Source organism: Puma concolor, chromosome B3 (genome assembly GCF_028749965.1).
Source record: "Puma concolor isolate L17-30 chromosome B3, mPumCon1.1.hap2, whole genome shotgun sequence".
NCBI classification, from domain to species: domain Eukaryota; kingdom Metazoa; phylum Chordata; class Mammalia; order Carnivora; family Felidae; genus Puma; species Puma concolor.
The window spans coordinates 44,875,520-44,947,608 of record NC_141672.1 but is presented as its reverse complement, the minus strand read 5'-3'; the positions used below and the strand labels follow the sequence as shown (position 1 = coordinate 44,947,608).

The 72,089-nt window shown below is 42.0% G+C and overlaps 1 long non-coding RNA gene across 1 annotated transcript; it reads left to right on the top strand.

The window, feature by feature from the left end:
• Positions 1-62,175: 62,175 nt before the first annotated feature.
• On the top strand, positions 62,176-69,818 carry LOC147579942 (uncharacterized). Its single transcript, XR_015252355.1, has 4 exons — positions 62,176-62,409; positions 63,943-66,026; positions 68,625-68,741; positions 69,238-69,818. It is a non-coding gene; the product is annotated as an uncharacterized LOC147579942 (long non-coding RNA).
• The last annotated feature ends 2,271 nt before the right edge of the window (positions 69,819-72,089 follow it).

Below are 72,089 nucleotides of genomic sequence, written 5' to 3'. Positions count from 1 at the left end.
AGCACACAGCGGGGGGGGGGGGGGGGTATCTGACTCCCCAGTGGTTCACTCGTTATATCCGTGGGGCAGGACTGACTTATCGATAGGCACCGTGCCTGGGGCCCATGACACTTTTAGGGCCACAGAATAATTTCATTTTAATTTCTCTTAAATACGAAGAAAAAATAAATGTAATAGTAATGAATATATCATGATGGATCCAGTATAGATTATACTTGTCTTGACACTCATGAGGTTGTCAAATAACTTTTCATGGCTTTTCTTTTTTTCAATATAGGAAAAAGCCCACAAATATTAAGTTGCCTCAGGCCCATGAAAGTCATTATGTGTCCCTATGCTAGAGGTAACAGTAGGCTTAAAATCTAACTTCTTTTTTTTGTTCATGTTTATTAATTTATTTTGAGAGAGAGAGACATCAGGGGAGGTGCAGAGAGAAAGAGGGAGAGAGAAAGAATCGCAAGCAGGCTCCGTGCTGCCAGCAGAGAGCCGGACGTGGGGCTGGAACTCACGAACCGTGAGCTGATGACCCAAGCCAAAATCAAGAGCTGGACGCTTAACCTACTGAACCATCCAGGTGCCCCCAAATCTAACTTCTTCCCTCTCCCCCGGCAGGCACCAGAGACAGCCTGTGCATCAGCTGTTTTGTGAGAGTGAGCTGTTCATGGCCTGGAACAGTCTCCAAAGAACCTCAGTGCAGGGTTGGGGCCCCTTGGCCGGTGCAGGAAGGCTCCTACAGCCTTGCCTCTCTTTGCATCCCACCTCACCCGTGACAGGGCTCATCATAGCCTTCAGATGACTCCAGTTTAGTAGTTTCCCGGGATCGTTGTAACAAAGCACCACAAATGGGGGGCGGGGGTGTGCATGTTGCTCACACACTGAGATTTATTTCTGCACAGTCCTGGTGGTGAGAAGTCCACATTAAGGTGTCAGTAGAGTCGGTTTCTCCTGAGGCCATGATGAAGAATCTGTTCCATCCTTCTCTTCTAGCTCCTGATGGCTTGCAGGCAACCTTTGGTGGTCGTTGACTTGTAGAAGACCGCTCATTAGGGCCATGTCTGCCTTCAACTTCATCTTCACATGGCATTATCTCTTGGGGCATGCCTGTGTCCAGATTTCCCCTTCTTATAAGGATATTAGCCATTGAATTAGGGGCCACTCCAGTATGACCTCTTCTTAACTGATTACATCTGCCATGACCGTGTTGCCAAAAAGGCCACATCCTGGGCTGCTGGAAGTTAGGATTTTGAGGGGACACCACTCGGGCCCAAACAGCAGTTCACACTGACCTGCGATCTCAGTATGGGCCTTGGGTGAGAGCTTCTTGTGCCTGAAACTCCAGAAAAGCAGCTAGCTCAGTATGAATTGCCTGCAAATCTCTCATTTTCCCCTTTCCCAGCTTCCACCACGAGGCTGGTGTGTGCACCCTCACTTCCAGGAGTGTAATCAGGGACTCTGGTGCCAGAGTGGGCCGTGGAGATAAGGTTGAGACAGAAGGTCACCAAACATCAGAACAGAGCAGGAGCAGAAAGACAGGACCAGGGCCAGCAGGCTTTATATGATGGTCTCTGTGTCAACTATACATCACACTTTTTCGTTAATAGGTTGGAGGATCCATTGCAGGCAGGGTCAGGAGCATAGAGGCTGAGTCTGAAATGAGGAGGTGGGGGTGGGGGTCAGGAAGGCTGGCATCTAGCCTGGAATGTGTGGGAAGCACTGAATAGCTCAGCAAAGCAGCTGTGGGCATTAGCCAGTTTACTTCATCAGCAATGCAAGCCTCCAAGACTCAAGGCATCTTTGTACAAATATCACACTGGGCAGGAGTGGGTGAAGTGGAAAAAGAATAAACTTGGGAGTTATATGAACCTGCATTTAAATCCCAAGTTCAGAGTCCACTTGGCTTTAGGCAAATTGCTCTATCTTTCAGGCTGCAAGTTCCAACATCTGTAAAATGGGAACAACAACAACAACAACAACAACAACCCCTACCCCATAAGGTTGTTAGGAAGACTAGATATTGTTCTATGAAGCGCCTAACAGTCCTGGCTTGTGGTAGGTGATGACGAGTCACAGTGATGAGACAGTCTAGTACTAACGAAATGTCAGCATCGTTGAGACAGGCTCTGTGCACGAAGTTGACTTAGACTTTGACTTCCAGGAGCTGTTCTTTAGTTCTGGCCTTAAAACGCACACACAAAGTCTCGAGTATTGTCTCTAGGTTCAAATTCTTTTAAGACAAGTGAATGCGGCAAACGGGGGCCCAGATTGCTCTGGACACTTTGTGCTTTGCTATTTTTGATGGTTAGTGTCCAGTTAGTGTCCTGGCACTTTGACCTCTGCTGTGCTCTCTGCCTTCCTTCAAAAGTGAGTGAAAACGAAATAATAATCAACCCTTATATGGCGTTAAATGTGTGCCACATCCTGCTCTTTATATAATCCCTACAACAACCCTGTGGGGTGAGTGCCATTCTTATATCCCCATTTTTGCAGATGAGCACAGTGGAGGCACAAGAACACAGAGGCAAAGTCGGGTTGCAGAGTACTTGCTCATAGCGACTACAGTCTGCCTCAGAAACTGTACTCCCTCTCCACGGTGACTCCACTGAAGTGGGATACATGTGTCTGCTGTTGGGTGTCAGAGGGCACCCAACCCCCACCTCCCAGCCGCTGGCAAGAAGGCAGGGGTGAGTAGTTTCATGTCAGCTGTTCTCTCTGCTTTTTGCAGAACTTGTCCCTTGAAGGATATTGACGCAAGAAATGAATAAAGAAGGGCTTTGAAACAAAATTGAGACCAAGATAGCTCATGTCTTGTGCATGTTTGATACATCAGCCCTCAGAGTAATAAGCTCCTTGGTACCAGACTTCTCTCCCTGGAATATGAAATACTCCAGCACTTACAAATAACGGTAGCGCGACTCATTTTGTAAACTGTGTCAAGGCCATCTGCTCAAATGCCTCCCTTCCTTTTCCTGTGTTATAATGGCTCACCAGCTCTGTGGACTCTCATGCAACCTTTCAAAACAGTAACTTTTAAACTTTCAAAGTTAACATGTGTAACAGTGTGGGAAATGTTTACAATATGATATTGAGTAAAATAATCGCATGTAAAATAGATACACATGAGGACAAGACCCTGAAGGATTTGGAAAAGGAAAATTGTCCCCCAAATTTCAGACTTGTTACAAAAAATCTCAGTTGCTTAAAAAAAATGCAAAGAAAGCAAGATATTTACCTGTGCCATCAATGGCAAACATAATACAGGCATATAGACTCATAGTTTTTTGGAGATGGAAAGATCTCTAAGATTGATGAAAATAGCTATTAAAACGGCATTGATTACACTGGATGTTGGAAAACTTATTATAGGATAAGTTTTGTGCTTTCCTTATCCTGCTTGAAATTCCTAAGTGGTTGGACTTGAGAGGAAGGAGGAGGTAAAGATAAAGAGATGATCTTTTCCCTTAAAATGTTATCTCTCACTAGGTACACAGAATAAATGAGCAGCCTCAAATCCTTTGAGGAAGGAAGCAGGACATAAATAACAGATAAAATATGGACTAAATGAAATATTACTTAAGAAATCTCCCTAGATACATTTTTCAATGAACCTGGAATCTATTAGGTATTTTTTCGTTCTTCATTTTCTTCACTAACTTAAAATCTTATTTGCCCTTGTTGCTTTTTTTTTTTTTTTTTCTACCTTTAGTTTGCTCACTGAATGATTTGCTGCCAGCTTTGGGCACTTGAGGTGTTCTGGAGTGAAATGAATTTTTTATCATTCAGCTCTGTTTATTAACATGTCTTCTTAAAGGTGGATATTGCAAACAAAAAGCATTTTTTTAAGTGCAATGCCATTTTGCTTCTGTACTTCATCTGCTCTGTTGGTCTGGATCAGTTTTTAAGGCTCCAATACATCTTCAGTATGGATGCATCAAAGGACTTAGAGCAATTAATCTACTGCCTTCCAGAATGGAGCCCTCATTCCACAGGAAGTGTGGGTCATTAACAAAAGCTATTTTTCCCCATTTCAAAATGTTATAACATAGAAAGGGAAATGAAAATGAAATGACTTAGACTAAGTCCAGCCCCAGATTAATTTCCACTTAAGGTAAACTCTTAGATTGGGCTGGAACTAGACAAATTAATTGTCTCCCAGTTCTAGGAGGTCAAATCCAGCATATTCATGACTGTCCCGTTGCCAAAGTCCCTGGAACAAGGGATGGGTTTCCCAATTCTCCTTAAAGACTTTGATGCTAAGGATATCCCTTGAGAAATCAATGTAAATGATGTGTGATACTGGAATGAAAAAGCAATGGTAAAAATAGTCCAGAAGACTGTGATCAAGGTCCCAGTGGACAAGAACAATAGGATCGTGAAAATGTGTTGAAGTTTCCATCAGTATAGCCATTGGCCTGACAGTGACTAGACTTGTCTCTAGTTGACTTGTGCTATCACTCCGCTCCTCAAGGTGTGGCCATTGGGAGAGTGTAACTCTCAGTCTCCGTTTCACCTGGATTTCTGCTACAAATGCAGACAGGCTGTGAGTGGGCTTCTGTCTTCTTGTTCACTTGTATTTCCCTTATGTCTTTAACAGTGTCCAGCACGCATAATTACTGGTTGAATAAACTCTCTGGAGGCAGGTCCCACGAATCTGCATTTTAATAGGATCTTCAGGAGGATGTTAGGCATAGTCAAGTGTGAGAACCATTGCTCGACTGGGCATTGATGCTGACCAATTCACTATTAGGTTGAGTGGTCCCCCTGAACACACCACAAAAAAATCTAGAAGATTAAGGTGAAGGAACAGCTATTCCTTGGTTTCTACTATGGCAACAACAACTGTTCCCTGACACTGTACAAAACATTTGGACCCATTATCTCTAGGTGTTAGGTTGGATGGTTATTCTTATCCCTGTTTTATAAGAGGAGAAAGCTGGACATATGCCAGGCCAAATAATGAACTAAATAGGAATCAAAACCCACTCCACTAGATGGAGGTTAGGAAATTCTTTGAGTTGCTTGGGCAAAAGGCCCCGTGTAAGTCCCCAGCATTATTATTCCCCACACTTTGCATGGTATTAGATCACTTTCCAATAATCACTCCATTCTCTTTTATGAGACTTGAGGTTTAATTGGAGTTTCCAATAAGAGATTTTATGTGTTTAATGGATTTTGGTGTAATAATCAAGGGTCTGAAATGCTAGTCAGAAAGCCAGCTGACTTCTAATGAAGTTGAACTCGGGGGAAAGCAGATTTTTAAAAAGACGTTACAAGTCTGTACTATAGAAGCAGATGTGCAAATATTTAGGGAAAAAATACGTAAGGTGTCTGGTTACTTCTGAAACCTTGGATACCGACAGGCATGTGTATTCCAACACCCACTGTTAGAATAGTGTAACTGGTGTTAGAAATTTAAATTTTGGATCTGCCAGCCCAGTTTTTAGGAAGGACCCAGTGGAGATAGCAATGGGATGCTTAGACAGTTTCTCCCATTTGGCACTTCTAGGGGCCAGAGACTGGATGCACTTTCCTTTCCCCAGTGCTCCTTGCTGACCCCCACAAGCCTCCCCCATGCAGAATGGAAGGTGGGCTTTCCAACTTCTCTAACTGCACCCCTTCTTTGCTGTCTCCAAAACAAACAGGCACTCACCCACTTCTTTTTAATTGCCTAAGGCGTTTTTCAACTGGGCACCACAAGAAAAATGGGATTAACGAAAAGAACAAGAAATGAGGAAGTTAAATATTATGGGAAATCTTATATTTATAGCCACATCAGAGCAATTTCCCCAGAAAATTTTATGGCACATTGCTAGCTATTTCCTTACATTCCCAGCACTCTTGGGAATATTTTAAATACCAGACAAGCACGCACTCTTACTGCAGAGATATATTAAGTTTAATATACTTAGAATACTACATAGTACATATCTCAAACCTTAATGCCTGGTCTACATGGGGAAACCAACTATTCATAAGTGACCTCACTCACAATCAATGACTTTTTTACTTTCCTGAGGTGGGAATGTGACACAAGGATCCTCTTTGCTTCTCCATCAAGGCCACACCACTTTTGGTCCTGGAACTTCTCTGATTCTCCCCATGTTTTACTAGAATGTCAGTGATGCTAACCAGCCTATTTATCTACCCATTTTTCTAGACTTGGTGATCAGTGGTTCTCAAACCTGAATGTGTGTGAGAGACACCTAAAGTACTCATAAAGAATTTAGACTTTCAGTCCCCAATCCCACAAATTAATTCAGCAAACTGGAGTGGGGCCTAGGAATCTGAATGTGCATTTGTAAAAGGCTCCAAGGTGATTCTGAAGACTGCTCATGGGGCACCTGAATGCTAGATCCTGCCTGGAGAAGCCCAGTGCTTCGTTCTACCTGGGTGGGACACTTGGATGACAGTTGCCACCCTGCAAAACATAAATGAGTCTTTGGGTCACTCCCCGGGGCCCCAGTCATTCCACAGATACTCGAGTTCTTTTGGGTGGAGCTTTGGGCTTATGAATGAAGAATTCTTCCCTGTGTATGATCTCCAAAACTTCCTTTCTGTCAGCTACAAGACACTCTGTATTAATAAGGAGCATTAATTAAGCTCCCTCACCTATCTGGGAGGGCCTCAGTTGTTTTCAATAAGTTGTTTAATTGGCTAGCAACATTGGCTAATAATTTCAGACTATAGGACTCAGCTTCTTCTTAATCTGTTGTTCTAGTGGTTCTCAAATTTGGCTAAGCTCCCGGATCATCTGCAGGGCTTGTTAAACATAGGGTGCCAGGCTTACTCCAAGCCTATACAGTCAAAATCCCTGGTGTCTATGCCAGGGATTCTGTGATTCTGTATTTGACAAGCTCTATTGGGGGTTCAGGTGCCATCAACATTGAGAATCGTTGCAAAGATCAGTTGTTCTCAAATGTCAGGACCACCTGGAGGACTCATTTAACCAAATCACTGGGCTCTCTCTTCCAAGCGTCTGATTCAGCAGATCTGAGTGCGGCCTGAGAACTGGGATTTCTACCAAGCTCGCCGGTGATTCTAGTGTTTATGGTCCAGGATCCATAGATCCTTAGAGAACCACAAAGCAAATATCTGGGCTGAGTCACACTCAGAGTCATGTGGCACCATTGTCCCAAACATCTGGTGGCCTTAAAACAGCTTCTTATCAAGAAGATACACTTCCAGTGAAACCCATGAACTTTTACTTTCAGCCTAAGAGGGCATTTTGTTCTCAGATCTATGGCAGGGTACGTGGGTTGGTTGAAGATGTCATTTCTCCAGGTTCTTTGTGTTGTCTCTCCATAACTCACCTGGAGAGTGTCCCCATCTCTTTGGCTGCAGCAATAGACCCAAGTGGAGTGTTATCCCTCACCTTTGCTAACCACGCTTATGTTGTCCAGTCCAAACTCAGCCCTTTAGGCAGTCCTTGAACACTCAAGACACTTTCTTGAAGACTGAACCCCTCCTCATATTCCATTCTTCCCCTCCCTCCAGCACTCAACAGAATTGCTGGAGTTGTTGGTGATGTTAACTTTACAGGCTGTTTCATGGGAAGATGGAGATGATATCATACATGCTCACAGACTTCATCAAAATCTCCACCTTAGCTGTCTGCTTCTCCTCTCTGTCCTCCCTACTCCCCACCATTTTTTTTTTCCTGTCTGTTTCTTCCTCCTATTGTGCAGAAGAGTCAGGTGCCTTCCCTAACAATGCATCCTCCTGCCTGAGTCCGTCCAACAGTGCCATCTTCCCTCAGCAACTAGGGGGTCCTCTTTAGGACGCTTTCTCTTTAGAAGTTAGGAGGGGATTGTTAAAAATCTCTGTCTCCCCCCACCCCACCACAGAGCACTGAGAAGACAATCGAGGGGAAATCACAGTATTTTGGTTAGAGCGATGAAGAGGCCATCATTGAAGAGTGCCCTCAAAGCTCAAATTGCCAAGGACTGCAGTGCCACTTGCTTCAGGGGCCTTTTGTATTACTTTTTCATTGGTCCCATTTTAGAAGTTATTCTCCAGCCCCAAGCACGGCAAGGATCTTGAAGACCACTGGAGACTGAATATAGGAGGCTGTTCAGGTAGGCTGTTTCCCTGAACCAGATTTCATAAGAGGTCATTCTGTGAGTCTCTCTCATGCCTTTGTGAAATCTCTCTCTGTCCTTGAGGACCTTAGATGATCTAAAACCTGAAGGATCTAAAACTGCTGAAAAGTGTTGAAAGAAAAGAAAGAAAATACATTAAACCTAGCAGCTAAAAGATGTCCTTTTGGTGTTTTGCATGGGCTTAGAATTCTTTAAGCTAACATAAACTGGTCACCAACCAAACTATTAACGTGATCATGTAAATGGCCACCGTCCTTCCCTTGTGCCTCTAATTGTTAAAGGCATCCCATTGCAATCCAGCTCTTCAGTGAACCAGTGTCACTGTTAACTTGGAATTACGTCTTCTCTATTTGCTCCGCCCTGTATTTATAGACATCAATAGTCTTTAAATTTACTAACAAAGATGGGGCACCTGGGTGGCTCAGTCGGTTGAGCGTCCAACTTCAGCTCAGGTCATGATCTTACAGCTTCTGAGTTCAAGCCCCACATTGGGCTCTGTGCTGACAGCTCAGAGCCTGGAGCCTGCTTCAGATTCTGTGTCTCCCTCTCTCTCTGCCTCTAACCCACTTGCATTCTGTCTCTGTCTCTCTCAAAATAAATAAATGTTAAAAAAAAATTGTCTAATTTACTAACGAAGATGGATGCAAGTTTCAGTGAAGATTGCCATTGCTGGCTGATTATTTATCAATATGTTTCCAGCAAGGATTGATTCCAGCATCACAAAGAAAGCAGAAATACAGACATATGGTTAAAATTTGTCTTGAAATTCTAATACCTCTGACTAAAGACTTGACTGCTATGTCCATTTCCCTGCTGAGTGAGTGAAATACTTTTCTATGGCCACTAAGGTTAACATTCTTCCTTCTCATCTCCTAGAAGTGTTAACCAGCTGGACCTCTGTTTAACAACTTCTGTGAAGTGTTGTGCTCTGACAGCTTGCTTGATGGATGGAGCTGTCAGCATATCCTCAATCCAGAGATGAGGAGGACATTGTCTTGCCTATCACCTCTATAAATCAGATGAATAAAAATTAGTAACAAGCCAGGCCCAGGGATCCGTTCTCATTTTAGTATTCTTCATAGATCATAATCTTTGAAATGTGCTCCAGGAAAAAAAAAATTAATGTTGCTTTGCTTTACAGAATTAGCATTGATTTACTCTATGAAAAAACTTCTCGTGAGCAAGACATCTGGGAAAGTCCGTACTCTATACATGGAACTGTCCTCTGTGCCATGAAATAATACCTTTCAGGGATGTTGGAGGGAGCAAGGGAGATGTGAGAGGAAATGTCAACACTAAAGGAGAACAGGGCCGCATGGGCAGGGCAGAGGTGAGAGGTCAAAAAGACACAACCAACGGTTCCCAGGAAAGAGGAAAGCCTTTCTTTGCCCATCAGAGACGATTACTTCCACAGTCTCTAGCATATTTCTTTACAAATCTACCTACTTGTTTCCATACCGGTTTATCACCAGAGGACTCTGAATCCCTTGATGGCAGGAACTGAGACTATTTCTTCTTTGTGTTCCCAGGTCCCCGGCCCTATGGCCCCATACCAGGGCCTCAGTATTGCATCAATGAAGAAATGAATGGGTTCAGGTACTTTAACAAAATAATTATGGTAAGTCTGGATGAGGAAAGAACTCCACAGCCCAGCAGAAATATGTAGAAACACTATTCACATTATGAATACATGAAAAGGAATTATGAGGCATAAGCTGAACCAATAAACACGGTCTCTCATAGAAAACAAAATCTGGGGGGTACCTGGGTGGTTCAGTCGGCTAAGCACCCAACTTTTGATTTCAGCTCAGGTCATGATCTCATGGTTCGTGGGTTCGAGGGCTGCATCAGGCTCTGTGCTGACAGCTTGGAGCCTGCTCGGGACTCTCTCCCTCCTCTCAATCTGCTACTCTCGTGTGCACTCCTTCTCTCTCTCTCTCTCTCTCTCTCTCTCTCTCTCTCTCTCTCTCAAAAAAATAAATAAACATTAAAGAAAAAACAAAACAAAATCTTTATATTGCGAGCAGATGATGCTGTGTTGCACATCAAGTTCTTCACTGGGGAAAAAAGAATTAATCAGGCCCTACATTTTTCTAGGTCCCCATATTAACCACTTTGACCTGCTCCCAGGTGGCATTCATAGAATTGGTATTCTTTCCCATTTCCCAGGGGAGGAACATGATGACTATTGTCCCTCCTTTGGGACTTGGGTGGTTTTCAGCCAATTGTGATGTGGCTTCTAGCTCTGCCTGACCCTACTATGTTCATGTCACTTACATTTCAGGGTCTCAGCTTCTCCATCTGTAAAATGTAAATGACAAGACATGTGCATTGGCTGCTAAGCAAAGACTTGGATAAAAAGTAAGATGTTGTCAGGGAAGTCTGGAAGGCGTTTGCATGGCACAGGGGTAAAAATAGCCAAAAGGCAGATAAATGCAGTCAAATATTTTGTCATTTGCGTTCCCTTAAAAATTTCACTACTCCTCATGAAAATGGAAAGATGTCCTTTTGCAGGGTGACAGCTGCTGTTGGTTGCAGGAAGCTGCTGTCTGCTACTGATAAACACATGACAACTTCCCCTGAACAGATTCATATATTGCCTGAAGCAGATTTGTGATTAATTTTTTGCTGTTTTTTTTTTTTTTGACCACTGAAAAAGATTTGGCTGGAGTGAGTATATTTCCCTCTTGACCAAATCCTTTTGGTGTTTTGAAAACTTTCCAAGTGAGAAAATGAGCCCATTTACCCAGCTTGAGTCAGATGCTCAAAACACAAGATAAAAATAGCTGCTTGGGAATCTGCCTTTGCTCTGCCCCCAGGATGGTTAACCCCTCAAGGGGCCTTTCCTTGCAATGAGCTATCTCCTGTGGCTTTTGCTAGATCTGGTCCTTCTTGATTTCCATTTGGGATGTCCTTGTCATGACCCATGCAAAGTCATTGTGATTATGGAAAGTTGGGTGTGATCCAAATAACAAAGTGCTCTTTCCAAACCATCTGTGTTGAGGTGTTTTCCCCACTGAAGGGATCAATTTTTGGATTTAACTCTCCCTATTTCTAATAGTGGCTTATGCACTCACTTCTCTCTCCTGGGCAATTTAGTAAATCTGATTAATCAGTATGCCAATTGTAATAACAAAAATAACATTGTTGGTATTAAAAGCTAACTTTCAATGAATATATGCCAGCCACTTTTGGTGCATATATAAACATCATTCCATTTAGTCCTCATAACAAATTCATGAAATAGATGCTATTAGTAGCCCCCCTACCTACACAGATGGGGAAAATGAGGCTCAGAGAGGCTATGTGACTCCCGCAAAATCTCATAGCTTGAAAATGGCAGGCAAGAATTTAAACTCAGGACTGTCTTCCCAGAATCTAAGTCCTTAGCCAGTGTGCCATGCCAAGCAAGTGGTGTTGGGTATAGCATCCTTTGGGGCCATCGGTACAATAATTCTAGATCTCAGTCTCTCCCCAAGCAACCCTTTAACATTTGATTTCATACAGATTATTCAAGGCTGAGGCTTGACTAAATGTGAAGCCTTAACTGCAGGATGCAGTAAGTGTGAGGTTCAGTTGGCCAAGAGCCTAGCACCCAGGCTTCCTGGAGAGGTACGACTCCTTACTGGTCTTGAAAAGTGACAGGTGTTAAGGCAAACATGGGCCTGGGAATTTGTTATGCATTTTCAGGGTAGGGTTAAGTTTACTTATTTATTTTGAGAGAGAGAGAGAGTGGGGGAGATACAGAGAGAGGGAGAGAGCGAGATTCCCAAGCAGGCTCCACACTGTCAGCACAGAACCTTATGTGGGGCTCAAATTCATGAACCCGAAGATCACAACCTGAGCTGAAGTCAAGAGTCAGATGCCTAACTGGCTGAACTACTGGGACTTAATTTATTCTACTTGAAGTTGAGGATTGGGGGTAAGTGCTGGTTAATCAAGCAGCCCAGTTGGCAGAAAATTTACAATTCAGTAGAGAGATTAAAATGCCTTAATCTTGTAATGGGACACAGGTTCACAGTCAGCTGGGATGCAGGGTGCTTTTTCTCAGATATCGCTCAGTCTAGTCTTTGCAGTACTTGTTTAAAGGGAGACATTAAAGCTAAAAGAATAAGAGTCTTTTTGGAAGATCTAAAAAGACTGGAAATCTTTTATAAACCGGGCCACCCAAGGTTGAAGGCAAGAGCTGGTTTTACTTGCATGAGAGTTCAGGCAAAGGGGGCCTTCCTTCAACTTGAGAAACCACTGAGCTGTGTGGCAGCCACCAGTGATTGGTGGGAAAACCACAGAAGTGGCACAGGGACATTACTAGTCTTTGGGGGTCATTCCTCCTGTCAGTGGAATCCCTGAGAAAGGTGGGTGTCTTTCAGGGTCCCAGGAATAAAACTCATACCATTGGGTTCTTCTAAATGGTCTTATTTGGGGTACTTGGGTGGCTCAGTCCATTAAGCGTCTGACTCTTGGTTTTGGCTCAGGTCATGATGAGGTTCATGAGTTCAAGCCCAGTATCAAGCTCTGCACTGACAGTGAGGAACCTGCTTAGGATTCTCTCTCTCTCTCCCTCTCCCTGCCCCTCCCCCACTCACACTGTCTCTGTCTCGCTCAAAAATAAACTTAAAAAAAAACTGTCTTATTTAAAAGTAAAAAAACCCCATAAAACACGTATTTAGCTGGTTATCAAAGAAATACTAACATTATAAAGTAAATTCACAAGGCACTGAACGTTATAGTATGGGAGCCTGGCAACCTTCATTCCATCCTCTCTTGCTCAGTCCAAGATGGCAGTATTCTGGTGGTAGAAAATTCTCAAAAACCTTAAACTCTGGGGAATTTTCTTTTTTTTTAATTTTTTTTAATCTTTATTTATTTTTGAGAGAGAGAGACAGAGAAAGAGACAGAGACAGAGCGCAAGCAGGGGAGGAACACAGAGGGAAGGAGGCATAGAATCTGAAGCAGGCTCCAGGCTCTGAGCTGTCAGTACAGAGCCTGATGCAGGTCTCGAACTCACAAGCTGTGAGATAATGGCCTGAGCCAAAGTCAGATGCCCAACCAACCGAGCCACCCAGGTGCCCCAAACTCTGGAGAAATTTCTTGTATTGTTTTAAAAAATAACTATCTCCCTAACTTTGTGTTAGATCTTTCTTAAACTCTTATTAGTGGAATATTGGAATTCCTAGACTAACCTGCCATGCTTATCATTTATTCTCCTCTCTTACATTTCTCTGGATAATGACTGTGTTCCATGTGATATCCTTCCAAACTTTCTAATAAATTATTTTTAGTAATAATATTTTAAATTTCTTAGAATATTTATTGTTCGGTCTTTGTTCCTTTTCAATAGCAGCATATTCTTGTTTTATGGATGCAAAATTCTCTCAACACTACAAGCATACTAATTTGAATTTTCAAGAGGCACAGTGCTTGTTTGATTAGTTGGTAACACTTTGGACCCGATTGGTAAAGGACAAAAGAATACAGCAGGGGGTATGTTATGGAATAAAAATAGGGTAAAACTGGGAATTTTGGTAAAGGACAAAAGAATACAGCAGGGGGTATGTTATGGAATAAAGATAGGGTAAAACTGGGAATTGAGAAAAGCTTGAGGAACACTGGCACCAGGAAAATAATGACATGGCTTTGAGATAGAGCTTTGAGCATCTAGGAACTGATGTTGGAAAAGTTGTCCAAGAAGGGAGAAATCCCACTGGTAGGGAAGAACTGTGTGATAAGGGGCATTTCATGCTCAGGGGTTGCCTCAATGTCAATGATATAACAACAATATAAACACAAACAGCTATATAAATACTGGGTGCTTTCTCTGTTCCAAGCACTATGCTAAGCGCTCTGTCCATATTGTCTCATATAATCCTTTTAACAACTCAGGGAGGTAGGTGTGCTGGGGATGGCCTATTGCCATTTAATATCATGCACATCACTTTACATGTCCCTTCCTATACTGCTGGTGTAAGAAATCTAGAAACTACATTTATTAGATTTCCTTGAAGCTAGGGCTCTGGAAGCAAGAAAATTGTACCTGTGAGAAATAATAGCCCACGATCCGGAAGGTAGAAGTGAGGTGGTGACTATTTGCCTGCTATTGTTGGTGCTAACAGATAAGGCCAGATGAATATGTCTGCTACAGAGGATTTCTCATTTCAGGGTCTGCTCACCAGCTCTACGGGGAAGAGAAGCAGCAATGCCTGCAGCATAGCATCCTCCTGGCCTCTGGACTTCTGCAAGGGTGGTATGCCCTCGAAGTCTATGGTTCATTGGTGTCTCCCTAGACTTCTGCTCTACCAGTCCACTCTATGATTTGGTAAGCACTATTTCCCTGCATTAGATCTATTTCTGCTTAAGATACCTGGAATGTCTTACTGCATTAAACTCATGTACACTATTATCATTTCCATTTTATAGATGAAGCAAATGAGGCTCACAGAAGTTAAGTACCACACCAAAATTCACCCAACCAATAGGTGATAGAGCTGGATTTGAACCCAGGAATATCAGACTCCAAGACCTATGGGCTTAACCTCTATACTTCGTTGTCTCTTATTCTCCATCTGAAATTGGCCCAAACTCATATAGACTGTTCAGTTCTTAATATTCAAAGGTACTCCTACGACTGGTCCACCAGCAATAGAGTATATGCTTTCAAGATGAATGGGTCAGCAGCAATAGCACTGTTAGGAATTTATCCAAGGGACACAGGAATACTGATGCATAGGGGCACTTGTACCCCAATGTTCATAGCAGCACTCTCAACAATAGCCAAATTATGGAAAGAGCCTAAATGTCCATCAACTGATGAATGGATAAAGAAATTGTGGTTTATATACACTATGGAATACTACGTGGCAATGAGAAAAAATGAAATATGGCCTTTTGTAGCAACGTGGATGGAACTGGAGAGTGTGATGCTAAGTGAAATAAGCCATACAGAGAAAGACAGATACCATATGGTTTCACTCTTATGTGGATCCTGAGAAACTTAACAGGAACCCATGGGGGAGGGGAAGGAAAAAAAAAAGAGGTTAGAGTGGGAGAGAGCCAAAGCATAAGAGACTGTTGAGAACTGAGAGCAAACTGAGGGTTGATGGGAGGTGGGAGGGAGGGGAGGGTGGGTGATGGGTATTGAGGAGGGCACCTTTTGGGATGAGCACTGGGTGTTGTATGGAAACCAATTTGACAATAAATTTTATATAAAAAAAAAAAAAAAAGATGAATGGGTCAGAATGATGGACACTGGTTTCACCAAGGGCAAACTTTTGCCTTGATCTCATTAACCAAGGTACTCTGAATGAGGTAACTTAAATTCCTCAAATCACTCTACCAGCTCTGAGTTTTCTATAGATCTCAAAAAGTAAATTCAGTTAACTTTGTATGATATATACAGTCAGGTAAATGGGAGCCTGCAAATTCTTTTGAAAACTGAAATAATGGGAACACTCTTGATTCTGAAAATAGGAAGCTGTTCAAATTTTCATATTTCCACAACCCACCCTCACTGATAACTTTATTAAAAGTATGAGTAAAAGCAGAATATCCCAGAGGTGAGCCAATGATGAAGAAGATGTTTTGAGAATTTCTATTTTCCCAGGTCAGGAACAGTTTATTGCTATAAAGACATTTGTCATTTTATGAGAAAGAGCTTGTGAATGGTGGCTATTATACATTTGTTTGACTCAAGTACTAATAGCAGCTAGGTTATTTACCATAATTAAAAGGAATTTCAGTCTCATCAAATCAGCTTAGCTTCCTCCTGTGATTTTTCAGTTTTGTGGAGATGAGAGAGTGCTGGAAGGTTGTGCTAATGGGCATCACATTTTAGATGGAAATGCTTTGTTCCTGCAGTAATGCACTCATGATTCTGTGTGCATTTGTGCTGCTGAGCTCAGAAAAGCCTAGGGATTACCTAGCTGGTGCTTTTAAGCCAGGCATCCATCGCTCTGTGCACACACTAAAATCACAGACATTCCACTTCAGATTGCAAGGAGCAAGGTAAACCCATTGTAATTGGGACGTGCACTAAAGTCTGATGCAGCAGAAATCACTAGTGGATATTATGGAAGGCACCTGAAGGGTTCTGGTTGTTTTTTCCAAGCACTTAAGCTATTTATCTAGTCTGGAAGACCTGAGGGTAACTGAGATCTAACTGAAAGTGGTTGGGCTTGGGGATGTCATGTGGTATCATACTGGGGACCTGTGTTGAATCATACAATTGAGGAAGAAGGGAAAGTGGGATTCTTGCAGGGTAAGAGGGTTAGCATAATAGACTTCAACCAGATGCTTCATAAAAACCAATTTCACAGGAGTACCTAACTATACCTGAGCGTCACTCCAGTTGGGCCAAGAAAATTCTCTTTAATCAGAAAATCATCCATGAGTATTAAATGCTCATATTCCTGCCAGGTATTTGCATGTGGAAGAGCCCTAACGTAGTCATTGTAAATGTCCTTTGGTCAGGGGCCTGGTAAGTGCAATGAATGTATTCAGATAAGATCTAAGAAAGATATTAAATCTGTTTTCACTTAAAAGGGTGTTTTTATATCTGAGTTTGTGGGTCTCAAAATAATAGTGTTATAGAGGTTCATTGTGAATTTATGAAAAAGCAACATGCACTTTTCCCTGGGAATATGCTGTGTTTACCTGGAAAGGAGTTAATGGAAGCCTCCAACTCAAGTACACTCCAAGGATACATTTTTATCTTGTGTTTCTGAGCAATCATTTTTTTGGCAGACTCTTTCACTTCTGTGAACCATAGCTAAGGACTTGATAGGCAGCAAAAGAGGCCTCAGCAGCAAAGTAATATTCACAAAGTCCAGGTTCTCGAGGTCATGCACTTTACCTACAAATGGATCTCTTAGGTGCTGAGCAGAGAGCCTCTCTACTCTCACTTTGCCCACAAATCAATGAGCTTGATTATCTGGTTATAAAACAGATTGGAACCAGCAATTGAAAGGGATGGCCAGGTAGCAACTACTGATGCAAGTTGAAACACAGGAGTAGAAATAAACACCGTACAATGTAGAAATAAGAATTCAAAGAACACAGTGAGCTGAGGTCACTTCAAATATTGGAAAACGGCCAACACCTCAAATTCCTTGAATGAACGCCAAGGACATATATTACATTCTAGCATTATCATGTGTAGAAGGACAGCTCCAAGGTACCAAGGAAATGTTTGGAATTCTTGTTTTACAGTACGGGGAAGAGCAAAGCACATTTTTAAAGGGTTACCATCCAGAAAGACAAAAAACAAAATTGGAAATCGAAGACATAAAATCTTGATTTATTTGCAAGTCTTCAAATATCCGGATGAATTTATTCCCAGGAGTATCCCAGAGCCAGTATCTTACTATGTAAGATTTTACTTGGGAGAAATAAAAATAAAAAGGTTTATTATCTACACATAGCTAAAAGGTATGCATATATATGAACATATGTTAGTAAATTTTGTCAACATATGTGTGTACATATATAAGCATATAACATTGTCATACTGTTTAAAGTGAGTACATATGGGTGTGTGTATGTGGTCATGCCAAATCTTTCTGTGATCAGAGGGTTTTAAAAAGTGTCTGAAGGTTTAGATCTTATGATCTAGCTAGACTTTCAGTTTTGCCTTTGCTGAATGATACAGGCCAAGTGCACCTGTACCTGTTTCTCATGACTTCTCCTTGCCCATTAGGAAATTGCGTTTTCCTCATACGTCTAAGAATCTTCAAAATATTCTAGACATAAGCCTTGGAAAATAAAGTATATAATTTTTGAAGTTTATTTTAACGATGGATTTCCCAGACTTAAAGAACTAGAACTGGGATGTAGGGCAATAGTCATAGTAATAATACCAAATATTTCATGATTTGGCCATTTATGAAGCACTTTAACCCATATGTTCCATTTGGTTGATATGGTATTAAGTCTTTTTAACTCTATAACAGTTAACTCCCTTTTAAATTTTAAGCAGCTGGGTCAGGGGTGCCGGGGTGGCTTAGTTGGTTAAACGTCCAACTTCAGCTCAAGTCATGATCTCACAGTTTGTGAGATTGAGCCCTGCAGCGGGCTCTGTGCTGACAGTGCACAGCTTGCTTGGGGTTCTCTCTCTCTCTCTCTCTCTGCTCTCTCTCTCTCTCTCTCTCTCTCAAAATAAATAAATAAACTTAAAAAAGAAAGAAGCTGGGTCATTTACCCTATGGTAAAATCTCATAATCTAGATTTGGCTGATACATCCACATGTTATTTAACATATTCTTCTATCCCCCATAATTTTGTAAACTAGTATTTACATCTAAAGCCTTGATTAGATTCGAATTCAATTTTTTTTTTTTTAAAGGATACCTCATAGGTGGGGCTATGACTTCCCACTGAATCCAATGGGAAAGCTCATAATGTCTGCCTGTCTTTCCATTAATGCCTCTACAATCTATAAGTCAAATCCGGTGTTGTCAACTTAATCCATCCGTTATAAAATTCCCCATCAAGATTTTACCTAATGCTTCGAGCAGTCATTCATCATTGTCTAGAATAGACCCATTGCTTCACTGGATGTTCCAAAATGGTTATTTTATAATTCCGCTATTCTTTATGCATTTGTTAGCTGGAACTCTAAAGAAAAGCTTGCCTTTGTCAACTAGTTGGAAGCTGTAAGATACATTTAATACAGGAAAGACAGAACATCTACAAAGCCCTTGCTTTTACCACCATGCTATACTGGAAAGAAACTGCTTTCTTGGAGATGTGATCTGATCAATCAGGCCTGGCAACAGAACCCTATAGGCAGTGAAGGGCCTCATTCTTTTTTAAAATTTTTTTTTCCAACGTTTTTTTTATTTATTTTTGGGACAGAGAGAGACAGAGCATGAACGGGGGAGGGGCAGAGAGAGAGGGAGACACAGAATCGGAAACAGGCTCCAGGCTCCGAGCCATCAGCCCAGAGCCTGACGCGGGGCTCGAACTCCCGGACCGCGAGATCGTGACCTGGCTGAAGTTGGACGCTTAACCGACTGTGCCACCCAGGCGCCCCAGTGAAGGGCCTCATTCTTATGGCCTAAGAGAGTCTGTCCAGAATGAAACAGGATCCCTGGCAGGAGAGGGAGAAGACAGGGCCCAACTCCAGGGAGAGAAAGCTGACAAAGCTCAGGCAAGTTTTCAAGTGTAATTCAGGAAGCTAATGCAGGTCCAGAACTGGAGAATGCTGTCGAAATAGAATAGAGACCCAGAGTATGGACCAGGCACAGTAGCTGTGGCTAAAAGAGGAAGAACATCAATGGCCAAGACAGGGTCTAGGGGTCTTGACTCAAGGAGAAAGGAAACTGCCAACCTGTGGCTGGGCTCCTTAGTGGGGTCTGGGGAGTTAATCTGGGACTGAACCCTGGTGTGAGTGACCTGGAAGGTGTTTGCAAAGTGCCTGCATTTGGATGGTCGAAAGACTGCTGTCCCACTAGTATCCTGAGATAACTATGCCTCAGCTGGTTTGGTACCAGCCACCCCACATGGACTCTGATGGAAACTCCATCCCCTTCTGTGACAGAACAAAAAGACCCTTAACTCCAAAGGGACACAGTGAGAAGAAATGGAGCCAGTGCTGCCTTTATATGGCCAATGCATTCACCCCTGGTTCCAACAATGCTACCAGGTCAGTGAACCACCCACCACATTTGTGTTCATCTCACTCTACTCCCACCGCAATCACATGGATCCTCCAGAAAGTGCTGTCAGAGTAGTTCAGGTTCCAGAGGAATGCAGAATTTTTAAATGCAAAGAATGGCCAGGGCCTCTGCCCACCCACTCAGTACCTGACTTGCTCTCCATCTGGGGGCTTTTGGAAAATCATACATGCTGCTCTATTTAGGAACTGAGGAATTCATTGCTAAAAACCAAACCACTCCAGCCAGTGAAGTAGAATTTCTTTTCTTCCTGCAGCATTACTTACACACAAGAGCACCGAGAATTATTTTTAGACCTAAAAACTAGCAGTTTGCTGGTGCTTGCCATCCAATTTGTAACAGATTTCCAGAGATTAACACTTGCAAGGTTTTTGGCCACGTTTAATCACAAAAGTAATTCCGTATTCCGTCAATACGCTCAGCTCGGAGGATAAAAATAGCAGTGCAATCTGGTTGGGCGAGTCTCGGCCACGGGGCTTTGCTCCTCAGCTGCTGTTTTAATGTTGTTATAGAATTGCTGTCCTTTTCTAAGGGCATGCGTTTGCAAGGCAGCGCACGATGGGGGTACAGCATCTGATGTGCTGGTAGGCTCAGCGAGCCCCTCAGCATGCTCGAAATGAGATCTTTCCACGGAGCAAATGAAGAGAGAGTAATCGTGTCTAGTTATCTGACGAGATTTTACAACTGAGAAACTATATAGTACATGCTTTAAAAAAATTACTTTTGATAAGAAGCATTTCAGTAAGTGGAAACTGCTCGGTGACAGCTCAGGGATCTGTCTTATCTATTCTGGTGGAGTGGCCTCTAATCAGCCCCTAAAAAGCGAAAGAAACCCCAGGAGGAAGTGCATAAAGCATCACACAAAACCTCCGCCCAGATTTTTGTTTTTTCGTGTAACTCTGGTTCTCTAGATATGCCAGGACAAAGCCATAGTGTCCCTCAGGGAATGAATGTCACTACAATCCACTTACATTGGTCATCTTATGAAGGTTTGATTTTGGACTCTAGAGATTCCAATGTTCCTGGGTCTCCTATTTCTGTGGTACATTTTCAAAACATGAAGATAGTACCCACAGCTGCCTACAGAGAGAAGGTGTAGGAATTCATCTCTCTCTCTCTCTCTCTCTCTCTCTCAAACACCCTCTCTGCTGCTTTTGCAGCATCTCAAATGATGTCCTACTCACTGCTCACCTTTTGTTATTCTATGGACGAAGGTATTGGTGGCACAACCCCTGAAACTATAAGATACAGGCTCCTTCACCTGATAACCACCATCCCAGGAAGAAACACATGGCCTTAAACCTCACATTAGGATTTTTTTTTAAGTTTATTTACTTATTTTTGAGAGAGAGAGAGAGAGAGAGAGAGAGCAGAAGCAGAGGGGAGAGGCAGAGAGAGAGACGGAGAGAGCGAGAATCATAAGCAGGCTCTGCACAGTGAGCACTGGGCCTGATGCAGGGCTTGAACTCACAAACGATGAAATTGTGACCTGAGCCGAAATCAAGAGTTGGATGTTTAACCAACTGAATCATTCAGGCACCCCTCACACTAGGACTTAAAAGCAGAATACACATGATCATTCTGGCCACTCCAAAGGCAAGTGAATTCAACATCTCTGGGAGAATTAGTGACTCCCACCAGAATCCTCTGTAGCCCTCCCTGCCCTCCTTCAGACCCTCTTTTCTGCCTTTTTGTGGAGCCTAATAACCCAGGTGACACCAAGCTCTAACTTTTCTGATTTCCCAGGATATAATTTTTCTTAACTAATCAGTTACATTATGTGTTCTATTGATTGATATGATTTTTCATAAAATCATGGCATTTTAGAGCTAAAAAAAAAATTAAAGAACGTGTAGTTGAGCATTTGCCCAAAGTGTAATCTGAGAAATCCTGAGAAGAGAATGTGATGGAGAACGTGTCCCATAACTGTGTTAATTTTTTAGGGCCACCGTAACCAAGTACCACAGACTGGGTGGTATTTTCTCACAGTTCTACATACTAGAAGTCTGGGACTGAGGTGTCAGCAAGGCTGGTCCTTCTAGGGCCTCACTCTTTGACTTGCAGACAGCCATCTTTCTCTATCTCTTCACATCGTCTTCCCTCTGTGTGGTGCCTGTGTTCTAATGGCCTCTTCTTTTAAAGACACCAGCCATATTGGATCAGGGCCCACTCTGAAGACCTCATTTCAACCTCACCTCTTTAAAGACCCTATCTCTAAGATCCTACAGTCACACTGTGAGGTCACTGGGGTTAGGACTTCAACCGTATGAATTTGGCAAGAGGCACAATTTAGCCCATAACAACAATTAAATTCGGGCAACGTTAATGGGAATTCCCAAATCACACTGGCTAAATTTCAAAGGCTTTTCGAGGCCCTTGAGGTAGCTAGCTGTTTTAAATATGTTTAACCCATTGTTTCCAAAACATATTTAAAACACATTTTCCCCCCAGATGTTTATCGAGTTCTTGCAGAACATAATTTAAAAATCTTGGCCCTGTCTAACCCCTCCATTTTACGAATGAGAAAAATGAGGCTCAGAGATTGCAGTGACTTGGCTAAGATCTATTTGTCACTACCTGGAACATGACCAGGTCTCCTCATTATGGATTCCTAACCCTACTGAAGCTCTGATCCATGTGGTCTGGTCTCAGAGAAAGGACACATTTTAAAAGAAGCTCTGCCCGAGAAGGAATTTTTATTGTTTATGTGAATCTCTTAAAGGGAATCAAAGAAGACCCAAGTGACAACCCCACTCCTTGCTCATTTTCTCAATGCTGCAGCACTCCAGACTCTAGAGAACTTTTTCAGCTAAGACCCCACTGACAAAGCAAAATCAGAAACACCTTGATCTCCACCCATGAAACTTTCACTGTCTCTCTCTTTGCCACTTTCCCAGCTCCTTATTGTGTGTAGTTACTATGCCTCTTGCTAGTCCTTATAACCCTCCTACCTTTGAGGGCTTTTCCTACTATTCCAATCCAACATAAAAAGTGTCAGAAGAACTTGTCTAGCAGAGATAAACTCTCCTCAGGGGCAAGTATGGATAGAGGGGGACTTGAACAGCAATGGCAGGTTTCTTCTGGGCAGAGTGAGGAAAATTGAAGTCAAGGGTTACTCTCGTGGTGGGTAGTAAAATCTTGCTTCCCTGCTTCCCAGCCTTCCTTTCTCTGTATGTGTCTATTAACCCATGTATTGTCAGGGCAGACCTCATGGTTTATTTCAACAGATCCCACAAACTGGGATAGTGCCCTCTGGCCTCTACCCTTTGCAGAATGGCCCTGGATCTTGGATTGCATGCCTGGCAAGTCCACTTTCCTCATAGCCAGCGACCCATAAGGAATGGCAGTCATTTATGGTAGCATATCTTTCTGAAGTGGAAATGTCAAAAACGTCATCCATGGTGACAATTTACATAGGCAAGAATTGACAGAATACTTAGTCATCTTAGGCCCTAAATATGCTTCCGTTCACTGCTATCTTCTGTTATCAAAGCTCTTTTACCCACACGCTTCAATTTCAGAGCTATATCAGGGAGACTAAAAGCATAAGGATAAATATGACAACTTCTAGATGAGGATAGCCAATTTCAGTCTTCTCTGGAACATCATCTATGCTGAGTACCCAGCACTTGGCCGTTAGTATGTGATTTTAAAGGTCTCCTAGAAGACAAGCTTTTAAATCAGTGGGACTCATTCACACTCTTTGTAGCTGACATACAACAAGAAAGAGCTTTGGAGAACCCATCCCCGAACCCTTGGGATTCATTCTCACCTTTCCCCACCTCTCTTGCCCCCCATCACTGTGATTTCCCAGAGATTCTTGACCTGTTAGCCTTGTCTCATACTCTTGGCCCTAAACATGCCCTGCTTAAGTCTGAAGGCAAAGCTGGCCTCCCCTTTTCTCCTTTGGCACGTTCCTCAAGCCTGGTTTGCCCTTACTCTCTGGCTCTATGTGCCTCCAGCTCTTCTGGTCACCACCTCGCCCAATAAGCCCCTGGTCTCCATCCTGGCCATACTTTCTCTAGGGTTGCTCTCAAGCACAGGAATAAGGAACATCTCTAAGGTCGGGAGCCTAGAAATAATCTCTTTCCTAAGCCCCAGATTATTTTTCCTTTGGACTTGCAGGAGGAAGCCCTTGAGGTATTGTTATTTCTCATGATGTCTGGGTGATGATTAAAGCCTTTGGAGATAAAGTGCTCTCTGGCATATGACTCAGGTGATCAGGGTCGCATGGGGAAATCTGCACAGACATATCACATAAAAATTTCCAGAAGGATGATTTTGTCATACAAGGATTTCTTCTCTTCCCATTTTAATGCATTTTTAGACATGAAATATCAGACATAGTAAATAAGCCTAAACAATATTAAATGAAAGAGGAAATTAGCTTTTAAAATCTCAGCCTTAAAAAACCCACAACAAGGGAGAGGAGGCTGGATGATGGGTATTGAGGAGGACACCTTTTGGGATGAGCACTGGGTGTCGTATGGAAAATAATGTGACAATAAATTTCATAAAAAAAAAAAACCCACAACAGTATACATTGTTCCCTACAAAAGAACCAGTCTTTGTGTGATTCTTATCTCCAGTGATTTTTATTGAAGACATTTCTGATTTGTTATTTTAATGGGCTTTCTGAAATCAGATGTGATGCTCATTATTCTTGCATGGTTGTTTTATTCTTGCATTTCTCAAACAAACAAGGGAGCCAGGGGACCTGGAGATGCTAATCATTCTATAACCCTCACACCATGACAGCTGGACTTTCAACTCCAATATGGAAATGGTAGTGAAAATGCAGCACTGAGGCCTGATGGAGGGTTCTCCTGGTCATTGGATAAATGCTAAAATAAAGCTTATCTATATTTAAATCAATTCTACAACAATGAATTGTGTCTTTGGCCAATGTGCATAACAGGGCTCCAATGTAAATATAGGTTAACAGAGATAGCATGGATATGAAAAACAACAGAAGCAGATGGCCAGAGGATTGGCTTTCCTCTTTCTTCCTCCTTAATTCGATAATTTTCATTTATTAGTTGCAAGTATACCTCCTGCTTGGGGCCGTGGGTATTGCTCTAAGGGAAATAATGTGTGAGCACCAACATATTGGCTCTCCACCCCATCTTTCACAGATGTATCAATCACTACCTTTATTCCTATGATCACATGTGCACCCACTCCTTCTGATCTGACCAGCCATGGTTGGAGAGATTTCTGATTAGCATATAATTAGACTAGGATCCAACATCTAGAGAAGCATCTTGGACCTGAAAGAGCATCTTGGTGAATTGGTATGGATCATCTCTGGCAGCAAGTGCTAAATGAGGCACTTGGAGAACAATTCCAGCTAAAAAGGAAATCAAAGAATTCTGGCTGGTCTGGTGAACAGCCACGTTCCAATTCTTAGTACAGTCACTCCAGGTATCCTTCTTTCTTCCTTTCCCTCTTTTCCTGTCTGCCCCCCTCCCAAATCCCCCAATTTCCCATGGTCCTTATTCAGTTCCATTTCCCTGAGTATTTGTGTGTTTATCTATACCTCTGAAACGTGCTCATTCTCGTAAATATCTTATCCATCCACAGTGGGGAAGAGAGAACAGAACAAAAGGGAAAGAAAGAGTGTGGCTCCTAAATTGTAAGGCTGCAGTTCAAACAGCCAGAGGGACCTAGGCTCAAATTTCTGATCTACTAGCTGAGAAATTCTGGGAAATGTACTAAACATCTCTGAGCCTTGGTTGCCTCATTTGCAAACTGGGCCGAAGAGCACCTACCTTTCAGGGTTGTTGAAAGGCTTGAAGATGGTGTGTAAGCTCTTTGCTCATAGTGGATGTTGAGGGGATAGTTTCTGTTAATATTTACCTGGACAGAGTTATATATATAATTTGACATTCTGCTTTTCTCATTTAACTGTGTAATATGAACATCTCCCCACGGTCTTTAAAACTCTTTGTAAACACCATTTAAAAATGCTTACAAGTAGTCCATTAAAAGGATGTTAACGACAGGGGCGCCTGGGTGGCGCAGTCGGTTAAGCGTCCGACTTCAGCCAGGTCACGATCTCGCGGTCCATGAGTTCGAGCCCCGTGTCAGGCATCTGGGCTGATGACTCGGAGCCCGGAGCCTGTTTCCGATTCTGTGTCTCCCTCTCTCTCTGCCCCTCCCCTGTTCATGCTCTGTCTCTCTCTGTCCCAAAAATAAAAATAAATGCTGAAAAAAAAATTTTTTTTTTTAAAAAAGAATGTAATTACATTATGGTTTCTTTATTGTTGGGCCCTTAAACTGTTTTGTTTTTCTTTCTTTTTTCCATTATAGTGGATACTACAGTGAACATCTTTGAGCATAATGCATTTTCTGTGTTTAGGTATACTTTCCATGGGCTTTGGTCCTAGAAGTGAAATTACTATGTCAAAGGGTATGGACGCCTCTAAGCCTCTTGATATATGGTGTCAAATTAACTTCCAGAACTCCTATCAGCCATGTGTGTGGCCTGTCCCACTATATCCTTGGCAGCTAGAGCAGACCATGGGTTGCCTACTCCAAAGCCATTATTTTCTCTTTTTTCCCTGTTGATGGAGCTTTGGTTTTTTTTAGACCTCCATGCTTCCTGTGGGACTAACTCTGGATTAGTCCAAACCAATCTCGGTACTCTCACTTCTCTTGTCTATGATTTGCTTGGAGGTGGGCATGTGACCCAGTCCTGGCTAATGAGAGGAGATGGAAGGTAATTTTTTTTTTCATTCTTAATTTCATAATTACAATTTCATAATTTTTTTTCACTCTTAAAAAGAGACAAGAAAGCAACAGTCTCCCTTCTTTCACTGAGCACTGTCAAATCTACGTGTGAAGTTAAGTCTACCAGTGAAGGATGGGAGCTTGATAATGCTGTTGAATTTCTGAGTTAATCAACCTAGGAGACACCCATTTTGGGGACTGCTTTTCAAGTGAAATAAATATATTATACGTATTGTTTAAGAAGTTTGGTTTGGTTGTTCTGTTTACTGCAGCCTAAAAGCATTCTAACTGGAACACCAGCAATGTATTTATTAAAAACCTTTCCCAGGGCACCTGGGTGGCTCAGTCAGTTAAGCGGCCGACTTTGGCTCAGGTTATGATCTCATGGTGTGTGACTTTGAGCCCCGCATCAGGCTCTGTGCTGACAGCTCAGAGCCTGGAGCCTGCTTCGGGTTCTATGTCTCATTCTCTCTCTGCCCCTCCCCTGCTTGTGCTCCGTCTCTGTCTCTCAAAAATAAATAAATGTAAAAAAAATTTTTAAAAAAACCTTCCCAAATTAATTCACTCACACATAATCATCTTAATTTTGTTTGAATTTGCTGTTCTTTACTGATGAGATTACATGTTTATTCATGTATTTGTGAAAATTTTGCATTGTCTTATTTATTTATTTACTTATTTACTTACTTATTTAGAGAAAGAGAGAACACATGTGCATGAAAACAGGGGCGGGCAGAGAGAGAGGGAGAGAGAGAGAATCCCAAGCAGGCTCCACACTGTCAGAGCTGGAGCCCACAAACTGTGAGATCATGACCTGAGCCAAAATCAAGAGCTGGATACTTAATCTACTGAGCCACCCAGGCGCCCCTATAATTTGCATTGTCTTTTCCTAAGTGATCTGGAAAGATTTTTCAAAGGTCAGTGGTTTTTGGAGGAGGATGGTTTACAGGCCGGACTGAGCAGGGTGTAGCATAGAGGGAACAGTTAAGGTCATGTTGGAACTGAGCCTAGAGATGTCCAAGGAAGCCTGTTGCTCATTTTCATACAAATACTCCTTCAACTTGCAAGTGTCCTCCGTTCAATGAGATGGACTTCTGTCCAAAATATGGTAATGATGGAAGTCAATCTTTCAGGATTGTTTGTTTAGACAAAACTAGACCTTGGGGAAAACTGTCTCTCAAGAAGGAGACAGGAGTCTTACGGGTAAAAGAAAAGTCAGACTTGTGAAGGGGAAGGAAAGGTTAAGAGAGAACACTCAGTATCGAGGACCTACTATACAGGAGCATAAAGAGCTCTTATCTTTGCTTGGTCCTGCCTTTTCCAGTTTTGAGCCACTGTGGCTCCCCATGCCCTGTTCCATACGGCTCACCGATGTTTCATTCTAGCATAAGAACATTTTCTTTGGCTCTTCCATACAGAGAAATGTTTTCAATTACTCTGGCTTTGAAATACACTTTGAACACAAGCACTGGAGCAAGAGTCTGTGATTCATCTCCCAGAAAAGGGAACATATGAAAATGTTTCATACTCCCTTTTTATTAGCACATTACAGAGTCACAGAGTACTGAGTCATCAGTATTAAGGTAATGTGTGATGGTCAGATAATTAGAAATTTAAACGGCTTGTGTTTCGTAGGAGGCTTTCAATATTTTGAATAGTCGGTGAATTGAAGCCCGACTGAGAAATGCCCCAGATGAAGCCTTGCCAATGAGCATATGGATAATACATGGGTAAGGTTGTTTTATAAAAGACTTATTGACTTTCTGGTCAAGGCTCTAGCAGCTTTCATCAAAGTCTTGTTCTAAACCATCATAAATTAACAGATCAATAGTTAATGGTACTGCTGGCCAAGTTTAGAGCCAAATAACTCAGATCCCAAGACAACTCGATTTTACTCACTTGTAATCTGGAGGCGCTTTGGTAGACAAACTGATGTTTGTTTAGCCAATTTGGATATTCCAAGTTTCTCAGCCTGAACCTCTTTTCAGTAAGTCCACAAAGTCCATCTGCAGAGTGTGGCTCACTAATCCACAACTTGCTTCTCTTTTGTTCATGTGGAGACCTTTCCTTTCCCGAGGTCCTGCATTAGCAGCATCCCATAGGATTAGGTCTGATCTTCCACAGAAAGATCCTTAAGGTTCTGACCAAATCAAAAAGTGGACTCCATACCAAAGTTGGAAGTGAGAGAATAAGAAAATGTGTGTGCGAGAAAAAAAGAGTGTATTTTTAAAAGATATATAGGCTAGTTTGAAGGTGTGTGATATGATGTGTTATATGCGTGCCATGTGGCCTGTGTACGTGTTGGTGAAGGCATTTATGCCACTTCACATTACCTGTCACTTATGCCCACTACTTGGTGATTTTTAAAATAATATTGTTCTAGCTTTAACGTGAATTCTGTTGGAAGGAAGAGAACAGGAAAACAAAACAGATCATTTGTGTTTCTGGCTGCCTACTCTTTATATGTAAAATCATAAAATAAACAGGATCTAACAATAGTGCTGTCTTCACTCACCCAAAGAGATCTAGCACTCAGCGCTGAATATAAAAGCCTCTGGCTTAAAGGAACTAGATAATGAATTAGGCTCACCTGGGAAGAATGTGGGAGAGAGAAGCAAGACTAACTTTAATGAAGGGCTCAGATCCAGCTAAATCTGTTGATGTTTGTCTATGTAGGATATTTTCTTACTTCTGGGGTGAAGGGTGCTATCTTGGGGTCATGAGCTTTTTTTTTCCTTCTCTGATAAACCTCTATGTGGACAATACCACTGCTGCTGCTCATGTAGCTCAAAACTAGTTAATTCGTTAAGGTGGACAATGTGGCCTTGGCCTTGGCTACTGCCCAGCTGTCTGGTAGGGCACAGCCATGGTGGCATTGGCTCATAAGTCCCGAGGTTTCAACAGCCCCTCTCTCCCCTCCAGCCCCAAACCACAGGAGTTTGCATTGGCACCCAATCTGCATAACCGCTATAACACCCGCATCATGCCCAGATTCCTGGGACCTACCACAGACCCACTGAATCAGAATCTCTGCAAGCAAGGCCCAGAAAGGTGCTTTTTTTTTTATAATTTAAATTTTTAATTTTTCTCTACTTAGAACAATGTTAAATAACAAATAATAAGCATGATGACAGGATGCTTATTAAGCGGAAGAAAGACCTTGGAAGAAAAGAAACTTTATATTTTAGTACCTTAACAACATTTTCTCCTTACTTTTTTTATTAAGTTTTAAATTTTAATTCCAGTAGAGTTAACGTATAGTGTTATATCATCTTCAGGTGTGCCATACAGTGGTTCAACAATTCCATACATCACTCAGTGCTCGTCATAAGTGCACTCTTTAATCCCCATCACCCATTTCATCCATTCCCCACCCACCTCCTGCCTAGAAGCAGTTTATTCTCGATAGTGCAGAGTCTATTTCTTTGTCTCTCCATTTTTTCTCTTTGCTTGTTTGTCTTGTTTCTTAAATACCATATATGAGTTAAATCATATGGTATTTGTCCCTCTCTGACAGACTTACTTCACTTAGCATTATACTCTCTAGCTTCATTCATGAACCTGCAAATGGCAAGATTTTACTCTTCTTTATGGTTGAATAACATTCCATTACACACACACACACACACACACACACACACACACACACTGGAATAATGGAATAATATTCCATTACACACACATATATATATACACACATATATATACCATATATATATGTATATGTATGTGTGTGTATATATATATATATGTACATATATATATGTACATATATACATACATACATATATACATATATATATATACATCACATCCTCTCCATCCATTCATCCATCAGAGGACACCTGGGCCAACCTCACTAAGGCTAAATAAGGCTAAATAAGGCTGCAACAAACATAGGGGTGCATGTATCCTTCTGAATTAGCATTCTCATATTTTTTACATACGCAGTAGTTCAATTACTGGTATAAGGAAGTTCTGTTTTTAATTGTGAGAGGAACTTCCATACTGTTTTCAACAGTGGCAGCACCAGTTTGCCTTCCCATCAACAGTGAATGAGGGTTCCTTTTCTTCCACATCCTCACCAACACTTGTTTCTTGTGTTTTTTTTAATAAGAAAAAAAATTTTTTTCAGAAAGAGAGAGCAAGTGAGCACTAGAAGGGGAGGGGCAGAGGGAGAGGAGAAAAAGAATCTTAAGCAGGCTCCATGCCCAGCATGGAGCCCAACATTGGGCTTAATATCATGACCATGAGATCATGACTGGAGCTGAAAACAAGAGTCAGACACTTAACTGACTGAGCCACCCAGGTGCCCCATGTGTCTTTGATAATAGCCATTCTTTTTTTTTTTTTTTTTTTTTAATTTTTTTTCAATGTTTATTTATTTTTGGGACAGAGAGAGACAGAGCATGAACGGGGGAGGGGCAGAGAGAGAGGGAGACACAGAATCGGAAACAGGCTCCAGGCTCTGAGCCATCAGCCCAGAGCCCGACGCGGGGCTCGAACTCACGGACCGCGAGATCGTGACCTGGCTGAAGTCGGACGCTTAACCGACTGCGCCACCCAGGCGCCCCTGATAATAGCCATTCTAACAGGTATGAAGTGATATCTCATTGTAGTTTTGATTTTTCCGTTTCCCTGATGATAAGTGATGTTGAGCACCTTCTCAAGTGTCTTTTGACCATCTGGATGTCTTCTTTGCAGAACTGTCTGTTCATGTCCTCTGTTCATTTTTTAATTGTTTTTTTTTTTTTGAGTGTTGCATTGTATCAGTACTTTATATGTGTTGTATATTAATCCCTTATTGGATATACCTTTTGCAAATAACTCCTCTCATTAAAGAGATTGCCTTTTAGTTTTGTTGACTGTTTCCTTTACTGTACAAAAGATTTTTATTTTGATGTAGTTCCAGTAGTTTTTGCTTTTGTTTCCCTTACCTCAGGAGATACATCTAGAAAAAAATTGCTACAGCTGATGTCAGAGAAATTACTGCCTGTGCTCTCTTTTAGGACTTTTATGGTTTCAGGTCTCACATTTAGGTCTTTAATCAATTTTGAGTTTATTTTTGTGTATGGTATAAGAAAGTGGTCCAGTTTCATTCTTTTGTATGTAGCTGTCCAGTTTTCACCATTTGTTGAAGAGACTCTTTTCCCATTGTATAGTCTTCCCTCCTTTGTGGAAGATTAATTGGCCATGTAATTGTGGATTCATTTCTGAGTTTTCTATTCTGTTACATTGACCTATGTGTCTTTTTTTGTGTCAGTACCATACTGTATTGATTACTATAGCTTTGTAATGTAACTTGAAGTCTGGAATTGTGATTCCTCAAGTTTCGTTTTTTTCTTTTTCAAATTGCTTTGCCTGTTTGGGGTCTTTTGTGGTTCCATACACATTTTAAGGTTGTTTTTCCAGTTCTGAGAAAAATGTTGTTGGTATTTTGATAGAGATTGCATTAAATGCTTTTGGTAGTATAGACATTTTAACAATATTTGTTCTTCTAATCTATGAGCATGGAATTTCTTTCCATTTCCTTGTGTCATCTTCAATATCTTTTATCAGTGTTTTGTAGTTTTCAGAATATAGGCTTCTCACCTCTATGGTTAAGTTTATTCCTATTTTATTACTTTTGGTGCAATTGTAAATGAAATTATTTTCTTTACTTTCTACTGCTTCATTATTAGTGTATAGAAATGCAACAGATATCTGTACATTGATTTTGTATCCTGGTATTTACTGAATTTGTTTATCAGTTCTAGCAGGTTTGTGTGTGTGTGTGTGTGTGTGTGTGTGTGTGTGTGTGTGTGGAGTCTTTTGAGTTTTCTATATATAGTATCATGTCATCTGCAAATAGTGGAAGCTTTACTTCTTCTTTACCAATTGGATGTCTTTTATTTCTTTTTGTTCTCTGACTGCTGTGGCTAGGACTTCCAGTACTATGTTGAATAAAAGTGGTGAGAGTGGACATCCTTGTCTTCTTCCTGAACTTAGGGGAAAAGCTCTCAGTTTTCCCCATTGAAGATGATGTTCACCGTGGGTTTTTCATTTATGGCCTTTATTATGTTGAGGGATGTTCCCTCTAGACCTACTTTGTTGAGAGTTTTTATCATGAATGAATGTTGTACTTTGTCAAATGTTTTTTCTGCATCTATTGAAATGATCATATGGTTCTTATTCTTTCTCTTATTGATGTGATGTATCACATTGATTGATTTGTGAATATTGAACCACTCTTATATCCTGGGAATAAATCCCACTTGATCATGGTGAATAATTTTTTTAATGTATTGTTGGATTTGGTTTGCTAGTATTTTGTTGAGGATTTTTACATCTATGTTCATCAAAGATATTGGTCTGTAGTTCTCTTTTTTGTACAGTCTTTATCTGGTTTTGTATCAGAGTAATCCTGGCCTCATAGAATGAATTTGGAAGTTTTCCTTCCTCCTCTATTTTCTGGAATAGTTTGAGAATATGTACTAACTCATCTTTAAATCTTTGGTAGAATTTGCCTATGAAGCCATCTGGTCCTGGACTTTTGTTTGTTGAGTTTTTTGATTACTGATTCGATTTCATTGCTGGTAATCAGTCTTCAGATTTTCTATTTCTTCATGCTTTAGTTTTGGTAGGTATATGTTTCTAGGAATTTATCCATTTCCAACCAAACTGGTTGTCCAATTTGTTGACATATAATTTTTCATAATATTCTCTTACAATTGTTTGTATTTCTGTGGTGTTGGTTGTTTTCTCCTCTTTTATCTGTGATTTTATTTATTTGAGTCCCCTTTTTTATGAGTCTGAATAGAGGTTTATCATTGTGGATCTTTTCAAAGAACTACCTCCTGGTTTCACTGATCTGTTCTATTGTTTTTTTAGTTTCTCTATCATTTATTTCTGCTCTAATCTTTATTATTTCCTTCCTTCTGCTAGCTTGGAGTTTTGTGTGTTGTTCTTTTTCTAGCTCCTGTAAGTGTCAGGTTAGGTTATTTATTTGACATTTTTCTTGCTTCTTGAGATAGGCTCGTATTGCTAAAAACTTCCCTCTTAGAAACCACTTTTGTTACATCTTAAAGATTTTTTTATCATTGTGTTTTCATTTTCACTTGTTTCCATGTAATTTTTTATTTATTCTTTGATTTCTTGGTTGACCCATTCATTGTTTAGTAGCATGTTATTTAACTTCCATATATTTGTGCTCTAGGACTGTGCATTTTTGACAAGGGCCCCTGTGATTCTTACACTTATCTAAATTTTTATGCTCAGAGTTTAAGAACTACTATCTCATAGTTTCTTTTTCTTTTCTTTTCCATTTCTATCTAGAATTACCTTTGTGTTAAAAAAAAAAAAAAACCTATAAAAAGAAATGTATTTTGGCCAGGTTCTAAAAGTGTTGATTATTTTCGTGACATATTGTCTTTAATTGGGCATCTGACCATGACTTAGCTTGGGTCTTGGTGACTCCAAATTAGATCCCAAGAGAGCCACACTAGCCACTCCCACAATGTCTGTTGGTAGTGGGCTATGTATACCAAGTACTCTTTATTCTGTTCTTCAAAAGATATTTTAATGGGCCAAGAGAGGAAATAGTGTCACAAGACAAAACAAACTCCCTATATGCTAAGCGAGTCTCTGCTTTTAATATGCCTATGAAAATTTCCTCAGTGACTCCAATATTATTTTTTCTATGTATAGTCCTTAAACTAAAGATTAATGAACTTAATATATAGCAAATTCTTGATTCTTCACTTTGCGAATTTTCTAAATTTTTTTTAGCCCAAGCTCAAAGTTTCTAGCGCTCAGAACCCTGCCAGACTGCTATCTCCCAATTAGTTAAAACTAAACATGACCATGAAGGTACATCTGCTACATAAGTAAGGATTCCAGATTTTGCTGTAATTTTGGTTCAAATCTATTGTTTTCAATTAAGGGCTATTGATTGCAATCATTGTTCATAAGTGTTGGATGAAAGATCTAGTTTTTTAATACATATTTCTGTCTTTGTTCCAATTTTAGTATGTGTGCTGCCAAAGCAAGCACATGTTTTTGTTGTTATTCTCCCTCTTTCATAAAGATAATAGTTTATGATGATTAGAAAATGGTTCTTATCCAGAAATTATTTAAGCTACATAAAAGGTTCCTGCTTTTATGAAGGACTACTCAAATTTTACCCACACAAAAGGCAGTCCTTGAACAGGTCAAAGAACAGGTCAAAGTCTGACTTAAATCTCCCACACTATCAGCTGGGAAGACATAGCACATTGGCCAGCACCTCTCTTGATCTCTTTGTTTCCATTCCAGATTCATCCCTGGATGACCTGATATTTGTCAAAGCTTCAGACTGGAAGACACTCCAACCTTATATTCTCCTGCCCCCACCCGAACTCCACCTCCCCAACTCTCCCAGCTAGATCCATCTGCCTCAAAGCAAGACACCAACGCCAAGCCTGCTGACAGCTGACCTTCCCATCTCAGTGCTGTAACCCAGATTCCTTCCTCCCTCCCCCTACTGCCCTGGCTCTGACTTAACCCTGTAGACTCCAGCGGGACTTAATGTACGTTTCTCTTTGACCATCTCACTCTGTGTATTAGTACCTTATGGTGAAGCCTGATTCTTCTAGCATACCTGAAGTATGTGTCTTTTTCTTAATCCTCATATTTAAACAGTTCTTTTCAGCTGAGATCAAATATTTTTGAGAATAAGCTGGTCTCTAGTGACTAGAGTGACCATATAATCCATCATTCAATTCTGAACACTACTGAAAGTGAAAGCAGGCACTAAATGGATATAAGATTCAAGTAGGATGTGCAGTCACTTTACTCATGAGCAAGCAATAGTCTCCTGCAGAGGTCCTGGAATCATGTCATTTGAACCTGCCATTGGGGAGAGAGGTCAGTCAGAGTGGAGTAGAGTAAGAAAAGTGGAGAGGTGGGAAGAAAAAGAGAAAGAAGAGGGACAGTAGGGGGAGACTGGAGAAGGACTGAACTCATTTCGGTGTGACAGAGTGAGAATCTCTAAAGTACACTAACTGGGCCCTCATAAAGGAGAATGAATAAGACAAGAGAATGAGCCGAAGTATCTATGGTAAGATCACCAGAGCTGACCCCACTGTTAATCCAGCTGGGAAGTCCTTACACCATGTTGTTTTATTTCTTCCCACCATGCATTATGGGTTGTGACTGATCTTAGTAAGGACTCAGCTGAAGAAGCAGAGTATACATGTGGCTAGAATATATAGCTATATAGTTTTTCACCTCTCCTTTAACTTCGTATTCCCTCTCCCACTGCCTCAGGGAAGGGATGACTCCACATAAAATAAGTAACACAAAAGGAATCAGTTATTAGCTTTTTAGTTTTTAACATCTTGGCTGGAATGTGTACAATGTGGGAGATGTGGGAGTAGCAATGAGTAATAACAAAGAAGTTTTCCCAATCCATGCTGCTGCTCCCTGTCCTCCGGGCTAAAGTGCTCCACACTCCCTTCCACCAACTGGGAAAACAGAGGAAGACTGGAGACGAGCAGAGAGCTTAGGTGTGTTGACAAGTCCTTGATGAAAAAGGTCTGCACCTTTTTCTAGATGAAAAAGATCATTTCCTGGGGTGAACCAATGAGAATGTTCCATGACAGAAACTCCAGATGGATCTGGGAATGGGATTCCAGAGGAAACCTATGTTTTCTTTTCCAGGTAGACTCTAAGAAGGAGGCAAGACCCCTGAAGTCTGGCTGTCCACTCTGTCTTGGCAGATGAATTTGAAAAGGCCTCAGAGTAAACCTGTAAATGGTGAGGGCAGTGGAGGAAAGTGCTGGGGAAGTGGAATGATTCTTTTGTGCCCAAGAGTGCTACTGGAATGACAAATAGCTGTGGATGGCCCCACCAAGTTTTCTATAGTCCCAGAGTGGCATGGAAGCATCAGGATTATCCTGTGTGCCCAAGAGGGTCCTGAGAGTTAGCTGGCCCAGTGCCAGACCCAAAGTTACTGTGATAGGGACCAGTAAGTGTCCACATCCCATTTAAGCAGTTGTGCTATTGAAGAGTAATGTCAACTCAAGTGAGATGCTCCCCACACCTGTAACCTTCATTCATGGGCATTATGTAAGCTTCAAAGTTAGAGGTAATCACAGACAAAGGACAAGAACCCTGAAATAATGGAAATTATTCCTAATGCTTGGAAGAAAGCAGTCCATTGCAAGTACAGTTGACCCTTGAACAACACAGGGGCTAAGGGTACCAACACCTACACTGTAGAGAATCTGCATATAACTTTTGACTCTCCAAAAACTTCACCATTTTTTTAATGTTTATTTATTTTTGAGAGAGAGAGAGAGTGAGAGAGAGTGGGGGGAGGGGCAGAGAGCAAGAGAGACACAGAATCTGAAGCAGGCTCCAGGCTCTGAGCTGTCAGCACAAAGCCCGACGCGGGGCTTGAACTCGGGCATGGTGAGATCATAACCTGAGCTGAAGTCAGACACTTAACCAACTGAGCCACCCAGGTGCCCCAAAACTTCACTATTAATAGTCTACTGTTGATCAGAAGCTTCACTGATAACATAAAGCCAATTAACATATACAGTATGTTATACGTATTAACACTATATTCTAACAATAAACTATGCTAGAAAAAAGAAAATGTTATTGAGAAAATCATAAGAGAAAAATGCATTTACAGTTCTGTACTCTGTTTATGGAACAAAGTCTGCATATAAGTGGACCAATGCAGCTCAAACTGTGTTGTTGAAGAGTCAACTGTATTAACTTAATAGAAAAATAAATTTACCTTGTTTACAACTGGGTTTGTGAACTGAGATTCATTTGTACTATATCGAGAAACATGCATGCCTGCAACCTATTCCATACCCTTCCTCCTCCAATTCCAGGCAAGATGCCTCATCAGGGCAGCAGGTGCCCCTTGTTTTCCTTAATGGTTTTCAATATTGCACCAGCTCTGTGAATTAGTTGCCTTGTGTTGATTTTATAGTCACGACTGCCATGAAGAATTTCTCTCTCAAGTCTTTCATTGTTTGTGTGTTTTATGCACCATTTCCCTCCAGAAAACAGCCATCTGCTCTGAAGTCAGTATAATTGTATCACCTCTATGTTCCTTTCATTTGGGACTTGACCTTAGATCATATGGACTTCTAATATCTACACGAAGCTAAAGAAAATGTTCTTATCTAATGAGTCATAACCCAACACATTGGAGCAAACTGCTTTAAATAAAATCGCCTGGGGTGAAGGGTGGGGGGCCTATACCTTTTTTTTTTTTTTTTTTGGTAACATAGCTGGAATATGCAAAAAAAACCCAAACCAAAACAAAACAAAAGAATAGAAAGAGAAGGCTCTACTGCCCTTCAAGAGATTTCTTCTGTCTTTGATGCTCCCAGAAATCTGAACTCAGACATAGAACTAACCTCATTCAGGGTAGGTTTGATATATTAATATTAATTAGCTTCCTAATTATGTAGCAGGTAAAAATTTTTAAATCCAAGTTACCAAGTATGCTAAGACATAAATCACTTTATTTTTCTCTAACTTTACAAACTTAGTGTATTTCAGTCCCTGCCCCCTCCCCCTTCCTCCATGGACATTCTAAATTGAGGAGGGCTAAGACTTCTAGCAAAGAGAAGGGGAGGCTGGCCTTCAGTGTGGTTTGGTGTTCACTGAGATGTAACTTGTGCCATCTGGTCATCGGACATTGTACCATATGGCCGCTGGTCATAGCCCCAGTGTCTTCAGTCCCTCTCTGGCATCAGGTTATCAACCCCATACACTTTGCGTACCCCTCATCCCAAATGATAGCTCCTTCAGATCCAATGACCCTCCTCTCTATCACCCCTTTGACATTCCCAGGAACAAAGCAAATTTCCTCCTGTGTGTGCAGGAGAGTCTGAGGACTGTAAAGGTCCTCTTTTGTTTCCATCCTTCCGTGTTGTCCTGTCTGGACTGTCTGCTGCCTGGACTGTCTTTCAGTACCATATTCTTAAAAATCTATTGTCTATGCTAGGACCTCAGCTCAGAGTAATGAAGAAACCTCTTCCCTCAAAGCTATGGACTCTGCTAAGGTTTAGAACATGTATTTAAACCTACAAAAGCAGAAAGTCGACTTCTTTGTTCTTTCCCATCTGTTCCCTTCTCTGGGGCCAATGAATGGCACTCCTCATCCAAAATAAAGGAGCTCCTGATCTAAAATGAACACAGCTGACTTAGGGAGCAGGGGAGAGGGGAAGTCATTGCAACAAGGAACAGGATGAGGGAACCTTGGTGAGCCTGACAAAATGTTATCCCACCCCACCTCTTGGGTTTGATCCTTCATTATGCTTCTTTTGAATTACCTCCTGTGCCCCCCCCCCCCCCCCAGTCCCCATATTGCTGAGGCCTACTCTCTTCACAGGACTTACTTCTGTACTCTTGTTCCTTTGGCATTTTCCTCACTCTGCATCTCTTAGACCTGCCCTTCCCCTATAGACCTGCCTCTCCTACTGGTGCTGTGCTAGCCGGCAGGTGCCGCCTGGTGGACAAAGAGTCAATAGCTACTATCTTTGCAGCCTTCCTTCCTCTCTCACATCTCTTTCCTTTTTTTTCCCTCTTCCTCCCTTCTAGACTCAAGGTGCCAGCTGTCACAGAGGTATCTGCTACCAGAAGAGAGGCTGGCAAATCTGGCAGGAGCCTGGGAACGGAGGCTGCAGAGCCTTCATGCTGTCTCCTTGACGAATACCACAGACCCTATTTTCTGTAGGGTGATTGCTTTACTGACTATTATCAATTCTCTACATTTTAGGAGGATGAAATTTGATTTTATGTGCTTGAAGCATAGATTTTAATCATGTAATAGCACAACTCTAAAGAGGAAACACGATTATCACAGAGTTCACTTCTATCAAGGCCTTTAGGAATGTTCTCAAAAGGGAAGGTATTCCTTTCATGCTTTCAAAGGCTTCATATAGCCCTAAGAGGTACCTTCCAAATGGACTTTTTAAGACAGCTCTTGTCTTCTCTGTAAGGAAAATCCCTTTATTATGAAACTCCTTCAACATTGAGTGTAGATCTGACCAGTATTCATCTTAAGAACAGACTTAATCTGTGGGCTCAGAAATTGTGTATGTGTGTATGTGTGTGTGTGTGTGTGTGTGTGTGTGTGTGTGTGTGTGTTTTATGCTCTTACTGTCGTGCTTTCAAACACTTGTACTGCCTCACACATCAGGCTGGAATGATTTGTCAGGGAGTAAAATAATTTCAACTGAAAAATTGTATGACTTCGAAGACATTTACATATACTGGCACTTTGTTTTCATTTATCCAACATCTCAGAGTGAATTATAAATAGTTCCTATAACCAACTGAGTTCTGAGTTGAGCATCTATCCTATGTGAGTGGAACTGTGTTAAGCACTGGGAAGAGATAAAGACGACTAAGGCCATTCCTGTCAGCAAATAGTAATTAAGTGGGTGAAACCAGCATTCAAACAGAGCACCAGCATACATAGCAGAATGAAATGCATGTAGAGGGAAATTACAAACCAATCTGGGCCAGGGATACACAGAGGAAGAAGGATCAATTCTGGGAGGGGGGTCAGGAAAGACTTTCTGGAGAAGGAGGCCTTGAGAGGTAAGGAGGATTTAAGTTGGCAGAGAACAGGAGAAAGACCCTCCAGCATGGGGGAATAGCAGAGAGAAGTCCCTAATGTAGACTTTTATACCTTTGTTTCATTGACTCAGCTTCCTACTTCTAGAAAGTTCTATTTTTAAATCTTCCTGTTTACCTCCCCCAGACATGTTTTTAAACATATTTCACTTCTACTCAAAACCTGTGCATAGTGTCCCATGTCCCATTGCTGGCTGCATGAATTCCAAACTTTTCTTTGGACATTCAAGGCTTTTCTCATCCTGATCCCAGCCTTTCTCCTTCTTGGTCACTAACTGACCTCCTGCATCAGATGTCACAAGGTGAAAGACTATGGGCCAAATGTGCCCCCACAGTGTTCTTCAGATATTTGAATTCATTTTCTATATTTTAACGCCAAGATATGTATTCTCAGATAAAAAGAACCAGGGCTCCTTGCAGAAGTGATTGATTCCAGAGCTGGGGCAAGGAAAATACAACAGGAGCCTGGAGCACCAGTACCAGAAAATAAAGAAGTGCTCAAAAAGGGATGGGGGCAAGTCAAATGCACATAACAGCCAAGCTGAAGGAACTCCCAATGGTCAAATCCAAACAATTTGAGCAACAAAATAATAATGATAGTATTGGATTATAACTTATAAAATAAATATCCATATGATAGAATAAATACGTAAATGGGGGAAAAGGGACAGCTTTTCCTTATGGAAGAATTCTAACTAATAAAAGTAGAATGAATGAGGGGAACACAAAGTCACCATTAGGCCAATATCACAGTGATAATTATTGTAGGCATGTTCCCTTGATGGATGTAAAATCGGTGGACAAAAGTTTAAGAAGAAACAGGACATTTATGTAGCCTCAAAGTATTTCCCCAAAATATTTATCACATACAGAGGGGAAAAAATGGTACATTTACAGTAGAAAAATACAGCAGCCACCACCTTAACCAAGCAATGTAAGTGGAGATCACCAGCAATAAGAATATCGACATCATGTACCCCTAACGTGACGCACAGGGGTGAAGAACACAACACCACTTGTATGATACTCGAGCCAAAAATGCATAATCTCAACTTAACCATAAGGAAACATCAAACACAAATTGAGAGACGCTGTATGGAATAATATATCGGTAATCATCCCGACTGTCAAGACTGGGAAAGATAAGCAAAGACTGAGCAATGGCTGCAGAGTAGAGGAAGCTGAAGAAACATAACCACTAAAAGCATTGTGGGATCCTAGACTGGATCCTGGAACAGAAAAAGCACATTATGAGAAAAACAGCTGAACTTTGAATAAGCACTACTGTTTAATTAATACCCTAGAAGTCATAAATATCAAGGAAAGCTGGGTGAAGGGTACATATAAACTCTTTACTATGTTTACAGCTTTTCTGCAAGTGTAAAATTATTTATTTTTTAAGTTTGTTTATTTATTTTGAGAGAGAAAAAGTGAGCACCAGCAGATGAGGGGCAGAGAGAGGGACAGGAGAGAGTAAGAATCCCAAGCAGGCTGTATAGTGTCAGCACAGAGCCCCACAGTTGGTGAGATCATGACCTGAGCTGAAATCAAGAGTCAGATGCTTAATTGGCTGAGCCACCTAGGCGCCCCAGTCTGCAGTTATTTTTAAGTAAAAAATTAAAAAAAAAATTTTTTTCACACACACACGCACATACATCTGGATTTCCTGTTACCTGAGAGTACATGTGTTTGGCAGGTGGAGGTGGGCAGGTCGGAACACATGATCTTATGCAATAGCCAAGTTTACATGTGTCTTATCACCATCATTCGACTATTAATTCCTTGGGGGTAGAGAGACTTGAGGGTCAGAGGAAAGAACACTAAACTGCAAATTAAAAAAAAAAAACCTTTTAATGTTTATTTATCTGTGAGAGACAGAGATAGAGCCTGAGCGGGGGAAGGGCAGACGGAGAGAGAGAGACAAGAATCCGAAGCAGGCTCCAGGCTCTGAGTTGTCAGCACAGAGCCTGACGTGGGGCTCGAACTCACAAACCATGAGATCACGACCCAGGCGCCCCACTAAATTTCAAATGTAAAGACCTCACTTCTACTGGAGTCTCTGCCCTTTACTAACGGTTACGACATAAGTAGTTAAAATGATCCACTTACAAGCTGTGTGGACTTGAGCAAGTTACTCAATATGTTTGTGCCTCGGTTCCCTCGTTTACAAACCACTACTGACCACACAGAGCACTGAGAGCAATGCTGATGATAGCCACTATGATCACAGATGCTGACCAACCGGAAGGGATGCTGGACCAATGGGAACAGACACTGGCTATGAAAAATCTATGAGTGCAAAGCAGGGGTGCTGGCTGATGATGGAGGTGGGCTGGCTGTTGCGAGGAATATGTGAGCTACTCTTCGTAAACTGTCAGGCCCAGTGCCTCACACAGAGTAAGCAATTAATAAGGGTTAGTTACTAGAACCACGTCCCAGTCACTGGCATGTTTTTCTAGCTCATTTAATTCTTAGGACAATTCTGTGATACAGAATACTATTCTTCCTGTATTTAACAACTGAGGAAGATGGAGTTGAGAGAGGTTAAGAAACATACAACAACGGGGATCAAATCTGAAATCTGAAACCCCACGTACTGTGTTCAGTCCTAGCTACATAAAGTTGGCAGGGCCAAGTGCAAAATGAAAATGTGGCTCTTTGTTCAAAAATTATTAGGGATTTCAAGACAATGACAGCAGAACATAGTAAACTAAGTGTGGGGCCCTTCCGAGTGTGGGGCCCTTCCGAGTGTGGGGTCCTTCCAAGTGTGGGGTCCTCTGAGCATGGGGTGCTATGTGACTGCACAAGTCGTACTCCTGGAAGCTGGCCTTGATTGTGCTGTTTCCAAAACACCAGAGTGAGCTGGAAAGAGAACCCACATGAAGGAAAACCTGAGCATTAGTCTCAGGAATGAAGGAGTAAATACGAGACAAATATACACCCCTTTGGTGCTTCATAAATGCCATTGTAATGTGCTAACAGCTTCTAATGAGCACAGAGGTCATTAGTAAAACAGAGAATTCAAGAAGCAGAGAAACGAAGAGCCCACCCAGGCATAATCTGCTGGAATATGGAATGCCAATGGACTTTCCACCACAATGTGAGTTTATTGAATTGTTCTGGTTTTTCCATATTCCAGAGAGTCTAATTATGGTCTGGGTTAAAGATCACTAAAGACCTTTATATATCACACTTATTTTAGTTTGAACTCGGCCACTTTTTGAATTTGTGAGTTTTAACACGGACAAATGTATCCCAATTACTGACCACATTAGCTAATACTTCGGAAAAACCCGCTCAGCAAGGAAGCTTCATTTTAACTTTGCTCAAGTAAGAAGAAAGAGAAAGTAAGCAGGGAAAAGGATCTCTGTTGTGTCTTGAAGTCTTAGTTCACTCTCCCCTGTGTTCTTTCTCTGAGCTTGCTGAAGAACAGCCTCCCTGTGTGGTAGAGAGAGACCTGGCTAAGGAGGACATGCTTTTCTGTCAGATACTCGGATGCTGAATCCACTTTCCTGGTGTATTAGCATTTATCTGAAGATGCTCAAACACTTCAAAAATAACATTTTCATTTAACAGATGGGAATGCTGAGGTACTCTGCTTACGCTCTTTGTTTACTGTGTAGCATCAGCTTTAAGCACTATTTCGTTTCTTTTCAGACTAAATTTTGATCAGTTCTATGATGAAGATGAATCAATAGATCAACGAGCATTTGACACCTACTAATTTTTCGTGTACCAAGGATTCCAGAAGGACCTACTTACTATCGGAAATAAGGGATTTCAAGCCTTCCTGAAATGAGAACCCTCATGCCCTAGGGATAATGTGATGGTGAAGTCCCTGACATGATGATTAAGCTGGAGGCCTTCCCAACCCCCGTGGAATGCTAAAGAATACTAAAGAACTCAACCTCGGGTAGAAGGTCATTGAAGATGTGGGGTGGGGGATGGTGAGAAACGGAGACTTTGCTACCAGACAGTTATCCATAGGACATCTGGCTGAAGCTCTCAGAAACTTGAAGTTTTCTATCAAAGAAATATTAACCCCAAAGAGCCAGACAGGCCACACCTTGTGTAAGCCAACATTGAGTGTAGACTAACGGAGATGTCACACTAGATTGGGCCATGTCCTTGCCATCCTGAATAAAAAAAAGAATTCTATCCCAGGAAAGTGGGTAAACTCAGTGATGGGTGAGTTGCAATAGAGTGGAGCAGGGCCTGTTGAGAAGGGGTCACATGGGCTAACAGGATAGTGTAGATCCCTCAGTCCTGAAGAAGGATGTCCTGCAGGACTTCTGCCCTTTTCTGTACACATAAAGACTATCAGCACAACATTGTGGGGATGAAATATAAGGTGGAATCTGATCATTGTACACACAGATATCTCTCCTGCCTGCTTCCTTTCAGTAACAGAACCAGGAATATGGCAGTCCCCTTGGAGACTACCTTTCCCATCCTCAGGGTTTGTTTTTTTTTCTTCATCCTATGATAGAGTTTCTTTTTTTAAATAATAGCTTTATTGAAATATAATTAATATACCTTATAAATCACTCATTTATAATCAATAATATAATCACTTCTAGAACATTTCATCACCTGAAAAAGAAATGCTATACCCAGTAACGAAACACCCCAGTTTCCTCCAAACCTGTCCCTACCCCCAGCCCTGGCAACCACCAATTTACATTCTGTTTCTATAGCTTTGCCTGTTTTGGTAATTCCATGTAAATGGAATCATATAATACATGGTCTCTGTGGCTGGCTGCTTTCACACAGCTTAGTGTTTTCAAGGCTCATCCATGTTATAGCGTAAGTCAGTACTTTATTCCTTTTTATCTCTGAATATTATTTCATTGTATGGATATACCATATTTTAAATCTATCCATTCATCAGTTGATGGACACTGGAATAGTTTCCAATTTGGGGCTATTATGAATAATGCTGTTATGAAAATTTATCAGTAAACTTTTGCATGAACATATGCTTTTATTTCTCTTTGGGGTGTATGTGTACATACACACACACACACATATATACATATATATGTGTACATATACATACATATATGTACATATACATACATATATGTACATATACATACATATATATGTACATATACATACAAGTACATACATATACATGCACACACATACATACTTAGGAGTAGAATTATGGGGTCATAAAGTAATTCTAGGTTTAATCTTTCCAGGAACTGCCAAAGAGTTTTCCAAAGTATCTATAACCACTTTACATTCCCAGTTTCTCTACATCCTTTACCAACGCTTGTGATCTTTTCATTACAGCCATCCTAGTGAGTGTTGCTAGGTTTTCTTACTGCTTTTTGGCCTCTACAGTTTCTGATAGTTAGCTGTCAGTCTTATGAAGAATCTCTTATATGCAATAAGTCATTTTTCTCTTGCTGTTTTCAGATCCCCTCTTTAACTTTTGACAGTTAGATGTATCCGTTTGTTCATCTCTTTAAGTTTATTCTTCTTGAAGTTCATTGTGCTTCTTAGATGTACAGATTAATGCCATTGTAAAATTTAAGAAGTTTTAAGCCATAACTTTTTCACGTATTCTTTCTGTCCTTTCTCTCTTACCTCTCCTCTCCTTCTGGGATTCTCATCATGCATGTGTTGGTGGGTTTAATGCTGTTTCACAGATTGCTTAGCCTGTGGTAATTTTTTTAAAGGCAGTGTAATTGGTTTTTTTAAATATGTAATTTATTGTCAAATTGGTTTCCATATAACACCCAGTGCTCATCCCAACGGCTGCCCTCCTCAATGCCCATCACCCACCCTCCCCTTCCTCCCACCCCCCATCAACCCTCAGTGTATTCTCAGTTTTAAGAGTCTCTTATGGTTTCACTCTCTCCCTCTCTTTTTTTTTCCTTCCCCTCCCCCATGGTCTTCTGTTAAGTTTCTCAGGATCCACATAAGAGTGAAAATAAGTCTGCCTGACTTATTTCACTTAGTGTAACACTCTGCAGTTCCATCCATGTTGCTACAAAAGGCCATATTTCATTCTTTCTCATTGCCAAGTAGCATTCCATTATGTTTTTTTAAATGTTTATTTAGAAACAGGGGTGGGGAAGAGAAAGTGAGTGGGGGAGGGGCAGAGAGAGAGGAAGAGAGAGAGAGTCTCAAGCAGGCTCCATGCTGTCAGCACAGAGACCAACTCAGGACTCTATCTCACGAACCACGAGATCATGACCTGAGCTGAAATTAAGAGTTGTACACTTAACCAACTAGGCCACCAAGGTGCCCCAGCTTTTGGTAGTTTTTAAAAACTTTTTTCTTTTGTTCCTCAAACTGGGTAATCTCAATTGACCTATCTTCAGGTTCATAGATCCTTTCTTTCACCAGCTTATATCTTCTTTTGAGACCTTTGCATAAATTTTTCATTTCAGTTATTATACTCTGCAACTCCAGAATTTCTGTTCAATTCTATTTTATAATTTCTATCTCTTTATTGATTCTCCACTTGCTGAGATATTATTTTCACACTTGCCTTTCATTGTTTAGAAATGATTTTTCTTGTTCTTTGAACATATTTATAATAGCTGATTTAAAGTTTTTATATAATAAGTCCAACACCCTACTAGGGACAAGGGCAGTTGCAATTGACTATTATTTTCCTACAAATGGTCCGTATTTTTCTGCTTCTTTGCATACCTTGTAATTCTTTGTTTAAAACTGGATACCTCAATTAATATAATGTGATAACTAGAAATCAGATTCTTTTTTTATTTTCCCACTCCAGAGTTTGGTGTTGTGGGTGCTTTCTGGCCCTTCCCCTTTCCCCAGTCTCGGCCACCCTACTTTTGCCCTGCTTTATTGTCCAATATCTCTAAATCAAAGATTACTATGTTGATGGGCAGGGTCAATGAGGGAGGCAGCTGCAGAATGGAACCATTCGATTTGACTTATGAAACATTTCTTAGTGCCTCTTTTTGGCACTGGGGTTTTAGAAGTAACCATAGGTATTTCTATGGAAACAATAGAAAAACACAGGTTAATAGTTGCAGCAAATTGTATACCTGATGTTTGAGTCCTGATTGCTGCCAGTGAGAAGATTTTGAGATGTTGGTCTCAAAGTATCCTCAGGTGGAGTGGAGGCAGGCAGTGGCAATCTGATGGATTTTTCTAGTTTGTAGTTCAAATGTTCCTGGTGATCCTTTCAAGGGGCCCACAGAGCAACAGGCATGAAGATTGTCTATACATGAGCCATTGTGGCAATTTCTCTGAAGTTTAACTCAAGTTGTCTTGCTTCAGTTTGCAAGGCTTCAGGAAAAATAGCAGTTTTAGTTTCCAATGAGTTCAAGTCAAGAGAATGGGAGAAAATTGGAAACCTTAGTTTGAAGAGTCATAGCCAGATATTCAAGGAAACCAGAAGAATTCAGGATCCAACCCAGTTTTATAAGCAAATAACAAACCCTCAAAGACAATCAGAACTAGAATCTAACACCCACAAATGAATGTTTTGAAAGATAATTTCTCTCTCTAAAATCACCCTTATTTTTATCAAAGATAGCCAAATGAAGACTAGTTTGTAAAAAAAAAAAAAAATTACTTTTAACAAACTCGACCTAATTATTTACCTAAGTGCAGCAATTGGCCATATAGATGCTTTTAAATATGCTTTGCTGCAACTTTTTATAAGAGATTTCAGATTGAACTTTTAAGAGCCTCTCAAGGCCAGAAGCCAACCCAAAGCGTTGCCATCAGATGTGCCTAAAATCCCTGTAGATTTGGGTGAATTCCTCTCTTTTCAAGGTCCCCAAAATATCCTGAGATTTCTGCACCTGGCAGGAAGTGACATTCTTTACTCGCCTGGTAAGGCTGTCGGGAACTCTGGAAGCAAGGTATCAGGCCAACATTTCCAAGGGTTCTATTGGTTCCATAAAGCCAACCTTAGTTCCTTAAATCTGTCATACCTGGGTCCACACATGTCTCTCTCAAATATGACATTCCAGTCAAAGCCTTGGTAATATAACTCATGTTTTCAATGGTGTCCTGTTACAGGGAGAACAGATTTTCATTGAACTTATGCAAATAACTGGAAGTACCATGAAAGGAAGAACACTCACTGAGAGTTTCTGAATTCTGGAGGGTTCAAGCAGGGTGAAAAGATAAATGTTTCTATGTGTTTACAAACAAATATTTCATCAAATTTCTGTAAGTCATAGATATCTTAAGAGAAAACATTTTCTTAAACCTAGAAGAGCAAATATTAGAGAACCAGCCAGTTTTCAAACAAAAGTCATATAAATTATAATCATATTTCTCAATTCATTTTGCCCCATGTTACTAATTCTTGTTTGAATGCAGTTTTCCCATTAGTTTTGGGATTTCTTAGCTTAGTTTTATGATCTTAAAGATGTCAGAAACCAGGGCACCTGGATGACTCAGTCAGTTAAGTTTCTGACTCTTGATTTTGGCTCAGATTGTGATCTCATGGTTCATGGGATCGAGTTCCGTATCAGGCTCCAGGCTGACAGTACAGAGCCTGCTTGGTATTCTCTCTTTCCCTCTCTTTCCACCCATCCCACGCTCACACGCACATGTTCTCTCTCTCTCTCTCTCTCAAAATAAATAAATATGTTTAAAAAAGATATCAGAAACCTGTATTTGTCAAAAGTCCTTTTCATGAGTCTCCTTGAAACTGAAACACATTTGCAAGAGCATCAGAATGAAACAAGAACCATAAATGACAAAACTAAGAAATGGCCATGGTTAACAATCTGATGAGAATTCATTAGGATGCAGTTGACAATGATACTAGGTTATGTTTGTGACACACAACACTTCAATAATTAGAATTACATGTGATGACATTATATCAGGACATATTAAAAGTTTAGGAATTTTATATAATTTCCGGAACAGTTCTAGTATTTACCCACATGATGTAAGCTAAGAAGGCTTATCATTTTCTTGACAATACTTCCCAGGTAACTTAACAAACAAAATAAACAAGCCTAATTTGTCAAAAAGATTTCATTTAGAATTTGAATTTTGGGGAAGTTTGTTAAAACCTCAAAAGGTTCTAAAGCATGTGCCTAAATAGGATTACCAATTATTATAAAACTTAATTCAATTATCTACTTAACCAAGTTGGCAATAACAGATTTGACAGAAGTTTTTACAGTTGCTAGCAAAACTTAGCTCCCTTAATATTGAGAATTTTTAACTTTCTTAAAGTAATCAAAGACCTGATAAAGACAAAACATTGAAACTTTATTTTTCTGGGCAGATAAAGAAAAAATCTTTGTTTACAATTCCTTTTTAAGAACAGACCAACAATCCAAGAAAACCTTGTCTTTTACACGGAGAGAAAACCCAAATTCCAATCTTATACCTTCTCTTTTAAAACTCATTCATTCCAATCTTAGTCCTGACCCCACATAAATTTTTTTCCCAAAGATTCCACTTCACAAACCTTCTAGAACCTTCTTTTTCATTCAGATTTTGTCTAAGTTTGTCCTCTCTAAATAACCAATCCCATTTCAGGATACAACTACTTTCTTTTCCCTCAACAAAAATGTATTTTCATTTCTTATACCTTTCCTACACATCTCCTACTTTCCGTACATACAGAGTTGTTTTCCTTATCATATCTAGCAGTCTTAATTACATTTATCAGAATTTTAACTCCTAGAAACCTTAGTTTCCAATGAAAACTAAGTAGTAACCAATTGTGAACTATGTTGCACCAGAATTCTTTAGATTGAGAAACTCATGAATACATTTTATGATTTCTAGACATGTGTTTTTACATAGTACAACTTTCAGTAAAGCATAAAATGTTCACTAAAAGACCCAAGTATCTTTAGTTTCTCTGTAATAAAACAAAAGCTGACAAACCTATGCTCAGTAATTAATATTTTAGTATTTTACCTTATTTGGAAAAGACTTAGATATCCAATGAATTCAACCCAATTTATTGTTTAAATTGGCAAACCTTCAAAGCTCCAGGTTACCAAAGATTTTGAAAGCTATTTAAAAGTTTACCTATAAGCCCTTTTAACCTACTTGCTCTTAGCAATCACCCATGAAAACTTCATGAGAGAGATGAAATTAAACATCGTTTTAAGTTATCTTTGTGCTGACAAGTTGCAACAGATACCATGAGCTTATTTGGCCTTTAGTAAAATTGGTAGAATAAAAGTTTTACATTTCATGCTGGTAAGTGTAAAGTCATGTTTATTTTAGTTAAACTAACAACTTCAATTAGCTTTAACTCCAAACATGTTGCACCTGTGCCTACCAAACCATCAGTGTGTTCCCCGCTGTCAATTTTACCTGGGGCTCCTGTGGGGAAATCTGGGCGGTTTAAGTCCAGAGTAGCCCCCGCACCCCTCCGTTTTGTCTGGGAGGTATTTCAGTCTGAAGCTTATGAGGAGCTGGCCCTACAGCTTGGGGTGCTTTTTGTTCCTCAATAGTGACGGTAGGGGGGCGCCGATGGTGCTGGAGGCACCAGTGATGGTACAGGAGCTGGCTAAGCTAGCTACCCGCCCAGGTGGTGGTGCAGGAACAGAGGGAGGGGAGGCAGAGGCAGCTGCTGGCCATGCCGAGGTGGATTCCAAGTTCCCCCTACCATTCCTTTATCTCTGACTCCTATCTGTCCCTCCTGCAAGACAGGCTATTTCTCTGGTTGCTTTATTTCTCTGGTTGATTTATTCAAAATCTGTCCTAATGGGCTTTCTTTGGGGACAGGACATGCCATCTTTCTAGCCAAAGATCCCGAAAGGACACAGAAGAAACAAAACTATGACTAAATGAAGCCTAGAGTACCTCTGTTAGCATTCGTTCGTCCTCACAAGTCAGGGGCTTCACCAACTAAACCGAACGGCTTCCTAGAACATCCCCTATTTGGAGGCAACTGAATGGGAGGAAGAAAGCTGAGAGTCACTAATATTTGGGGAGAGAACAATGAAGGCCTGTTACAAAACAAATCTAACATGGCTGGCCCAAAGATATCCAAAGCTGCAGCAGCAAACAAACCAAGCGCAAATAAACTGGGTCACAAACAAACAGGTGTGAGCCCAACAACCATTGCCCTCTCCAACAGGATCGCCGAGACAAATGCAAACAGAATGACTTCTCCCCAAGGAAAAGCCCAAACGGCAGGAGAGTTCCCAGTTGTACACGCTGGTGTGACTTACCCTACTTCCCAGTCTGGCGACTGGCAGGGTTTGTGGATTCTGTGTCCAGCCAGCCACAGGCAGGGGCAGCAGGTGCGGCTCCAGGAAGTCAGAGAAGCTTTGGAACACGTGGTCTGGCAGCTGCTGGAGAGTTAGCTGGAGAATCCCTGGGCGGGGCAGCTGGCCACGACCTACTCAGGGCCAGGCTACCAAATGGTAACCGGGTCCGAGCTTATTCTGCTCCCCCCCACCACAGGCCGATAAGTTGAGAGGCAAGATGTTGGGGTCAGGAAAGTGACTATATTCAGAAAGCCAGCAAACCGAGGAGATGGTGGACTGTTATCCCAAAGAACTATCTCCCCGAGCATGAGATTTGAGCTTTTATGTTAGGAAGAGGCGGAAGGTGGCGGAGGTGGGGGGGAGTTGAAGTCAAAAAGGGAGGAACATCTCAAGACACTTGAAGAAGGTCGTGTAACTTCTTTGTCCTTGGTCATTTGAGCTTTGCATACAGGAATCTGGTCACGTGGTTCCTGTAAACCTTGCTTGGTCATTTCTATACACACTTCCTTATCTCCCCTGGCGACGTAGGTTTCGGGTAAGAAGCATTTTTTGCACATCTTAGCTGTAACATGCCTACATGCAGGACCAGACAGAAGCCTCTAAGTTTCTCAGACATGCTAAGTTCTCTCTGTTACACAAGGGAATATTAGCCATAAAGAATGAACTCTTGCCATTTACAACAACATGGATGGTCCTACAAGCTATTATGGATGCTAAGTGAAATAAGTCAGACAAAGAGGTATACCGTATGATTTGGTTTATATGTGGAATCTAAAAAATGAACAAACAAAAGAGGAATATAGGTTTATAAATCTAGAGAACAAACTGGTGGTTGCCAGGAGGGAGGAAGGGGTGGGGGGCTGGGCAAAATAGGTGAAGAGACAAAATAGGCAAAAGGGTGAAGAGGTACAAATTTCCACTATATAATAAATAAATCACAGGGATGAAAAGTATAGGACCTACATAGTCAATAATATTGTAAGAGCTTTGAATGGTGACTGATGATAACTACACTTACCATAGTGAGCATTTAGTAATGTATATAAGTCTCCACTCTATCACACACCTAAAACTAATATAATATTGTATGTCAGCTATACTTCAATAAAAAATATTATGTCTAGAGTGCACCTCTCCCCCTTTGGACACAGATGTCAGTTTGCCAAATCAATTGCAGGTGTCCACTCTTAATGTCCTCCAACCTGACCACTTTGCCATTAGGGAGAAGCAAACTTTTTTTTTTTTATCGTATATAAAGGAGAAATTATGCTTCAAAAGAGAAAAATGTTTCACCACCTCAACTGTTAATCTTACTGAAACCTTCAATAAAAACAAAATAAAATGGAAATCAATACCTGCATGACGAGGAAAAGCAGCTAGAACCGAGCTGTCCTGGACAAGGGAACTGGTGGATGTTGCTCCAGCCGAAATGCATCGGCTCGGATTTAACATATCGATTAAGCACAGCTCAGTGTCTTCAGCTGGTAAGAATCAAAGCGTAAGTCTAAACACTAAATTAGCTGTGTGCTTGTACCTCACAGCAGAGCCAAAATGAGGCAGCGTTTTTTTATCCCTGCACCTCCCGTTGCCTGCCAAAAAGAATTCAAAGCAAGGAAAAATATGCCTCCTGTTGTTTGGGGGAGGTACAAGATACATTTAAAAATTGATTTATGCTTTAATCGCTCTTGAAGCTTCATTATTCCAAGTCTAAGTAGGAAAGACCGTCTGATCCAGCAGACTTATTTGTTAATGCACCAACGCTAGCAACAGATGCGCTGTTCTTCATCTACGACCTGCTCCGCTGGCTGATTCATCTGCTTCCGTTTTCATTTTCCTGTCATTGATTTATTAATGATGTCTTACTTATCTGTGGTTCTCTGATGGGGTGGGCTTCCTCTGGCATGGTCTCGAGAGAGACATTCTGTACCTTCCCCCAGCATCAGAAGCCCAGCCCCCTTCTCCGGTGTTCTTTATTACCGCTCCAGAGATTAGAGACTTTAATCATTTAGTAACTGAAATAACCTCCATGGCTTGCGGAGTTTATGGCCAATTTGTCTTCAGCACACAGAATTCAACTGCTTTTCCTTGCTAAGGAATGGGCCGCGGTTACACTGCTTCTTTCCATCGTGGGCAGCGTGCTGTCTGTAGATCCAGGGCACATCATGGATGGCCCCGGGCAGTTTAGGACCACGAGGCATGACTCAACATGGCCCAGAGAACACATATCTGCATGCCATGAGGCTGTTCACATTTTGAGTTGCTTAGAGAATTGGTGTGGTTTTTAGCTCCAAGCAGCAAAGACAGGAAGGTAGACAAGAAGGTTAAAAGCCTAAGACCATCTGCAGGAAGATCAGTACGGTTGTCTACTCCAAATGCCAAATGGATACTTTTTGTTGTCTATGTGACAAAGGAAAAAGAAAAAATTTGGTATGTTTTGAACCTTGGGACCCCAGAAGACCTAAGATGTGTATTTGAGGGTCACAAAGGCTTATTTCACTTGACATTTCAACCGAGGATCTGAAAGGAATTTCTTGTTGTGCATGAAGGTTTCTAAAATCCCGTTATGTGTTAGTAGGTAGGTTGGGGTAGTAGACATCAAGATTCTCTGTCCATATCTCCCTGGAGGACTCAAGCATTCATTCCTCACTTCACACTTTGTCCCAGAGGCTGACAGCTCTTGGCTAAGTCGTTTTCTGGGACTGGCTGTGGGCTAAAGAGAGCCGGCCACTTTGCTCAAGGTCATGCTTCCTTCCCAAGGGCAGCCCTTACCAGGTGAATGATGCAGGGCATAAAGGCCTGGCCCCCGTTCCCATTTGAGACCACCTTGCAGGGCCATCCCAGTGCAGAGCTCCCGTGGGATCAGCTGAGGCCTCTGGTGGGACCCCATCACCATTCATCTTCTCCCTCTGCTCAGTTCAGCTTCCTTTGCTCCCCGCACATGGGTTGAACTTGAGAGCACCTCCACTTCCTCATAAGCTTTCTGTGGGCAAATCTCTCAGACTTTGCTTCCCTGGGCACTAGACCTGCAACAGTTGGAACTGAGTGATAAGGCTAAGTGTGAACGCCAGAGGGCTTCCTTAACAGCATATGAAGAGACTAGTCTGCAGTTGGAGGGCAGAAAAGCTAAGGAATAGGCCCAGGGTTTAATTCTTAAAGTAGCAGAGCTCCAGAGAAGTCTGGGTGCCAAAGCCAGGAGTGACACCTTGAGACATGGGGTAGGTATGTCTAGGTTGATGTGCTAGAAAAATGTGGATCCCCATATTCTTGGGAACCCTCTGGGCCCACAGATGTGGCCCATTCCTCCCTGTTAAAGGCTAGTGGGTTGGGTTCATGGATGGATCAGCTCAACAGAGAGACACAAGTGAGAAATCCCTTGTGTGATTCACCTGCCTGTCCACGTTAGGCAGCAAGAGAAGTGCTCTGAGGTGAGAGTACATATGGAGTCCTAGACAGTGGTGAATGCTTGCCTGATTGGTCAGGGACCTAGAAGGGGAAAGAGCAAATGGGGGACAAGAAAGTCTGAGGAGGCGGGGGCCAGCTGGAAGAGAGAATGCCATGTGAGGAAGGGGCGCCAGCCTCCAGGATGTAGGGTACATCCCGAATCAACAACCATTCAATGGCCGTGCCAATTGTAAAGGTCTGGCCTGGCCAGTTCAGAATAACTTTACAGGGCCATCCAGCCCCAAAGCTCACCATGGGATTACCTGAGGCTTTTCTGGTGACCGTATCACAGTTTTTCTTCCAGTCCTGATTCTTCCACTGTTTTTCTGCCCAGTCCTGCTTCCTTCACTACCACATAGGCATCGATCTTGAGCATACTCCCCAGGAAACCACCTACATGCAAGCCAACAGAATACACACAGTCTTAGGAACCCAGAGGGAGAAGTGGGAGTGGCCCCACTTTCTCTCAATACCAATGACTTAGAAAACATGTAGGTTTTGACCCCATAGCTCTGGGTCCTGTGGTTTAGAGTTCTCAGGGGGAAATGCTACCACCACAGGACATAGCAAGCAACCCACTAAAACTTGGGCTATCGCTTCCACCTGGTTACTGCAAGCTTCTTATGCCAAGAAGCCTGCACACAAGGAGAGGAGTCACTATGCTCGCCGGGTAATTGATGCTCATCATCAAGAGGACATAAGGCTGCTATCACATGACGGGGACAGGAGAGAACTGCTGTGACACCCAGGTGATCTCCTGCTTCCTGATACTTTCTTGCCCAATTTTGATGGTGAGTGGACAGGTGCAGCATCTGTCATTCAAGAAGTGCATGGTGACCAGGAGCTCAAGCTCTCGGGGAGGAGGGCATGGGCCACCCACCAGGTAATGCTGGAGAGATGCTAGAGTAGAGAGGTTCTAGAATGGATGATGAAAAAGGGGAATGATGAGTATCAGTTATACCCACGCAGAGGCAGGAGTTGTAGTTCGTGCTACCAAGTTTTGTCCCTGAAGTTTTTCCCAGGAAAAACTGTCCAGTTTTTCCCAAGTTTGTCCCTTCTGTATCTTGGATGAACTGGCCCCAGAAGATAGTGTAGGAAGTGAGGGGGTGGGAGCAGTGGGAAGCCTGGGCTGCAGAGGGTGCGGTGATGCCCCGCCCAGATCACCACCTCCAGACCCACTGCTCTCACTCACTCTTCCTGTGTTGGAGGCTGACTGGTTTCAGCCAAGTCCCTCTCCAGGACTTGCTGTGAAGACAGCCACCTGGACCAAGGTCACATTCCCCTCTCAGAGGCAGCCCACATTCAGTGACTGGCCATGCGGGAATATTGAGGTCCAGTCCCCTTCACCCCAATTCAGGGCAACTCTGCAGAGCCAGCCCAGCCTTAGGGCTCCCTGGGGGAGGAGCTGAGACCATCTTTGTGCATGCATGGCAGATAGGCTTCTCCCATTGCCAATCCCACCTCCCCCACTCTTCCATGGGCCGCACCCCCCAGTAAATCACCTGTGTGCAATCTCCGTCTTAGGTTCTGTTTTCTCGAGATCCCACCTGAGATCATCGCCACATGTATTTTCATAACTCGCATTTTTATTTACGAAGCCCCGTATGACTTTTAGTCTGACAGACAGGCCAGTGTAAGCTAAGCCGATAGGAAACCAGAAAAAAAGAAAGGAGCTATTATTTGGTCTGTCACCTAATAATTCAGTGGTCAAGTCTTGTGTCACACACACACACACACACACACACACACACACACACGGATGTGAAATTCAAATTCTTACAGCTTCTTACTGAAAAAAATAGAACAATCCACTTGGATGAAGCCAGCATTGATGGAAATATCTCTTACCCTGCCACCAGCTCTGCCCAGGGGCAGAGACTGATGGTTTCCAACAGGAAGGTCCAACCAGAGCCAGTCCCTAAGCCAATCAGAACAATCAGAATATGCATGAGATTTAGAATTAGGTTCTTAAGCTTAGTGGTTGCTGCTTAAGGAGCCACAGTTTTCTTAAGTAACTTTCTTTGTTTGTTCCATGCAGCAAAGAGCTTTTGTCCTGGTTCACGAACTTCTTTTTCCTCCTTGGCCTGGAGCTGCCATGAACCCTAGCCCTCTAGTTCAACTCCATGACCATCTGCTTACTCCCTTCTCCCTACAGAGCTGCATACTGTTTTTACACATGCCCACCTCCCTGTACCCCAGCTTGAAGCTGCTGTGCTTCAGTCCACATGGACCCCATCCCTTCTTACAAGGAATTGCTATTATCTATGTGCTAAGGGATGTTCTCTCCATCCAGAGATACAATTGCACCAGTTAGACTACTTGAATAGTAATACCATCCCAGGGGGACCTGAATGTCTGATGTTCCCAACGCATTACCTCTGGGATCCTGGTCCTCTTCCTGAGAGGCCACTGCTGTAGCTGGATCATCCCCCTGGTCCTGACCCCTGTGGATTCCAGCTTATTGTCACTTCCCTCACAGTGCACAACTGGGGATCTGGGATTACTTGTAGCTGGTCCACAACTGGCTTGCAAAGAAATTTCAGTAGGGATACACTTGGAAAACATACCCCCATGCAATCTTACCCTGGCTTGTATTTTTCAGTTACATACCAGATTGAGTTATGTTTTGACATGGGGACAATGATATGTATTTTTTTCTCACCCTCAAACCTTTTGAAATTAAAGATCACTTCACATAAAACGCACACCTGGCCCAAAAACGGCCATTGAAACGCACCTTGGAAAATAGTAGCTTAACTTGAACAATTCAAGTCTTTATTCCTTTTCCTCTTGTGAAAGCTGTAACTTTGGAGAAATTTCATGCTTTCATTTTCTGCCAGTACAATTCTAGATCTTAAAGTTCTGGGGGGATATTGATTTTACTGATATAGTAACTATTTCTGAAGGTTGAATCTCTGATATATTTCAGAATCTAGGGGTGGGGAAAATAAGGGAGTTTCATCTAGACATTTGCTTATTTCCAAAATCAGTAAGGCACAGGAGTTAAGTTCCCATGGCAGTGATCATGTGAGACTAAGAAGTCCACTTCTGTCTGCTCTCTACTTTTTGTGTGACTTAGTTTCTGCAAATAACACCTTGTGTCACATTTACCCAATTATCTCGTGTAATTAGGGTTTGATACTCACCTCCCTGTTGAGAAGAGGATTTAAGAAAAGAGCATCATTTGAAAGCTATCCTATAAATATTGCCAGAGGATCTATTCTGAATGGAATAGACTGTATTTAATCCTAAAAGAAATGTAGAATTTTTTAGTCAAGATGTCTGTGGTGCTGTTTTCTGTTCTGGAGGCTCTGGGAGGGAATCTGTTTCCTTGCCTTGTCTAGTTTGTAGAAGTTGCCTGCACTCCTTGGCTTGTGAACCCCTTCTATCTTCAGAGTCAGCTGGGCCGGTCCAGTCTTTCTTACATCTCATCACTGACACTGGCTGTCTTAGCTCCCTCTTTCGCTTATAAGCACTCTTGTGATTACATCCGACCTACCCAGATAATCCAGACCCATCTCCCCATCTGAAGGTTCCTGATTACACCTGCAAAGTCCCTTTGCTGTGTAAGGTAATACTGCGCAGGGTCTAGGGAGGAGGACGTGGACATTTTGGCGGGGGGAGCATTATTCAATGATATTGAAGCATAAACAATTTTATGTATTTTAAGTATGTTAAATACTTAACATATTTTATACGTCAGAAATTAACTCCTGAGGAAATTGAAAGACTGGCTAAGGTTAGTCTAGAGGGCCCTGTGCCACTCCATTGTTTGGTCACAACTCATCTGACTTCTTAAAAAAAAAAAGAGTAATGTTGGGGCGCCTGGGCGGCTCAGTCCGTTGAGCGTCCAATTTCCGCCCAGGTCACGATCTGTGGTTCACGAGTTCTGGCCCATGTCGGGCTCTGTGCTGACAGCTCAGAGACTGGAGCTGCCTCAGATTCTGTGTCTCCTTCTCTCTCTGCCCTCCCCTGCGCATGCTCTGTCTCTCTCTCTCTCTCAAAAATAAATAAAAAACATTTCAAATATTTTCTCTTAATGTTTATTTTTATTTTTGAGACAGAGGGAGACACAGCGTGAGTGGGGGAGAGGCAGAGAGAGAGAGGGAGACATGGAATGGGAAGCAGGCTCCAGGCTCCGAGCTGTCAGCACAGAGCCCGATGCGGGGCTTGAACTTGCGAACCACGAGATCACGACCTGAGCCGAAGTCGGATGCCTAATCGACTGAGCCACCCAGGAACCCCTAAAAAAATTTTTTTTTAAAGAGTAATTTTTCTGGATCTGAGACATAGATGACTACATACATTTGTCGCCTTCACTTTGCCAATTCCCCCTTTTATTTAATTCTGTGGAGACCTGGCACATTGCCCTTGGAACCCAGCCACTCCTTAAAATACTGCCAATTGGGGATTGGATGAGAAAGATTATGAGATGTTTGCTCGAGATAGTGCGGCTCGGTTGAAGGCATATTACAACATCACCAGCAAATAATGAGATTAAAAAAAAAAAAGCATTTATGTGGGGGGTTTGTTTAAGACCAAGTTGACCCCTCCCCACGTTGCTTTAGCACGGTGATGGCTCTCCCTGTGGGTCAGGGTTGCCGCGGGTCTATTTCCAGAGCTCTGCCGCTCTGCCGGTAGGAGCTGACTCCATGCAGCCAGCAGCTGCCCCCGTGCGTCAGGAATGTCCCGTAGCTCACCATGGAGAATCAGGACTTAATTCGTTTACTCTGGCTCCTCCGGGCCTCTCCCTGCCAACACAGCTGCAGTACAGCTCCTCCATCTAGAAACCTGGCAGCCGTCCCAGCTGGATGCCACCTGCCAACACTTTTCTGAAGCCCAGCCAGAGGAGGAAAGAAGAGGAGGACGGGGGGGCTGAGGAAGAGAAAATGCAAATCGAATTTCATTGGCCTGTAGCCCCCTTAGATCTCCATGCTCCCAGAGGTGGTGACACACTTGTATTCAGCGGCCATCACCGGTCTTGCTTGTAAAAGTCCGATTTCGATGTGGGCACGCTTTCCTGAGTGCCGCGAGTCTCTGGAATTACCCTAAACTTCCTCTTTGCTTTGCAGTGATGGAGAAGTAGGAACATCCCACTGACAGGAATGGTAGCCTCCCATGCAGAAGCGGGATGAGTTGGCGTTCTTACGTCTCTTCACTAATATGCTAATCATTCAGTCATGTACCTTCTTTTCATCTCCATAATGAGCCACAGGGCTGCCCAACTTTTCTGGGATGAGGACCTCTTGTTAATGTCAAATTTTACAGCCTCCCACACTATAGTAGATGTACTTTTAATATCCGTTGATTTAAAAATATGTGAGTTTGGTACGCTTTTGGAAAAGTCTGTGTTTTGTTAATCACAACAGTATCTGATAACATTTAAACACCGGGGAGGACAGACTGCTGCAGGACCTGGCCCAAAGTATGTAAATATTGGTGATGAATAAAGACAGCGCTTGTTGCAAAAATGGATTCATGGGCCTCTTTACAATAACTCAACACCCTAGAGGGGAGTGACTACCAGAAGGGGGATCCATTGGAGGGCAGCAGGGATCTAACTTGCCCAGTTTTGTGTGAGCAAGGGCTGGGGCTGAGAGCAGTCAGTCAGCTCTTTCCAAGAATGTATATGCCCTCGGGAGAAAGACTGCCTATTCCGAACAGGCCCACCCACAGGAAACCACATTGTTGAGATCTCTCCTTTCAAGGTTCGGAATCCTTCAAAACAAACAATGCTTACCCTGTGGGCTGGGACTTCAGTTATACCCTTTTGATTTATATTGCAGACCTTATAGGGAAAAGTGACCCCACAGCAGCTGGAGCTAAGAGGGGAAACTATCCAAGTAGATGAGACCCCAGCCAGGACAGCCAGCTCCAGTCCACCAAAAGGACCTCCCCAAGGGAGAGTGACTTCAAGTTCTCTGCTATCCCACAAATAAGCTGGGGACCAAAGAGGTGTGTGAAGAAACATCTAGCTAGAAAAGAGACTGATAAAGTATTTAGAAACCGGTAGGGTGTGGTGATACATTCCTGTGTATCCGCCTGGACAACTAGCCAGAACTCTCAAGATTTTCTAACACCCTCCCCGTTTTCCCCCACTGAGGAGTAAGCATTAACCCTTTGGTTGCTGGATCAGTGAGGAGGAGGGGTTCCAAGGTGGTTAGGTGTTCACATAGGCACTCGGTGCAGTGGTAACTTAGCAATCAGTAGGAAAGCATTTCGGTATTTTACAACTGGAAAAGCTACATCTTTGCGTACTGGCTGCTGAAGTTTATAATCAAGAACTCTAAAGTGGCTCATAAAGGGCTTGAGAGCCATGGGGAGAAACTATTGATAACATCCCATCGCTTTCTTTATTTTATCTCACTGTTGCTACAGCAAGTTAAAACCCAGACTCTCTTCTCCTGAAAGAATAAAACTCCTAGGTACTTCTTTGAACCTTTTCCCGAGGTTCAAAGAGAAATTAACTCTGAGTCCAATGCCTACTATGTGCCAGCACCTGGGCTCAGAGTTTTATATTCATGGCTTCATTCCCCCTCACGACCACCGTCTGGGGGGGTAGTTATTACTCCCATCTTATAGGTGAGGAGCCTGATGCCCAAGGTCACACATCTAGTAAAGGGTGTATCCAAATTCCACTCACATCTACTTGACTCCTGAGGTGGCTCCATTCCTTCCCACCATATCACACCATAGTTTTGAATGTTTTCTTGTAAACTATTGGGGCTACAGTTCTCCAGGTGGGCATTTGGGCTGTATATTGATCAAACAAGCCCACTGTTTTCCTTTAACCCCCCCTTCCCAAACCAACCCTTCTCATATAATAATATTCACTTTATTTTCGTTTATTAACTAGTATGTCATTAATCAACCTAATTGCATTGAAGTTCGTACTTTTAATGGAGCAATGAATGGAGCCACATTTAATTTATTTGAAATACGAGCTTACTGCATATAATAAGGCCTTTCAGCCTTAACTTTTTCATTTAGATCTTATTATCCAAGGCAAGAAATAGTTCAATTAAAGACACAAACATATGTACATACACATAGACATTCCCCAAAAGATAACAGTTTCGGTAATTCTGCAAGATCTCCTTGGGTTTTCTTCTAAAGCATTTTCCATGGAAATCAATTTCATGGACTTGTTAATATGAGCAAGTGCCTCATGATAAAGATTACATCCTTTCATGAAACCTTGCCAGCCCCCATTACTCCTCAGCCTTTTTATCTTCTGTTTGTTGATAATGTAGTGTTATAAATGCCCATCAAATACAAATCAATAATGATAAATGTCTGTTCCCAATTAATTTTATCTAACATCTGATACACACCAGATTGCAGAGTGCAATTGCAAAGCCTTTCTGGTGGGGAGGGAGGGTCTGTGGAACAAAATGCCTTTGTTTCTGATTGTAGCCTTCCTGTCCCTTTCCAGAGTGTGCTCAGCCTCATGCGATGTGTCCATATTTCATCCTCCATAGTGAAAAAGGCAAACAGCCATCATCTTTCTGGGGCTGTGTGTGTAGGAACTACACGGATGAAAACGAGCTGTGTAGGGATTCAATGCACTCTACCTGCAAAATGACAACAGTTGTGGCTTTTCTATCCTTTTGGGTCCAAACAAGGAGCAGAATGGTCTGTAGCTAATATTTTAGGATTTGATGCAACAACTGGTAGACTGTATTTCTTTTACTCTGGGAAAAGATTTAAAGCTGGATGGGAAGTATCTTATCTGGACTTCTTATAAACATATAACTCTTCAGTTCCCCCCCCAACCCCCCCGCCACCTCAAGTTCATCAATCATATTGAATTTTAAAATTTTTTTTTTCAACGTTTATTTATTTTTGGGACAGAGAGAGACAGAGCATGAACGGGGGAGGGGCAGAGAGAGAGGGAGACACAGAATCGGAAACAGGCTCCAGGCTCTGAGCCATCAGCCCAGAGCCTGACGCGGGGCTCGAACTCACGGACTGCGAGATCGTGACCTGGCTGAAGTCAGACGCTTAGCCGACTGCGCCACCCAGGCGCCCCAATCATATTGAATTTTAAAAGATATCCCTATTGTCCTACTTTAATGTAATGTAATTTTATTTCTTAAACGTATTATATAGTATTTAATTTAACAGTATAGTATTTAATACATTTAAAAAAAAAAAGAACAAGAAAAAATATAAAAGTTATCCCTGTATCCACCACTCAGCTCACGAAATAAAACACTGGGAACAAAGTTAAATTCCCAGTAGGTTCCATGCCTTCTTGATAGAGCCTGTTATTCCTAAGAGGTTATTTCCTGAAAGACTGGGGACCTGGATGCTTGGCTCTGCACCTCTTTGCAAAGCCATGGAAATGACCCTTGTGTCTCCAGCCTCTGTGCTGTCAGAGTCAGGGGTGATCACGTGGTTTTCGAGGTTTTATGTTCGCCATGTAGTGTCTGCACCTTGGCTATGACTTCTGGGCATTTTTCCTCCAGCCTCATTGTCAAATGGAAGTGCACATATCTTCCCATGACTGCCTCTTCCAGAGTGTTCAGTGTGAGAGCCCCAAACTCTTAACCATAGTTCTGAATTGCGGCTGGCCAAAGAGGCCAAGGGTTGCTGGGCAAGCTCTTTGGACTTCAGACAGACTTGAATTACTGAGGAGAAAGGGGTGCCACTGGCTCCTGAAGCCTCAGCCCTACAGTGACAACTGTGTGCTGCAGACTGACCCCAGTTTGAGCCGGTCCTGGGGCTGGGTGAATGTCCAGGTGTCTCTCCCCCTGGCTTCTTCTGAGCATAATTGTCCCGGCTGGAGAGCTGTGGACCAGTGTTTCTTCAGGCCCCCATCTGAGTTCTCCCGTCATGGGTCATTTCTGGTGAAGACAGTACTCAGAATATTAACTTTTACATTATTCTGGGGACATGCATCTTAGGTAAAAATAATACATTCAGGCCCAGTGACTTTAAAGATAAGGGGAAAAATACAGAAAACTTGAGGAGTCATTTGCCCTGTTGCTCTTACATATTGCAGCCCAATAAACACATTCCTATACTTATTTATGGTGTAGACCACTCATTTTTCCTTACACGGGAATCTTATTAAAACAATAAATCAATGTTAACCTGGGTTTTAAATTGGCCCAATATGTTTAGAGAACTTGCTGGTTTAATTTTCCTATTTTTCATTTTCAGTTAACTAATTTCGTTTTCCCAGTTGGGATACCACAACCTTAGCATGTGGATTTATCTTGAAACCAGGAAGCCCTGACATACATTGCTGCCCAAACAAGAGGAATCCCAGCGTTCTATCCTATAATGAACATCAAAAAAGCATATATCCAGAAGATATCTATCCTGATGATTGCAAAGTGCTTAAGCCTAGGCTCTGAGAAAAAGCACCAACTGCCTTCACGTTCTTCTGGGTATTCTGTTCTACGTTTTCTTCACATCTCCTTTGACTGAAAATTTCCAGGGCATCTGTGTTTATGGAGTGAATGTTTATGTCTCCCCCCCACCCCAGCCCAAATTTGTATGTCGAAGCCCTAGCCCCAACATAACTGTATTTGGAAATAGGGTAGGACCCTGATCCAGTAGGATTTGTGTCCTTATAAGAAGAGGCACCATCAGAGCACTCTCCTGTCCCTCTCTCCCTGTCTCCCTCTCCCTCTCCCTAGCACAGGCAAGAAAAGATCACGTGAACACAAAGCAAGATGGCAGCCACCTACAAGCCAAGAGAAGAGGCCGCAGAATGAAACCTATTTTGCCAACACCTTGATCTGGGACTTCCAGCCTCTAGAACTGTGAGAAAATAAGTTTCTGTTGTTTAAGCCATCCAGTTTATGACAATTTCTTATGGTAGCCCAAATAGATTAAGACACTCCCCCCCTCCCCCAACAATGTTTTCCCAGGAACATGGCAACAATTGCTGGTGCCCCTCCCCCCCTTAAGGACTGCTTGGTGTCCCCACACATGGGTACGACTGGAGAGATCTTGGCTCTCTAAGGGGCCCACACCACCACAGCTTGAGGAGGATGCAACGCAGCCCAAGGCCCCAGAGGATGACTGAGGACCAGATACTAAGGGAAGCTTTTTTTCAGCCATCAACCCCTAGAGGAAAATGTGTGTATGAGTGTGTATGTGTATGTGTGTGTGCGTGTATGTCTGTTGAGGGGTAACTTTTTCAAAGGGTCCATACTAGAAATGTCCTCAAGTTCAGGGCTGCGTGGGACTTGTTCTCCACCCTGAAGTATGCAACCAAAGTGTGAATGTTGGCCTTAGAAGATACCAGCTCAGTGAGGGCTGTATCTGGGGAAGCTGTTCGATTTCATGGAAAGAGCATTGGCTCTAGAGTCAGAGAAAGCTGGGTTCCAATTCAAGCTTTTTAGGGCATGCATCAAAATAGTATAAGCAAAGGCTGTATTGGCTCATGTCACTGAAAAATCCAAGGAGTTGTTATGCTTTCAGGCACAGCAACATCAAGGCCCTCAAAAGATGTTATTGGAAATCTGTGTTCTATCTTTCCATGCTATTTCTCCAATGGCTTCACTCTGGGGTCTTCCTCAGTAGCTATAGACTCATGTGATCCTTAGTACTCAGGATGGGTGGAGGAAGGAGAGAGTCTCTTTCCAAGGGGTACAACAAAGACTTGGTGATATTGCTGATTGGCCAATTCTAAATCACATATTCACCCCTGGGTGGGATGGGGCGGGTGGGGACTCCCAATTAAACCTGGAAGAGATGATACTGTTACTTAAGGAGGAAGTGATGCAAGTCAGGCCAAATCAATAGATGTCTACATAGACATTAAAGGACTGTGTGATTCTAAGCAAGTTGTTTAACCTCTTTGATCCTCAAGTTCCCCTTTTATAGAATGGTTATACGAGTACCTGCCACCAAGGAAGCTACACAAAGCTCAAGGCACAGAATGGAGGTGTAATAACTGTTAACTTTCTTCTTGCTTCCTTTTCCTGCTCCTGGCCTTCTCCTGGAGGCCTGGGAATGTACCAGGTTTGCCTTGATTGGTATTGAAGATGTCATGCTGTTTCAGGTTGGGGATCCTTGAGCAGTATGAAGACTTCAGAATACACTCAATGGAGTTCCTGTGCCAGGGGTCTGTTGCATTTGGCAATGGTGGCCTCCAGGGCACAGTGGACTCTGAGTTGGGCTCTTCTCTGGTTGGGCTCAGCCCTGGGACATCCGGAAAGGCTGGCGGAGGCCTTGCAAAGGGCAAGTGACATCTGCAGTTGTCTGGAAAGGAGAGCTTACAACTGCAGCAGGTACCTCCTCATCAGTTTCTGGAACTCAAAATAAAATCCCTCGGTATATAGCGCTCCCCCAAGTAAACTAGGCTCTGTACAAGATACGCAGCGCCTTTCAGAGCTGTGGGGCCTCTCAGCCAAACTGCTGCCCTACTTGAATTGGGCTTTGTGACCTCTGAAGAATCCTAATGTAGATTTACCTCTGAAAATGCTTAAGAGAGCCTGCTTGAACACACTGGAATCATGTACCTGATCAGCAGGCAGCAGGGTTAAAACTGCCAGATCTGTTCTTCCCACTGCCACTTGCTCTCCCTCCCTAGCCATCCTCACAACACCTTGCTGTTCCTTTATCCATAGGTTATAAGAGTACGGGAATCTGCACTCTCAGTTCCTAGATGTAGAGTGGCCAGGTCAGAGCATGGGGTCATCTGCCGACAACACTCAGGCCCACGGGAAGCAGGTCTGGCTTCTTAGTGCCCTGACGTTGCATTTTTAAAGGTCGCCCACAGATTCTGAGGAAACCCAAAAGAGACTAAGAAAAGAAATATCACTTCCTGAATTTCTTTTAAGTCCCGGTACCTAGTGTCCCGAGATCCCCCTTTATTTATTCTGGGATCTTGACACAGGGTCTCATTTTCGTGGCTGCTATAGAAGATACCACAATAACTTTTGTGTGTATCTCCACAGATTTCAGCAACACCTTCCCAACCTCAATAAGAGGCTGTGGAGATAAATGAGATAACATATATGAAAATGTTAAGAGCACTTTGGTGGAGAAGTTCTATATAACCTGAAGGTAGCATTGTTATTAATGACAATGAACGTGGTCGTTGTCTCTTGTGCCACCAGTAGCTCAGAACAGAGGTTATTTAGGGGCAACGGAAAGTTATCCTGGTAATAACTTGGGAAAGGGGGCAAACTCAAGCTCCAGAATGGGAGAATGTGCTAGAAAACTTTTTCAATATGACATGTAAGTGGTGTTGAAACCGCTATCTCCTTCAGAGACAGTGATTTATGGGTAAAATTGCCAAAGTTGGTGTGGTTCACAAAGATCTCAGTGTAAATGGAGACATGTAAAGTCATCATAGAGATTCATATCAATGGACCTAATGTGGCCACTTTGAAGGCTTCCGATTTATGTAATTTGGGTCTTTCATTTACAAATCCATTTCCTTGGGACGTTTCATTTCGTGTAGCATATGTTTGCTAATCTTTAAAGAGCTTCTTTTGAGAGAATGAAGAAGAGCCCCTGTATATACTGTTGGTGGGAGTGTGAAATGGTACAACTTTTTTTAAAAAGTGATTTTGGAATAGCTAGCCAAATTAAAAATGCAAAAAGTCCTATGACACAGCCATTCCATTTTAGGAGTAGAGTCTGCACATATATTGGCATAAAGGGCTGTGTGTAAATATCGCACCCAGACCATGAATTCAACCTCAGTCCTTTTCAGTAGAGCCACAGGTGAAATAGACTGTGGCCACCGTAGGACACTGTGCAGTTGTTAAGAAGAATGAGGTAAATCCACACGTGAAGATTTGGGACAATCCATACAGCGTGTTAGCTGAAAAAAAAAAAAGTACACAATAAAAAAAGTTACACAGTAGTGTGCACAGTGTGCTTCCGTTTATGTAAAAAATTGGTAGGGGTGGGGCGCCTGGGTGGCTCAGTCGGTTAAGCGTCCGACTTGAGCTCAGGTCACGATCTCGCGGTCCGTGAGTTCGAGCCCCGCGTCGGGCTCTGGGCTGATGGCTCGGAGCCTGGAGCCTGCTTCCCATTCTGTGTCTCCCTCTCTCTCTGCCCCTCCCCCGTTCATGCTCTGTCTCTCTCTGTCTCAAAAATAAATAAACGTTAAAAAAAAAAAAATTAAAAAAAAAAATTGGTAGGGGTGCCTGGGTGGCTCGGTCGGTTAAGCGTCCGACTTCGGCTCAGGTCATGATCTCACGGTCCGTGAGTTCGAGCCCCGCGTTGGACTCTGTGCAGACAGCTCAGAGCCTGGAGCCTGTTTCGGATTCTGTGTCTCCCTCTCTCTGACCCTCCCCTGTTCATGCTCTGTCTCTGTCTCAAAAATAAATAAATGTTAAAAAAAAAATTGGTATGTGTGTGTGCACAGAAAATTACCAGAACGATATGCCAGAAATTATTAATAAGTGTATCAGGACTGCGGGTCTGGACTGCAAGAGAAGCTAACTTTTCATTACTACTAAGCTACTACTAAAAGCTAACTTTTCATCACTAACATTTCATCTCACACTGCTTGAATTTTATTTTATCCTGCTCATGCATTTCTTTTGCAACTAGAGAAAAACACTAGGAAACAAACCAAGGAGGCCCCTTTCAAGGGGAACCCCATTTCCAACACAAAAGCTGCTGCCACCCCATTAGCGGCTCTGGTTCTGTAATGGAGAGACCGTTTGCCCTCTGGCCAATCACGTTTTAAAGACCACCTTTGTTCACTGATGGAAAGAGACAGACATGCAATTTAGAGCTCTCTTTTAAATCAGAAGGAAGGAATCAAGGAGACATGTTCCCTTGAAGCTCTTGTGATGTACCCTTAGCCTCTTTGCCCGCCCAGCCTGGCTCTCTGTGAGTAGTTCTCATTTTTTTTTTTTTTTTAGCTGTGGGCTCATCGGGATTAGCCAGGGCTAAGAAGGAGGAAGGACTCTGAGTGCACCACGGATTTTGGAACGTCCTGAGCCTGGGAAAATGAAGTGGACCCTGGCTACTCCCAATAGGTAATTGCCCCCTTAGTCACCTGCACTTTCTTTTGATGATTTATTAATTTTGATGCTGAACCTTAGAGAAAGCATAAGAAAGTATGGAGCTGAATTTTTTTCACTACTGCTTTATTTACTTGTTTACTTTTTAGCGGCTTGTCATTAGTGATTCCATACTTAATGTCTTTATATTTTCTATTACGATAAATTCAAATGTGGGAAATTTTAAAAAGACCTCTCTTTTGTGTTGTTTATCACATTGGGAAGCCCTTAAAAGTTTGGGAGTACAAGTATTGGCGGAAGTGTCAGAGGAAAAGGCAGGCTGATTTATTTAATGGTGGTATAAACTGGCTCAATCCTTTCAGAAGACAGTTTGGCAGGGTCTGTTCAAATTAAGATATGCATAGTTTCTGACCCTGCAATTTCCCTTCTAGAAGTTTCTCTTGCAGAAACACTTGCAGGTGTGCACACAGATTATTACAGGAGAATTGTATTCATTACTGTTTCTATTCAGGAGCACTGGAAACAACCCAAATGCATATCAATAGCAGATTAAACAATCATGCTAATTCCATACAAGGGGACTCTATGGTGTTACGAAAAGAGAGAAGCCGTTCTCCATGTATTGATGTCGAAAGATGTCCACTACTGAGAGCCAAGTTTAAAAAGAAAAAGGCAAAGTAAAAACAGCATTACATATGTTCTCATTTCAATTTATATGTACTATAAAGATCCATAATAGCATGCACTGAAAAAAAGTATCTGGATGAATATAAACCAAGCAGTGTTTATCTCTGAGGTTATAGGGACTTTCACTGTTTTATGGCATGCACTTTGTAATTTTTATTACAGCCATGTGTTACTTTTATTATCAGAAATAACAACAATGATTCTTAAAATAAGAAAAAAAATATTGATCAGAAGAAAGTACTGCACACTCATTCTTAGAAACAACTGACACCAGAGATCTTGTGATGTTATTCTTGAAAATCAAGGGATTCTACTGAACAGGTTTGCACACCAGTGACTGGATTCGGGAAAGTTGTTTTTGTTTTTTTTTGTTGTTTTTTTTTGTTGTTTGTTTTTTGGTTTTTGGTTTTTATGCTTATGTAGTGCAATGCTGCTGCACATGATTAAAACATATTTTTTTCCATGGGTTGGAGAAGTAGTAGCCTAATAGCTTATTTCCTAAGATTTCCACTAGAAAAGCCCACAAGTTGTTTTAAGATGCTTACATGAACACAAATTAGAAAGTGACAAGCCTTTCTTTATTACACATTAGTGAGAAGGAGGAAGAGGGGCGTGAGGGAGAAGGAGGAAGGGGGGGCGCAGAAAAGCAATTGGATGCTCTATTCAGGAAATGGTATTCCTTTTTTCCTCCATCAGTGGAGATGCATTCTGCAAGCTTCCAGCTAGAAGAAGGTGCTTGTAGATCTTTTCAGACCCTCTCTTTTCTATTTAACTCTTCAGGCACCAAGTTTTCATGAATTTGCACACTTTCTAAAACTTTGGGATGACAGTGGAAACTATTCTTTTCTTATAGAATGGTTTATGGTGCCCTCTTTTGGATTTCCATTTCAATTCCCAGGCTGGAGCATGACCCCTGCCGCTCTGAGTTGAACCTAAGAAATGTGACCAGAACTGGGTTTCCACACAGCTGGTTGCCTGTTTTGTTTGGTTTGGTATATGAGGAGTAGGGATTCCAATTCCCACTCGTGTCTGGCTAGTCCTGGGTCCTGGAAGGGACCAAGCTGGTGATCCCTTCCAGCTTTCCCATGTATAGTGAGGAATTGTAGGCTGGGGATGAAAAGGTTGTCTCTGCGGCCGAGAACAGCCAGCAAAACTCCGCTCTCCTGTTATTCCAGTTAGCTACCTGACTTCCGCTCTTCCCATGGCTTTATAATGAAAATTGTTCAAATGAAGATTTATGACTTTATTTTGGTGGGATGTCTCAGGCGTTTGGTTTGAGGGATGAAATGCATACTTAGCTTTCCACTCATGCATAGCCTAGCTAGTCTTTTCATTACTGCATTTGGCTCAGTCTTTGCCCATCAAGCTCTGGCCTCCTTCCTAGGATAAGTCATGGCTTTGACTCCAGAGGCAGCCTGAGCCTCCTGCCCCTCTGATGCTGCTTCCCTGGGCTGCCAGCGTTGGCCTGGATCACAGGGCCATTGTGTCAATATCCTTCAGTCTTCAACCTAGGAGATGAAATTTGAACTGCTCTTGGGGGCAGGATGTCAGCTTCCTGGAAAAACAACAGACTCTGTCGCCTGGAACTGAGTGGCAACATCCAAGCTGTGAGGTGAGAGCTGAAGCAGCCTGGGTGGTAGAGGTCAGGAGCTTAAGGCCTTGGGGTCTACACCCGCACAGGCAGCAAGCTGGAAGGCTCCATACTCTGGGTCCCTTTCTGGCCATTCATTTATGAATGTCATCAATTCAAAGAGTAGGGAAGACAGTCACAATGCAATGACACTGGAAATGCCCTGAAATTGTCAGCCCATTATGAAAAATGTATATACTAGAGATTTTCTCAAATTGGACAATATCCTAAGATTCACATGGTATTTCCAACAATGAGTCATAAAACTAAAATAAAGTACTAAACCATTAATATTAAAAACACATTTTTAATCAATCATGGTAGAGGAAAGAATGAATTCACTTTCTGGACTCTTTAGCAAATGATATTGCAACATTGTTGGTATACGAAAAGGCAATCAAAGAGCATGCAGCTGAAATGGGGGTAGGGAAAGGACTAGAGAGGAATATCAGACTGTTAATGATGTTGTTTTTCTGCATGTTGTAATGTTTGTGGTATTTGTCACCCCTTTAGATTTTTAATTCATTTTGATTTCTTTTCTTTACTCTAAATAAATATGCAGTTTGGTGCCCAAATTCATACTCTTTTACTTAAAGAGGGACCCTCCTCCAAACTGTGTAAACATCATTCCCCCACCAAGCCTGGGTTAACTTTTGTACGTCCTTCTTGCTCTGGTTCCCAGCTGTATGTGTGTGTCTGGTATTGGCCAGGCAACATCGACATTATCATTATCTCCTTTGCTTCTAATCTTTCAAAGAGCTGCCACATCTGTGATCCTGGATCTAGTGTAGAGACAATGGATGACTTCTAGCTCCTCCTAGTTACTTATACTACCTGTGCTTTAGTTTTCTCATCTTTAAAATGGGGATACTCCCAGTACATACTTTGTAGGATCGCTGTGAGGGTTCAGTGAATTCTTATAGGTAAGGTGCTGGCCAAAGCAAGCCCTGTATAAGAGGTTGCTTTTACTTTATTCTTCTTTGTCTTTCCATATACATTTCACAACATGCAATAGAACAAGACCTCAGACTTTTTTTTTGAAGTTT